General features: G+C 42.2%; 3 protein-coding genes across 7 annotated transcripts in view; 2 read left to right on the forward strand and 1 right to left on the reverse strand.

Annotated features, from left to right (window-relative positions):
- sdk2b (sidekick cell adhesion molecule 2b) overlaps positions 1–5,617 on the forward strand; it is a 539,954-nt gene extending 534,337 nt beyond the window's left edge. For all 5 annotated transcript variants that reach the window (XM_046357200.1, XM_046357198.1, XM_046357201.1 and 2 more), the window contains one exon: positions 3,185–5,617. In XM_046357200.1, coding sequence (XP_046213156.1) covers positions 3,185–3,646 — 462 coding nt within the window. In that variant the 3' untranslated portion in view covers positions 3,647–5,617. The remainder of the gene's footprint in view (positions 1–3,184) is intronic.
- A 10,967-nt stretch (positions 5,618–16,584) lies between these two features.
- Positions 16,585–42,592, forward strand: cdc42ep4b (CDC42 effector protein (Rho GTPase binding) 4b). The gene is made up of 2 exons (XM_046357204.1): positions 16,585–16,726; positions 37,924–42,592. Exon 2 carries the CDS (start codon positions 38,156–38,158, stop codon positions 39,176–39,178), a length of 1,023 nt encoding a protein of 340 aa, XP_046213160.1. The 5' UTR covers positions 16,585–16,726; positions 37,924–38,155; the 3' UTR covers positions 39,179–42,592.
- Positions 42,593–60,692: 18,100 nt separating this feature from the next.
- On the reverse strand, positions 60,693–69,576 carry si:ch211-152f22.4. The gene is made up of 4 exons (XM_046355283.1): positions 69,306–69,576; positions 69,109–69,155; positions 65,285–65,386; positions 60,693–63,764 (listed from the first exon to the last, which is right to left on the reverse strand). The coding sequence occupies exon 4, from the start codon at positions 63,718–63,720 to the stop codon at positions 62,320–62,322; it is 1,401 nt and encodes a 466-aa protein (XP_046211239.1). The 5' UTR covers positions 63,721–63,764; positions 65,285–65,386; positions 69,109–69,155; positions 69,306–69,576; the 3' UTR covers positions 60,693–62,319.
- Positions 69,577–72,089: the final 2,513 nt, after the last annotated feature.

Consider the following 72,089-nt stretch of genomic DNA (forward strand, 5'->3'; position numbering starts at 1 on the left):
ACACCCCTTGTCCTTTTCCACATTTTGTTGTATTACAGCCTGAATTGAAAATGAATTCAATTGAGATTTGTTTTGTCACTGATCTACACACAATAGCCCGTAATGTCAAAGTGGAATTATGTTTTTTGAAATGTGTTCAAATTAATAAAAATGAAAAGCTGAAATGTCTTGAGTCAATAAGCATTTGCTGAACAAAGTCAGATAATACGATTTATGGACTCACTCTGTGTGCAATATTGGTGTTTAACATGGTTTTTGAATTACTACCCATCTCATATCCCTCACATTGCAGTGCCTTCGGAAAGTATTCAGACCTCTTCACTTTTTGCACATTTGGTTACATTTCAGCCTTATTCTAAAACATTCCTAACCAATCTGCACACAAAACCCAATTATTACAAAGCAACATTTCTTTTTTTGCAAATGTATAAAAAAACAGATCAGAAATAGCTTATTCAGACCCTTTGATATTAGACTTGATTGGAGACAACCTGTGGTAAATTCAATTGATTGGACATTATTTGGATAGGCACACAGGCCCCACAGTTGTCAGAGCAAAAACCAAGCCCTGAGGTCGAAGGAATTTTCCGTAGAGCTCCGAGACAGAATTGTGTCGAGGCACAGATCTGGGGTTGGGTACCAAAAATTGTCTGCAGCATTTAAGGTCACCAAGAACATAGTGGCCTCCATCATTCTTAAATGGATCAAAGGGAAAGATGAATGGAGGAAAGTATAGAGAGATCCTTGATGAAAACCTGCTCTAGAGCGCTCAGGACCTCAGACTGGGGCGAAGGTTCACCTTCCAACAGGACAACGACTCTAAGCACACAGCCAAGACAACGCAGCAGTTACTTTCTGGACAAATCTCTGAATGTCCTTGAGTGGCCCAACCAGAGCCTGGACTTCAACCCGATCGAACATCATTGACCTGAAAATAGCTGTGCAGCGACGTTCCCCATCCAACCTGACAGCGCTTGACAGGACCTGCAGAGAAGAATGGGAGAAACTCCCCAAATACGGGTGTGCCAAGCTTGTAGCATCACACCCCAAGAGGACTCCCCAAATACGGGTGTGCCAAGCTTGTAGCGTCACACCCCGGAAGACTCCACCAAATACGGGTGTGCCAAGCTTGTAGCGTCACACCCCAGAAGACTCCCCAAATACGGGTGTGCCAAGCTTGTAGCGTCATACCCCAGAAGACTCCCCAAATACGGGTGTGCCAAGCTTGTAGCGTCACACCCCAGAAGACTCCCCAAATACGGGTGTGCCAAGCTTGTAGCGTCATACCCCAGAAGACTCAAGGCTGTGATCGCTGCCAAAGGTGCTTCAACAAAGTACTGAGTAAATGTGATATTTCAGTTTTTTTTTTGGCAAACATTTCTAAAAACCTGTTTTTGCTTTGTCATTATGGGGTATTGTGTGTAGATCAATTTTAGAACATGGCTGTAGCGTAACAAAATGTGGAATAAGTCAAGGGGTCTGATTATTTTCCAAATGCACTGTATCTGTAAGGTCCCTCAGTTGAGCTTGTCAATTTCAACCACCAGGGAGGTTTTCCAGTGGCTCGCAAAGAAGGGAACCTATTGGTAGATGGGTAGAAGGGGGAAAAAAGCAGACACTGAATACCCTTTTGAGCATGGGGAAGTTATTAATTACACTTTCTATGGTGTATCAATACACCCAGTCACTCTAAAGATACAGGCACCCTTCATAACTCAGTTGATGGAGAGGAAGGAAACCGCCCAGATATTTCACCACAAGGCCAATGGTGATTATTATTATTATTTATTTATTTTTCTCCCCAATTTCGTTCTTGTCTCATCGCTACAACTCCCCAACGGGCTCGGGAGGCGAAGGTCGATTCATGCATCCTCTGAAACATGACCTGCTAGGCACCTGCCCGCTTAACCCAGAAGCCAGCCGCACCAATGTGTCGTAGGAAACACTGTTCACCTAACAACCAAGACCAGCCTGCAGGTGCCCGGCCTTCCACAAGGAGTCGCTAGAGCAAGATGAGCCAAGTAAAGCCCCCGGCCAAACCCTCCCGTAACCTGGACGACCCTGGGCCAATTGTGCACCGCCCTATGGGACTCCCAATCACAGACGGTTGTGATACAGCCCGGGATCGAAAACCGGTCTGTAGTGATGCCTCTAGCACTGGGATGCAGTGCCTTAGACCGCTGTGCCACTCGGGAGACCCGCCAATGGTGATTTTAAACCAGTTACATAGTTAAATGGCTGTGGTAGGAGAAAACTGAGGATGGATTAACAACATTGTAGTTACTCCACATTACTAATCTAAATGATGCAGTAAAAAGAAGGAAGCCTATACAGAATAAAAAATATTCCAAAACATGCATCCTATTTGCAATAAGGCACTAAAGTAATACTGCAAAAAAATGTGTCAAAGGAATTGACTTTTAGTCCTGAATACAAAGCATTATGTTTGGGGAAATTCCAAACAATACACATTTTGAAGGATGGTGGTTGTTGCATCATGTTATGGGTATGCTTGTCATCCACAAGGTCTAGGGAGTTTTTTAGGATACAAATAAATGGCATAGAGCTGAGCACAGGCAAAGTCTTAGAGCAAAACCTGGTTCAGTCTGCTTTCCAACAGACACTGTGAGATAAATCCACCTTTCAGCAGGACTATAACCTAAAACACAAGACCAAAATGTAATATACAATGGATTTACATACCAAGACGACATTGAATGTTCCTGAGTGGCCTAGTTACAGTTCTGACTTAAATTCACTTGAAAATCTATGACAATACTTGACAAAGCTTGAATGATTTTTTTTATCATGGGCAAAGAAAGACATTGCTGTAATCACTGCCAAAGGTGATTCTAACATGTATTGATTCAGGGTGTTGAATACTCATCTAATCAAAATATATTAGTGTTTTATTTTCCATTTAAAAATGATATTGTAATTTTAATTCCACTTTGACATTACAGAGTATTTTGTGTAGATCGTTGATGGAAAAAAAGACAATTAAAATATTTTAATTCCACTTTGTAACACAACAAAATGTGGAAAAAGTCAAGGGGTTTGAATTATTTCTGAAGGCATTGTATGTGCTTGTATTCTGATAATAACTCCTCTCTTGCTCTCTCCCTCCCCCTGTCCCATCACCCCCACTCCTCTCCCCCTTCCCTCTCCCCCTCTCCCCTCTCAGGGCAGTGACAGTGAGTATGAGGTGGACCAGAACAGACAGAAGACCCACTCTTTCGTGAGCCACTACATCAGTGACCCAACCTACTACAACTCCTGGCGCCGCCAACAGAAAGGCATTTCCAGGGCTCAAGCCTACAGCTACACTGAGTCAGAGTCGGGCGACCCAGAGCCCTGCGCCCCGCCACCACCCCTGCCCCCATTGCCACCCCAGCTCACCTCCACCACCCCTCCGCTTAAGCTCCAGACCCAGGGTCAAGCCCAGGGCCAACCCCAGGGCCTCCCACCCCAGGGCCAAGGTAGTCTCTTCAGGCCTAAAGGCAGCCGGACTCCCACCCCCTCTCAGCAGCTCTCCACCTCCACCCCCTCCAGCCACTCCAACACCCTGTCCTACTGGCCCCCCAGCAGCCCCAGCCCCGCCCCTGGATCTCGGGCCCCAATTGCCGGGTTCTCTTCCTTCGTTTGATGCAAAGAGAGGGATCCGTGCTCCCTTCTGAAAACAAAGCCCACCCCGCCGCCCAATGTGTGTTTGTTTAGAGAGTAAACACAAAACACCCAACAAACAAACCCTCAAAGTCTATCATTTTCATTTTGGTTTCTGTCATGGCTGGTGTTATTCAAAACAATTATTGCTTGTATTTCTATTTTCTTTTTATTGCTGAGTTATGTTTTAACGAACATACTGTATAGACAGGACACAAGTTACATACTTTCTTTCAGTACTTTTTTCCTCTTGTGTGCGTGTGCTGGTATAGTTTTATTTTCATTTTTTAATGACAACAGCTACTGAGACAGCTCCTTAGAACATGATAGTATCTATTCGCTTTTCTGTTAGTGTTGCTGCTTGATCAAGTTGCATGAGTTTTTTTTAAAAAATATTATTTATTTTTATTTTTGATTGTTACACTTCTACACACATTCAACAAGAGAATAATCTAGTTAGGTTCTGTAAAAAGTCAAGATATTCTTGTAAAAAAATATCTAGAAGACGATAAAAGTGTCATGGCGTCGATCCACACTCGGATAACAAGCACCAAGTGGGATCCCAAAATGGAGCCATACTAGCGAATTTGAATGATAGAGAGAGGCACAGGGTATAGAAAGGATAAAGTGATGAAAGTGAAAAACGAGGAGGGGGGAAATTGAGGCCGAAATGAGCCCACCATTATTCTGGCGGTTTTGAGATGCCGGGGCCTGTCCAATTTGGCCTAAGGAAGTTTCTGTCTTCATGTGAGACATGTTAGTGACCTCTGCCCAAAGATCTATTAACTATGACCCTCCTTGGAATCAGCTCTCTGGCGTGGCATAGCCTATAGCACATGCACAATTGAGTCTGACAGCATTTCGATGTCACAGGCAAGTCACATCTCTGTGCCTCTGTGCTGTACGTACTATACAAAGACCCGGTCACCTGGCCAGGGAGGAGATGGGAAATGAAGTGAAATGTACTAATATGTCTAAAGAGAAAATGTTCAGGTTGGTCTTCAAGTTTTGTTTTTCAATGTCCTTCAGTGTATCAGACATGCATTGATTGATTATAAATAGGGATTCATATTTTCCGTAAAATCTACCACTTTTCCTTCCCGACAAAATTACAAGCCCTTCCGGGGAATCCTGTTATTCCCGTTCAAACCGGAAATGCTATTTTAAAGCATATATTACCAGCAAAAAAAATCAGACAGAGTTATACCACTGTAAATTGATAAATAGGAAGGAATCTACACAGGAATCTAACAGTTACTTGTTGTATTTGTTGCAATTAAACAAGTTCTCAGTCAATACACTAAGTACGTGAACCCTTTGGAATTACCTGGATTTCTGCAAAAATTGGTCTTAACATTTGATCTGATCTTCATCTAAATCACAACAATAGACAAACACAGCCTGCTTAAACTAATAACACACAAAGAATTACACCTTTTAACGTCTTTATTTAAGACATCGTGTAAACAATCACATCCTTTGGCAACAATAAACCCAACCAAACGTTTTCTGTAGTTGCGGATCAGACCTGCACAACGGTCAGAAGACATCTTGGACCATTCCTCTTCACAAAACTGCTTCAGTTCAGCAATATTCTTGGGATGTCTGATGTGAACCGCTCTCGAGGTCATGCCACAGCATCTCATTTGAGTTGAGGTCAGGACTCTGACTGGGCCACTCCAGAAAGCGTATTTTCTTCTGGCTTCTTTCGTGGTGTCCTCCCATGAACACATTCCTGTTTGGTGTTATATGTATCGTAGACTCGTCAACAGAGATGTTAGCATGTTCCAGAGACTTCTGTAAGTCTTTAGCTGATACTAGAATTATTCTTAACCTCATTGAGCATTCTGCGCTGTGCTCTTGCAGTCATATTTGCAGGATGGCTACTAATAGGGAGAGTAGCAACAATGCGGAATTTTCTCCATTTATAGACAATTTGTCTTACCGTGAACTGATGAACGTCAAGGCTTTTAGAGATACTTTTGTAACCCTTTCCAGCTTTATGCAAGTCAACTATTCTAATCTTATGTCTTCTGAGATCTCTTTTGTTCAAGGCATGGTTCACATCAGGCAATGCTTCTGTGAATAGCAAACTCACATTTTTATAGGGCAGGGCAGCTCTAACCAACATCTCCAATCTGGTCTCATTGATTGGACTCCAGGTTAGCTGACTCCTGAATCCAATGAGCTTTTGGCGAAGTCATTAGCCTCGGGGTTCACATGCTTTTTTCCAACCTACACTGTGAAGGTTTACATGATGTATTCAATATTGACAAGAAAAATACAATCATTTGTATGCTATTAGATTAAGCACACAGTGTTTGTCTATTGCCGTGACTTAGATGAATGACCAATTTATCCAGGTAATTCTAAAGGTTTCACATACTGTTTGACACTGTATTTTAGTTGTAATATAGGCCAATGAAGCACTGTTGGCCTACTGGTAAAAATGTTATGAGCTTATACAGCCTAGTGAAAATTATATTCATTTTAGCCTACCATTTACTGAAATATTTCAGCCAGCTTGTTGTTCCTTCCCTCTCCCCTTGCACCTGGCTATCAGTGGATTGCAGGAAGGTTGTGGCTGTTTTTACTTCATGGTAATCTGCTTATTGTGGTGACTTGGTCTCAGGGAACATATCTGATGCTGCACTAAACAAACAGATAAGCAAATGGCCGCAATAGCGGCGGAGATTCAGCACCATGGACGGAGCCGCAGTTTATAAATTGCCCGCAAATCTGACTTTAAAGCCTGTGACCTCGCTTTTGTTAGTGTAACATCATGGGATAACGTTGCAAATGTCTATTTCTTCTTGAGCGCTATTGCAGAAACAATGTATCAGTCGTTTTGTTAACCGTGAGAAGCAGTTTATATTTTGGAGCTTCTGCCAGTGCCACACAGCTAAAGTTAGGAGATTTGTGAATGTGAGATGGAGACTGCCTACCATAACTACGTTGAGAGGTCGCGTGTAGCCTGCTACAGTTTCATGATAGTCAACAATGCCCGTTAAAAATTAAAAGGCATTTATTGGGGACTTGTGTTGACTAGACTAAATTGGTAGGCTGCTTGTGTTGTGATCCCTAGACTAATGTGTGAATGAAGTTGGATAGTTAAAATCCATTTCATGCAGATATTCGCACATGAGTATTTTGTATTCTTCCAAAGAAATGATATATTATTGTTCCAGTGATCGTAATTTTTCTTCTCGTGAATCGGGAAGGAGCTTGGTCGGGAAATCCTGGGATCCCAGATTCCTGTGTTAATCCCTAATTATAACATAGTTATTGTGAGATCTGACACCACTTAAGAATACAGACTGCTGAATGGGACCTTACCGGGGTCTGCGGCACAAATGACAACCAATTCCCTAAATAAATAAATAGTGCATAAAATAGTGCACATCCCAAATGTTATTACTACTACAGGGGCTCATCAGCCACTATGAGCCTTCCCTTGATCTGACAGGTGGTGGGTGGGAAGACATCTAAATTCTCTACCTACCCTGATGACCTAACCTGTATGCCATTTTATATATGCCATTTAGCAGACGCTTTTATCCAAAGCGACTTACAGTCATGTGTGCATACATTCTACGTATGGGTGGTCCCGGGGATCGAACCCACTACCCTGGCGTTACAAGCGCCATGCTCTACCAACTGAGCTACAGAAGGACTCCTACCCTGTGGAGTCACGACTCACTCACAACCCTCATCAACAGACCACCACCGCACATGCCCAGTGGCCCACAACAACAACATCAGACAGTGACATTGTCCCGCTTCCACATCAAACTATAAAGAGTGGAAGTTATAAAAACACAGCCAGCATCTTAAGTGTTCTTGGAGTTCAATGGTTCCTACATGCGGGCACACAGAGAGTAGCAGGCTCAGACACTGGGGCCATTTTTAAAAACAGACAGAAAATAGACAGTTACGCTGGTCTCCACAGAGTTTTCAAACCCAGAGTAGATTCAAGGCAAGGTCTTAGCATGTCATTACTCCCACCCTGTGAAGGTGATACTGACACTTTTTATTTTAGTCAAAAAACAACTTTATATCGAAGGGGTGTTTCTGATTTGATGGCCCGCACGTGAGCATAGCTAGCTAACGTCGCCATGACATCACCGACAAACGTGATCGGGGATTTCTATTGGAGAAGCAGTTTCTGGAGCTCTTCATTTCCAGGCCCTTTGGGATCTCTCTCATTTGGCTCAGGTGCTGCTCTCTGTCAGTGACATCATCATGGGACGTCCTTGAGCTCGCGCAAAGAGATGTCATGGAATGGATTCACCTCTCTCTCTCACGTTGTGTAACAATGATGATGATGAGGATGAAGATGATGATGAGCGAAAGGCACAATGCAGGTGTGACTGACTGTAAGTCCTACTTGAATATGATACTATTGTCTGTGCTGATGTGTGATTATTGATGATAACACTTCTTCAACATTAGCATTATCCACTGTGTGTCTGGATACAAGAGACTGTACAGGATTCCCAGGAGAAGAAGAGGGAGGGCAGGTAGGCACTGCCCACCTGGTGCCTGCCCTCCATGGCCAGCTGAAAAGTCACATACATACAAGTACAGACTCAGTGTTGGTAAAGTCACAGTTTTATCATAATTCCAAAATTCTCATCTGCTTTTTTCTCTGTGGGGTGTTTTCACTGTACGCAAAATAAGCCTATCATTATACTGAATCTGAATGGATATATGATCACGATACATTTCCAAAATAAATTATTTTTCAATGGGTTTCCTGGTACTGTATGGATACTGCAAAGGAGGGGAAGGGATGGAAGTGTGTGTGGGGGGGGGGGTAGACAAATAGGGGAGGGGTTGATATGAATGGAGAGGGGCCTTGAAATTGTATGAATGTAACCCTGGTAAGATACACTGAGACAGCGTGAAGCGTTAACAGTGAATGTGTAATGATGTATAATATAACGTGTCATGATAAAAACACAGCCTAAAGTGTTCTTTGAATTCAATGGTTCCTACATGCGGGGTCACACAGATAGGAACAGGCTCAGACACGGGGGCCATTTTGAAAAACAGACAGAGAATAGGCACATCTGCAGGTCTCTCACTTGGATCAGGTGATGCTCTCTGTTAGTGACATCATAATCGCGGGCAGGAAGCCTTTGAGTCGGCGCCAAGAGATGATGTCATGGAATGGATTCACCTCTTTCTCTCACGTTGTGTAACAACAATGATGGTGATGATGGTGATGATGATGATGATGATGAAATGCACAATGCAGGTGTGACTGACTGTGAGTCCTATCTGAATAGGGGAGTATTGTCTGTGCTGACATGTGATAATTCATGATAACACTTCTTCAACATAAGCTTTATCCAAAGCATCCACTGTGTGTATGGATACAAGAGACTGTACAGGATGCCCAGGAGAAGAAGAGGGAGGGTAGGTAAGCACTGCCCACCTGGTGCCTGCCCTCCATGCCAAGCTGAAAGGGCACTTCACATATAGGTAACTGCCAAAATCATGGAAACACAAGAGAATGAAGGATACAAAGTATATTGAAAGCAGCATGCTTCCACACAGGTGTGGTTCTTGTGTTAATTAAGCAATTAACATCCCATCTTGCTTAGGGTCATGTATAAAAATGCTGGGCAGCCATTATTTTGGCTACCATGGTTATGCCCCTATAGGATGACAATGCCCCCATCCACAGTGCATGAGTGGTCACTGAATGGTTTGATGAGCGTGAAAACAGTGCAAACCATATGCCATGGCCATCTCAGTCACTTATGGGAGATTCTGGAGGGGCGCATGAGACAGCGTTTTTCACCAACATCAACAAAACACCAAATTATGGAATTTCTCATGAAAGAATGGTGTCGAATCCCTCCAATAGTAGAACCTATGCCAAGGCACATTGAAGCTGTTCTTGTGGATCGTGGTGGCCCAACACCCTTAAGACACTTTATGCTGGTGTTACCTTTATTTTGGCATTTACCTGTATATATACAGTACAGGTAAAAATGTTGGACACACCTACTCATTCAAGGGTTTTCTTTATTTTTACATTTTCTACATTACAGAATAATAGTGAAGACATCAAAACGATGAAATAACACATATGGAATCATGTAGTAACCAAACAAATCAAAATAGTTTTATATTTAAGATTCTTCAAAGTAGCCAACCTTTGCCTTGATGACAGCTTTGCACACTCTTTGCATTCTCTCAACCAGCTTCCTGAGGAATGCTTTTCCAACAGTTTTGAAGCAGTTCCCACATATGCTGAGAACTTGTTGGCTGCTTTTCCGTCATTCTGTGGTCCAACTCATCCCAAACCATCTCAATTGGGTTGAGGTCGGTTGATTGTGGAGGCCAGGTCATCTGATGCAGCACTCCATCACTCTCCTTGGTCAAATAGTCCTTACACAGCCTGGCGGTGTGTTGAGTCATTGTCCTGTTGAAAAACAAATGATAGTTCCACTAAGCCCAAACCAGATGGGATGGCGTAGTGTTGCAGAATGCTGTGGTAGCCATGCTGGTTAAGTGTGCCTTGAATTCTACATAAATCACTGACAGTGTCACCAGTAAAGCACCCCCACACCATCACACCTCCTCCTCCATGCTTCACGGTAGGAACCACACATGCAGGGATCATCCATTCACCTACTCTGCGTTTCACAAAGAAACGGCAGTTGGAACCAAAAATCTCAAATTTGGACTCATCAGACCAAAGGACAGATTTCTATCGGTCTAATGTCCATCGCTCATGGTTCTTGATCCAAGCAAGCCTCTTCTTCTTATTAGTGTCCTTTAGTAGTGGTTTCTTTCCTCCAATTCGACCATGAACAGTTGATGTTGAGATGTGTCTGTTACTTGAACTCTGTGAAGCATTTATTTGGTCTGCAATCTGAGGTGCAATTAACTCTAATGAAACTATCCTCTGCAGTAGAGGTAACTCTTGGTCTTCCTTTCCTGTGGTGGTCCTTATAAGAGCCAGTTTTATCATAGCGCTTGATGGTTTTTGCGACTGCACTTGAAGAAACTTTAAAAGTTTTTCAGATTTTCTGGATATACTGACCTTCATGTCTTATAGTAATGATGGACTGTTGTTTCTCTTTGCTTACTTAAGCTGTTCTTGCCATTATAGAGACTTGGTCTTTTATCCAATGGGGCTATATTCTGTATACCAACCCTACCTTGTCACAACACAACTGATTGGCTCAAATGCATTAAGAAGGAAAGAAATTCCACAATCAAGGCACACCTGTTAAATGAAATGCATTCGTGGTGAAGCTGGTTGAGAGAATGCCAAGAGAGTGCAAAGCTGTCATCAAGGCAAAGGGTGGCTACTTTGAAGAATCTCAAATATAAAATATATTTAAATGTTTTTAACACGTTTTGGTTAGTACATGATTCCATATGTGTTATTTCATAGTTTTGATGTCTTCACTATTATTCTACAATGTAGAAAATAGTACAAATTTAAAAAAAAACTTGAATGAGTAGGTGTGTCCAAACCTTTGACCTGTAATGTATATACACTTACAAGTACAGACTCAGTGTTGGTAAAGTCAGAGTTTTATCAGAATTCCAAAATTCTCATTTGATTTTTTCTCTGTGGGGTGTTTTCACTGTACGCAAAATAAGCCTATCATTATACAGAATCTGAATGGATATACATGATATATACAAAAGTATGTGGACCGTCTTCAAATTAGTGGATTCAGCTATATCAGCCACACCCGTTGCTGACAAGTTTATAAAATCGAGCACATTGCCATGCAATCTCCATAGACAAACATTGGCAGTAGAATGGCCTTACTGAAGAGCTCAGTGACATTCAAAGTGGCCCCGTCATAGGATGCCACCTTTCCAACAAGCCAGTTCCTAAAATGTCTGCCCTGCTAGAGCTGCCCCGGTCAACTGAAAGTGCTGTTATTGTGAAATGGAAACATCTCGGAGCAACAACGGCTCAGCCGTGAACTGGTAGGCAAGACAAGCTCACAGAATGGGACCACTGAGTGATGACGTGCGTAGCGTATATAAATGGTCTATTCTCAATTGCAACACTTACATCCGAGTTCCAAACTGCCTCTGGAAACAACGTCAGCACAAGAACTGTTCGTCGGGAGCTTCATGAAATGGATTTCCATGGCTGAGCAGCCGCACACAAGCCTAAGATCACCACACGCAATGCCAAGCGTTGACTTGAGTGGTGTAAAGCTCGTCGCCATTGGACTCTGGGGCAGTGAAAACGTGTTCTCTGGACGGATGAATCACGCTTCACCATCTGGCAGTCTGATGGACTAATCTGGGTTTGGTGGCTGCCAGGAGAACGCTACCTTCCCCAATACATAGTGCCAACTGTAAAGTTTGGTGGAGGAGGAATAATGGTCTTGGGCTGTTTTTCATGGTTTGGGCTAGGTCCCCGTCCAGTGAAGGAAAATCTTAAAGCTACAGCATACAATGACATTCTAGATGATTCTGTGCTTCCAACTTTGTGACAACAGTTTGGGGAAGGCCCTTTCCTGTTTCAGCATGACAATGCGCCCGTGCACAAAGCGATATCCATACAGAAATGGTTTGTTGAGATTGGTGTGGAAGAACTTGACTGGCCAGCACAGAGCCCTAACCTCAACCCCATCAAACACCTTTGGGGTGAATTGGAATGCCGACTGCGAGCCCGGCCTAATCGCCCAACATCAGTGTCCGTCCTCATTAATGCTCTTGTGGCTGAATGGAAGCCCCCGCAGCCATGTTCCAACATCTAGTGGGAAGCCTTCCCAGAGGAGGGGAGGCTGTTATAGCAAGGGGGGGGGACCAACTCATATTAATGCCTATGATTTTGGAATGAGCGGTTCGATGAGGAGGTGTCCATATACTTTTGGTCATGTAGTCTATGATCACTGTTTTTTCTCTAAATAAATAAATGTTCAATAATGGTATGGATACTTTAAAGGGTATGGAGGAATGGTGTTGATGTGAATGCAGAGTGAAATTAAATTGTATGACTGTAACCATGGTAACATACGCTGAGACAATGTTTTTAGTAAACAGTGAATGTGTTGAGTAGGAACATCACATGAAATTATAACTAATAATAGCTCATTTGCAACAATGATTATCTAAGATTGTTTCCCTATAACGGCCCACAAGTCTTTCACATAGGAATATACAACACTTCAGAGGAATACTAAGGAGGATGAAGTCAGTGTTTGTGTGACCCACCTGCCTTTCATCAGTGTGTAGGTGCTGCCTGTGTGTATGGTTAACGGGTAGTGATAAATCGTATCAATAGGCCTGTGAAATGATTTGACGTGGCTACAGCTGTCCCCTCCTGACCTTGCCCAGTCCACTCGGACCACTTTATCAAGGTGAAGGAACACAGAGCCTTATTACAGTACCTTATTTATGGCCTGGCTTGGTATGGTCTGTCAGCAAGCCTTAGTGCTCAAAGAAATACTTTCACTTTCTCTTGTTTTTTCCTGCTCTCTCTCCCTCCCTCTTTTCTCACCCCTATCCCACTGTAACCAGCTAGCCAAGCCAAACAGAGTAACACAGAGGCTACAGTGAAACGAGAGAGAGAGAGAGAGAGAGAGAGAGAGAGAGAGAGAGAGAGAGAGAGAGAGAGCGCGAGAGAGTAATGAGGGGAAATTACATAACTCAATGATCTCAATGAGAGGAGGGAGTTGAAAAACATCAATGACAGTAAATCATTCATCAGCTCATCACTATTTTAAGCAGACTGTCCAAACCCCATCCCTCTGTCCGAGTCGTAGACACAGGCAGACTCGGACTGTGCCATAATGTTGTTTGTAGAGGATGTGTGTCAGATGGTGTTGAAGCTAATGTGATCCCAGTCAACCTGATCCAGCACTAACCTACTAAAATGTCCAAGCCATGGATATGATTGGTTAGGACAGAGGATAGAGAAGATAGAGTACAGGGATTGGCATGGGCTGGCCTACGCCCTTGGTTAATCCTTTTGTTGAAAACATATCTCTTGACGGTAGAGACGGGGGATAGAAGCAGGAGGCTATACCCATTAACTGGGGTTAGGGGACTCCAGAGAGGTACTGAAAAGCTTCACAGAGCCTCTCTGAGCCTCAGAGACAGACATACAGCCTGGAAAGGACATTAAAATATATTGACAGAAGCAAAGTTCAAAGGCCTTTGGAAGATGAAAAGCAGGGCCTGTTTAATCATGGGTAACCAGTTTGGGACTACTTCACTCATTTCCATCTGTGGCTTGGTGACTTTTCATAAAGCCATCCTCCATGATTGAATTGGACTCTCCTTCTCCTAATGCCTGGCTGGGGGAGTTGGGACACATGGACCAGGTTGTAGGCTGTGGCTTCTGACAGAACTACTGTGGGAACTAAGAGATTGAATTGGACTCTCCTTCTCCTAATGCCTGGCTGGGGGAGTTGGGACACATGGACCAGGTTGTAGGCTGTGGCTTCTGACAGAACTACTGTGGGAACTAAGAGATTGAATTGGACTCTCCTTCTCCTAATGCCTGGCTGGGGGAGTTGGGACACATGGACCAGGTTGTAGGCTGTGGCTTCTGACAGAACTACTGTGGGAACTAAGAGATTGAATTGGACTCTCCTTCTCCTAATGCCTGGCTGGGGGAGTTGGGACACATGGACCAGGTTGTAGGCTGTGGCTTCTGACAGAACTACTGTGGGAACTAAGAGATTGAATTGGACTCTCCTTCTCCTAATGCCTGGCTGGGGGGTTGGGACACATGGACCAGGTTGTAGGCTGTGGCTTCTGACAGAACTACTGTGGGAACTAAGAGACATCCCATAAGAGGGAAAAAGTTGCTTTTACAAATCACAGAAATGGAAATATATTTACTATTTTGCTGCTTCTCTCTGTATGTATTTTTCGCCACATGCTGTAGTTGCACGTGTCCTGTGAAACAGCTGTCCACAAGTGTTTCCTTTTTTGGCTAAATCTGCCCATTATAAATGAATTAGCCAGGTTATTGCTTTTCCGGACCCTTTTGGGGTAATTTACCACATGTGGAACAATCTGGGTGAGATGTGTTCGACTTAAGAAATTACAGGTCCCCTCCCTCTGGGTCATTAAAGTCCCTGTACCCCCTACGCATGCACACACACACAAACACACAGTCCATGTTTGATTAGATAACACAAGGGGGCACACAAGGAAGTAATCATAAATCCCTGGGCCCCCAGTGGTATTGGTACCACTATCAAAGCCTTGTATTTAGGCACCATCCCATTGAAGTTCTGACGGACCCCGACTTCAAGAGCCAGCCATAAAATCCTGGACCCCTAATTGGCCTTTTATGATATCTAATAATCCCTGATGATGTTATCGACTGGGCGAGGGACCAATCACGGAGCGGTGGGATATTTAAGCAATAAGGCATGAGGGGGTGTGGTATATGGTCAATATACCATGGCTAAGGGCTGTTCTTGCGCACGACGCAACACGGAGAGCCTGGATACAGCCCATAGCCGTGATATATTGGCAATACACCATTAACCCCCGAGGTGCCTTATAGCTATTATAAACTGGTTACCAACATAATTCGAACAGTAAACAAGTAGATTTGCATCATGCCAATGTTATATTGTCTCATATACCACGGCTTTCAGCCAATCAGCATCCAGGGCTCGAACGATTTCTATAAAAAATGTTGATAGAGAACAGCTAAAACATTCCATCACTATGGACGTGGCTTATTAAGATAATATATGTTTTGCAGTGTCCAACATGAAAAGGTAATTATTTCAATATAAAAATTGATTAAACCACCAGTGCCACATTTTGTTTTTGCTTTAGTGTTTTCCTTTTATGTCCACCAAATGTTTCTTTTTTCTTTTTTATCATTCACGTACGATTGATTTAAACGAATGATGCTGATTGATTTGACAGAAGGTTATGGAACAATAGAACAGTAATAGCTTTGGTGATATCAAGCCTTCCAGAGATGATCAATATTCTCTCAGAATATCTTTATGTTATCATGATCTCATACCGTGCCAGTGGAAAAGCCATTTCAACCAGTTACTAGACACAGTGGTGGAGCTGACTGTGGGACCTTCACAATGACCGTGTGCATTCCAAATGGGAAACCTATAGTATCTACCAGGATTTATTGTAATATACTGAGTATGTATTCTGTGTGATGAAATATATTCTTTATGATACTATGATGAGAAAAATAAAATAATTTGAAGGCACCCTAATGCTTTGCTGGCTCTGGGCATGACATTGAGGTGACCTGATCTGAATCTGATGATGACAAAAATACATTATTGCCGAAATAAATACAAATATTTAAAAAACTACAAAGTGTTGTTGTCGCCTGCTTTCTCTAAGTTGCTGTTATATACTGTGTTAAAGCTGCAATATGCACCTTTTTAGGCAAACCCACCAAATTCACATAGAAATGTGAGTTATATATCTGTCATTCTCATTGAAAGCAAGTCTAAGAAGTGGTACATCTGTTCTATTTGCACTATGTCTATGCTTCCCGTGCTTAAGTATCATTTTTGTATTTTGTACACCAGCTTCAAACAGCTGAAAAGACAATATTTAGTTATGGAAAATATATTTCACAGCGGTTTAGGAGGTACACAACGACTTCTTGTTTTGTCACATAAACTGAAATTAGGTGAACTTTTAGAATTTTTGTGACCAGGAAATAGCAGATCGATTTCTGCATATTGCACCTTTCATAAGATCATTATGATGGTGGTGATGATAATGATGATGATGATGGTGATTATGAAGATGATGACTTGTAGAAACTGAATGTGAAACTTCACAAATGAAAAAGAAGCCAACTTGATTTATCAAGTAAGATGTAATTAGTCAAAACGTGTACACAGCTATTCCTTTTTGACTCAGCATATAAATTGTTACTGGCCCTTTAATGAACCGCGGCAGGAGGTGGGAGAGGTGGTGCTCAGAGAAAGGAGTGGGAAGGACTGTTTTGTGCGCCACTGCACTACAAACTTGACGGACGTACATGAGGACAGCGCACCGATAACTTATCGTATTGCTGGGCTACTGGTGGGAAATTCATAACACTTTGGAGGTGAAGTACTCAGATTTAAAAACTATTTTAACGATATTTGATTCTGTGAAAGGATGAGATCCATTGTCCTTTAACAGCGGTTGTGTCCTCTTACTAACGTGACATGTAATCCTGCTCTGCTCAGAACACAATTGTGAAATTCAACTTTCTCTTATCTAATTGGAATTTTGTTAACCTCCCTGTCAGGAAGTGAAAGCAGCATTATAATTGTGGATCTATTTGTATGGTTTGAACTGCTGAAGAGCTTGAATACTGATTTTTTTTTTAATTTTTATTTTTTTTACACTTTTCATATTTTATTATTGAGGATCATAACATCTTTCATTTTACTTTCAAATAGCTTCACTGTTGAATCGGAGGACAACGTTGGTAGCTTATACTTTTACATTTCATTTGAATGTCAAATATGTTTGCGGGAAATCCCAGCGCCTTGCAGCTTGTTCAGTTTGACTGGCTGGTTCCTTTATGGGAGACCGTAGTCCATTGTGCGTTAACTATGAACCAACCATTCAGGCTAGGATTCCCCCTTTTCTCTTTATCAATGTCTGTAACTCCGCCCACCGCAGTATGTTCAAAATATATTATCATCTCGGTTAGTTTTGATAAGACCCCCATCATTACAACAATTGAACCTCACCTTGGGTGAGCTAGTTGTCTGAAAGTTGTTTTCTGACACTTTAAATCAATGACCTACAGGATTAATGTATGTGTTGCGTAGGCCCAGTTTTGTTACTTCTATAGTACAGTAGCGTGTGCTGGCTGCATTCATTGAAGCGGGAGATATGTGACTAGTAGGCCCAGGTGCAACATTGCACAGCATGTTGTTTACAAGGCGTTTTGAAGTCTTGGATGGACAGATCTGTGAGAAGCTCAAAGTAATGTGAGGTACTTGATTCCTCCTTTTTAATAATAATAATAATATATTGTATGAACTTTATTTGAGCAGAAGAGGATATGGAGAGGCTTGAGATTATGAAGTAGTTTATATTGAGTGACAAAAAACATTAACACTCCAAATAACTAGTTTGTTAATTTTGTAGATGGAATGTCCTGTAGGACTTGGCTATATGCTTGGCTTAATCTGAAAATGGACGATGTGGTATAGTGCATCACTGATCCATTAGTATGACCGGTTACACAAAAATGACTCTAGTAGGGAAACGATGAGCATCATCATCTCATGCAATTTTGAACATGATTAGAAATGTACACAAAGCTAAACAAACTAGCCTGGAGTTGTTCTGAGTTGATTCTTTTGTTTATCATTAAATGTTTTCCCTGAGTGTCTCTCCTCTTCCACAGCCAAATTGTATGTTTTTCCAGTTCGTTATATGTGCCCTGAGACAACTTGGCACCCCTCTTGTTCCTCAGTGGATGGGTATCACATCAGCTGAGTGATTTCGATTAGCCCTGATGGACAATTACAGGAACTGGTATTGCGTTGTGTTTGAGTCATCATGTACTGTAAGTATTTAGGGCAATTATCAGCTGTAAACAGTATCAGCCATAACATAGCCCCCAATTGACCACGTAGTTTCTCAATACAAGTTCAATAAGTATGCATGTACGCCTCCCTTCTCGTAGCAACTGTTATTCTAAACAAAAGTATTGAGACGTGTTGACAAATGAGCTGGGTTTTGGTGTTGGGTTGCACTGCTTTATTTGAAGCGGCGTGATTAATGGTGTCTGGGTCTCTTGGTAACCCCTCTCTACTCAGCTCTACTGGATTCTAAGGTCAGCGTTTGGCATTTAGCAGACAACCTCACCCCATGACACCTGGAGAGGAGATGTGGAAGAATGGGGAACTGAAAGTGGTGCAGTGTGGGTGTTCTAGCTCATGGACAGACAGACCGATGCTGAACTAGAGGAGCTGTGTGCCTGTCCTGTCTCGCAGGCTTTCTAGCTGAGCTTTAGGGAGAGTGACACTGCATTGTTGTTCACACTTCTCTCCCCCGTTCTCTTTATATCACTCTCTATTAACCAACCCTAACCTACTATCGATCTCTTCCTCCCCTGCTCTCCTCTTACAATTTGGTGTGCTGTTTTGACAGTTGGCACACACTCCAGACCCCTCCTCAACTTTGCCTCAAAATCCTCTCTGGGTCTCCCAGTGATCGTTCCATCCCAATGTATTGTGTGTCTATTAGTGTGTGTCATCTCTCCCGGAGTCTAGCTGCTTTATAGCTGCATGGGACCTGCTGCCTGCTGGTCTGTGTTGTGAAGGCTGAGGCTCCTGCTGGCTGCTGCACAGTAAAGGGGCTCAGCTGGCTACCTGCCCAGTTCTGCTCTGCACTTCTCTGAGGTCATGCTTTCCCTACAGTCTGCACCACTGGAGAAGGAGGGAGGGAGGATTCAGACGCATTGACCACGGCTGCTTTTCATAAAACCGCTGACTTCAGGCGTCTTTCAGTCAAATTGTGTACATTTTCTTGAGTTGCCAAACAAATTCCCCAGTGATCTCACTGTGAGTCAATGAGTTCAGTGGAAGTTGCATTGTCCTCAAAGTGATTCTTAGGGCTGTAGACCGGTACTCATGGCCCATAAGACCAATTTGAGTATTATAATTTTTTTGTGTGCACTTGTTTGTGTAGCCTACTTGTGTGTGTTATTGATTTGGTGTTTTAGTCAAACATATCTGTTTGGGCTTCTTGTGGTCAATTTGCAGTCTACAAATGATTTGTAATTATGTTCCGTCACGGGGCTGAATCTAGTTGATGATCCCTGTCCTAGTGTAAGATGGGAATACCCCTGCTATAGGCCTCGCTAGTGTGTGCACAAGTTCTTGTGGTCGATAACAGGTTATACTCGTCTTGGTTCTATTCCCTCCTGTTGATCTTGGACAGTACTGGAGCTCCAGACCAGGGATATTGTGTTTTGCACAATTACAGGAACTACCTTTCTCCTGAAAGGGAAGCAGATGCCTTTGAACTTCGAGATGTCTTGTCGAGGGCATAAAACCGTTGAAACCCTTTTCCACATTGAAGTAAGAAACAGTTTAACTTGAAAATGGACGTCTTTGTACTTTTTGGGTGTTTGAACTTTACCTGTTTGAACTTAAGTGTTCAACTTAATTTTTATGGGCCTTAGACATCTTCACCTGCTGCTACTTGAATGAGTATGAAATGTTTCTGAAATTGCAAGGTGCCTAATTTATAAACCTTGTGCCAGTTTTAACACAAGTTGGCATTTATAAAAATGTAACTTAACTTGAGAAAGTGCTCACCTCCCTGCAGACTTTAGACCATGCGTACGCACATCTGCGAGTTGCTGCAATATTATATTGCAAGTAAGTATCTTGTGCAAATGGGGGAAATTATGAAAAGCATCCATAATAATTAACAGGGAAAGGTATTAACAAGAATGCAACCATTTGCTGTTTACTGAGAAGAGAAACTATTACACATATGAATCTTATAATTAGACGTACAAATCATTTTCTAGTGTAATTGCTTTTTTATTTCATTTGCCTGCCCTGCAATGTTTCAGAATTCGCGTTCAGTCCATCATATTTTGGTTGGGGAGAAAAGTCCATGACAAACATTGTTGATTTCAAACATTCAGCGGACAAGTCCACAACAATTTGCCATCGTTTTCTCTTTCAGAAATGGACCATCCTTTTCCAGGTGCAGCATAAATGACTGCTAAAGATGAAAACATTCTGCTAATACAGTAACTAGACCCGTAGCTTATGTAAACTATTTAACAGTATGGGTAGGTCACAGTCTTGGTGTGAGAGAGGAGCGCGACATCGTTGCCTATTTAATCTTAGAGCCGAAACAAAAGCAGGACATGTAAACACAATCTGTTGATAAACTAAATATGGAACAACGATCCTTCTTTTGCATGCTGTGGCCTAATGCCAATAGTTCCAAATTATACAGCAAATAAAGTGCATGATTGTCACCACAAGGTGACTTGAGTTTCCCGGGCAGAGTTTTAATGCTCGTTCACTCATGCAGTTTTACGGCAAATCTGATGTATAACGGGAAACGTGCGTATTTATGGCGTGAGTCTTTTACAAATGTATTTACCCAACTGTTATGGACGCTGTCAACTGAGATTGTAGTCAGCTAGCTAACCCTTGGGGAAAAACGCAACCACATTCCAGCTCTTGTCGTCACCAGGCTGTAATCCTATGACCCTCCTCTGAGCTACTTACAGGCTTCTCCTGTGGCTCTACTGCAGTGGGTTTTACTACAAGTGGCAATTTCGTCAACAAAAATAATGGCCATGTCCGAATACTCATACTCCCGTTCTAAATAGGCCATTTGATTATGCGGAAAAGGAAAGTGTAATAAATGAACAATCTCGGGGCTCCCGAGTGACGCAGCGGTCTAAGGCACTGCATCTCAGGGCTAGAGGCGTCACTACAGATACCCTGGTTCGAACTACTTCAAAGTGGACTCGACATTTATTTGATTTTTTAAAAGATTGTGAGCTCTTCAGTGATCAGCACAGTTTTAATATTAGCAGCACAATTTAAAATGTAGCAGTGCAGATGCGAAGTGCAGTTCTGTACAGCAGTGGGAAGGTTGCACTGAACTTGTACAGCCTACATCAGCTGGTGAGCTGCGGGGGAGCAAGCAATGAGGCACATCGTGCAGGCAACTCTTGCTTTCCCGTAGCTAACCAGTCACCAGCCTTCTAGTTTGGGGCCACATTTAGTTGCAAAACATTCTCTAGTTAACTACCCTTGGTTAAGAAACAGAAGCTGCTTTACGAAATAAAAACAATAGCAGCATTGAGTTTTTAAAGATAAAACTACAGTTTAGCTATGTTTCTTTTCTTTCCCTTGAGTATAGAAAAGTAGGCTGTCTTTGAATATGTAGACTTGCTCAACTCTCCCACTTTCTCCACTGCATTGCATAGCCAGGTTCTGTAGCCAAGTCTATCCTTTTCGTCAGAGAAACAGCTTGATTCTAGCCCTCACCGTTCAACATTTTTGTTCTTTCTATTGAGCATTTTGTTGGCTGGATTTGACATTGATAAAGCATATCATGGGCCATTTTAAGGTGAGGCTACTTGCGGACCGGACCGTAAACCATTTGGTTAGGCTACACCTTGTTCAGTCATCTTACTTCATTAGCTAGCTATGGCTAACAACCTGGGGCAAGTTCAGCAGGACGCAACATTTTTGAAACGTTCAGGTAGAACAAAATATTTTTAGGAATAATGTTGGCGCTATTCATAGATTTCTATCTGTAATGTTTGAGAATGTCTTGCAACTGAACGTGGCCCTGGTAATTACCAGTAGCGTATATGCAAACATTTGGTGGCACAGAAAGGAAAAGGAATAGCAAACTATTTATTAAAAAATGTATCTTGCCACTACAATATACATTATCTGACTGGGTAAATAACTTTATTTTTAGTTCATGGGGACCCAGTGACTCAGACCTGAGCACCTGGACCAGAATTCGAGGACTCGGACTTCAACCATGGACTCATTACTCGGATGTGGACTCGCGCACAGGGGGCTTGGGACCTGATTCAGACTCTTGGTTTAGTGACTTGACTACATCACTGGGCGAAACGGTCATTAGCTCCCGTTCTACTTTTGGACAGCAATGTGCCTGAGGCGTCTGTCAACATTGTTAACAATTGTGTGACTGAAGTGAAAACCATTCTACTTTGGCAATCTGTTCTGTATTTAATGTACAATGTCTATGTAGGCTGAATTTATATGGCAAGATAATTCTTATGTTTGTCATATTTCTGCGGTTGGGAAGAAAATAGGATGTTATGCAGAAAGATGTTGGTAGAACAAGGCTATGTATGGAAGCCAGTGATATGTTGTCTATAGGTTCATGAGGCAATACAAATGTGATGACTAAAATGGCCCACAGTTTGTCATTTTGACAACTGCACTAAATCATTATTCAAATGTGACCTAATGATATTTTAGTCAAAACGACGTTGACTTAGGGCTGTTACGGTGACCGTATTACCGCCACGGATCATGGCGGCGGTCAAATTCCACGTGACCGTTTTAGTCACTGTAATTGGGCTCCTTCAAGCTCTGATGCTGCTGATGGTCATTACTAGCCTAGCAAACTTGCTAACTGCCTGGTACTCCACACTATTGTCCCTCTAATCACTCTGACATCAATGCAAATGTATTCAAAAATGGAATCAAACACTTCATGGAAGCCCATGAGGTCATGTTGCGCCACATTTCTGTAGACTGAAGTTGTGTGAGAAGTTTTGATGGGAATCTTCTGCTTTCTAATAGATTCCATCTGCTTTCTATTGACTAGGCCTACTAATAATTATTTCTCAACTTTCTTAATATTAAGCACATTGGGAGTATCGCCTACCTGGCTGGCATTAAAATGAACCAAGGGAAAAGCTTCCTCCATTCGCTATTTAAATGCATAGATGACATGTATCCCCCCTGCTCCTTTCTTGAGACCGGTGCAGGATGTGGTCCATTCTAAATCAAAACTAATTTCACACGTGTATATGAAAAGACCAGATTAAATCAAGAATGGTCTGATGGGTGACAATATTAGCCTATCACTTGTGAATGATACATTATCACTTGTGAATGATACATTATCACTTGTGAATGATTCCCAGCTTGTGTAGTAAGGCAAGAAACAGCGCATGCCTTTTTTGGAGACTTTTTCTAACCATAGTCGCACACCTCATGTAACTATCCCCATAGGCCTATATGTTTTAATAAGGTTTGTATCACAACTAAAGTGGAAAATGACTTCTTTTAAAAGTAAGCACAATCTGCTTTACAACTGGTGTAGAGCCTAACTGGCATACATACGCAATGTGTGCGTTTCAAGTTTGGGGAATATAATTTTCACCATAAAAATGCACCTTTATAATAAAAGCATTACATGCATAGTTGCGTTTGCAGTCACTTTTGAGAATGGTGTTTTCCTGCTAATTGATTGCATTTTGGAACATTCAAGCTCATAGTCTGCCGTGCACACATTCCTGCGCTTATAATGTGAAGAAATTGCCTCCTAGTTTATCAATATTTTAAGCTAAACATTCTGATCTGTTGCTTCAGCCTCATTGCTTTTAAAACATTTTTTTTGATACAAAAGGTTGTATTTAATTTGGGATCTATATCGCATCCCACAACTGTCCCAGAATATGCTTGGAATATTTATTTCTCGCATAGAATAGTTCAACTTGACAACTGTACTATGGGGGACAGTAGATTGACATAGGTTTATTAGGCCTATTTATCTTGTCTGACAGACTAAATGTGGACTTTTGTTGTTTTTTTCTTCAACATCGTCGATATTCAGGTGCGTCCCCGACGTGTCTGTCTACACTTGTAGCCTGTGAGAACGACCCGATCACATGATGGGCATTAGATCAATTCTTAATATCTATCTAAGAGAGCCATGTGGGGGAGAGGTACTTTGGAGCACGCAGCCAGAAGATGGAAATGATAATTATTATATTCAGCCCAAGGGCACAATGGCCACTGGCTGCAATGGGCATGTATTTTTTTAGGGGCATTAATGCCACCGGGAAATTCGAGGCATTATCAAGTACTTGTCAAATTGTAAATGAGAGACTGAAAAAAACAAAAAACAAAGCAGAGCTCATGTCTTTCATGCAACTTATTTCAAGTCATTGATCATATTATGCAGCCTTAGAATGTATTAAAAATCAGAACTAAAGTGTCATAAATAACTCTAAATGAAGCATAATAATAATAACCTGTTTCTTTTGTTAACCGCTCGACACACTCCCTCAAATCGACTGGAGAAAATATCCTTTCTATTTTATTCAGCTATGTTCTGTTGTATTCTTCATACTATAAAATAATGCCACATAATTCTAAGCAAACCTTGTCTGCTAAATGAACTAGTGTAGCCCACAGCCGTATGGCATTCTGTTCTTCTGAAATAAAACTTTTCTTCATATCATGCTTCTATAGACTTCTCCTTAAACGAATAATGGATTTAATGTGATGGTGTAGGCTATATTAAATGCATTGATTTAGATGTTTTTTTAAATGTAGTAGTTCCAAAGGTCTGCATCAGTGGTTTGTAGGCTGTGTGTGGAAGCCAGGAGATGCAAAATGTGTTTATTAATTAACCATGAGACCAGCAGTTATTTGCTTGACAATCACCGACTGACAATTTTCATGGCTGCCACAGCCCTACTATGACTAAACAAAATGAACACGGGTTACAACCCCATCAAATGCTCTGGGCCTTGCTGTAAAGGACAGAGTTTAGCCAGGGATAGGTGGGATGATACTCAGAAGCTAGCTGGCTCTTAGCGCTGTGTTGAGATGCACCTGATTTCTATACAGTGCATTCCAAAAACCTACCTGCTTTGGTTACGGTCAATGTAATTTGACAAGCATTTAGATTCATTTCCAGCCAAACCAGCTATGTATGAATCTGTGGTTCAACACTACTCCGGGCTGCTGTATTCAGTTTCTGCTTGACAAGATTGATTGTGATCTAATGGTTGTTGGACTACTGGTTATACTGTAGCACTTGACCAGCGGCTATTTTACACACAGCTTCTACAGTACAGTTTTTAGCCTGAAGTCTAGGTTTGAATGACTCATTATTATGACAAGTGTTTAGAGAATGGACGTGGAGAAGCTGTGAAACCTCTGATAATACTACCTTATTAGCATGTCCTGAGCTCAAAAGAAAATGCAAAAAGTCATCATTTTCTCAGGGTGAGTCACGTCCTGAGGCATCGTCAGTAGTTTGTGGGACTGTCACTTGTCACAGTACAATACATTCCTTGCGTCACCATGAAACGACACACCTGTCCTACTCTGCTCTACCCATTCACTGGAATCTGTCACCGAAACACCTGAACCTCCCAACATGTTTTGAAACATTTGTCACAGCCACCCAGTGATTTGAGCATTCCAGCGACGACTCCACCTGAAAGGAGATGCATACCTACAGCTGGAGTCATGAAACCCAACCTCGACCGTACCTCACCAACACACTCTTGAGAAAGAGAACCCTGAGTCTTTATGCAATCTCATTTTTGTCTCCATAAATTGTCTCTATAGTCCAAAAATGGTTGACTTTGGTGGGGGGACATCGGTGTCTCTTCAACCAAATTGAACGGTGTTTTAGGGTTGTGTTCTCACGGTCATTACAATATGTAATTGATGCACCAGTGCTTACACTTTTTGTAGATTCCAAGTTGAATTGTCCCTCCTTATGGTGGGACTCGGTTGTCTGTGTCCTGATTTGATAAAAGGTATCTATGGAGACAAGGTTAACCATTAACCCTGACCGGGTTAACTCCCTTCAACTCTGACACACCGTCACTGCTTTGACTGGCCTAGTAGCCAGGCAGCTGAGCAATAAAGTGTAGGCTAGACGCTAGAGGAGTCCTATGTATTCAAAACACACATTGTGCTGAGTAGTGTGCATCTGGTCTGTCCATCAGTGAAATGCTATGGTCTGTTCACAGTTCAGTGGTTCTCCATTGTTCCCTCATCGTTCTCTCCCTCCGTATGGGCTTAGAAACCGGTGGTGTCTCTCAAGCGTAGGCCTCAGCTGCTGAAAAGACAAAGGAATGCCGTCATCTCTCCCCAGTGGTCTCCTCTGTGCTAGCCTTGGACACTCCATTAGAGGGCTTATCCATCCCGTGACTCCTAGATCACTGTGCCCTTAGGCCTGTCTATATAGGCAGGAGTAACACTACCCTGATTAATTCATATCTCTAATAGTCCTTTGTCTGTCAGCAGTATCCTTGTCATGCATTTCCTTTTCCTCTGTGTGAATATGAATAGAGGGTGTTCTGGGCTGGATTGGATATGTCCACTGGGTTGGTTCTCAGGAGATGGTGTGTGTGTGTGTGTGTGTGTGTGTGTGTGTGTGTGTGTGTGTGTCCTGTATGTGGAACCCCGTTAAGGTTTGGCTCCCGTCTCCCTTTACACTAGAAGCTCTGCTTTGTTTCTTTTTGATCTGGGTCCATTGTGATCTCAGTGACTTTGTCGGTTCGTCAGTTCCACTGGCTTTGTGGTAGCCTATAGGGACAGACTGGGGCAGTGTTTGTGTGTGCTTGTTAGCCGTGAGAGAGCGTGTGTTTACATCTTAGTCTGACTGTGAAGAATCACTTCAAATCACCTTGCAATGCACCCCAAATAACTACTTATTATTATTTTTAAAATGTATCCCCAATTTCGTGATATCCAATTGCGATCTAGTTAGGATCTTGTCTCATCGCTGCAACTCCCCAACGGGCTCGGGAGAGGTGAAGGTCGAGTCTTGCCTCCTCTGAAACATGACCCGCCAAACTGCTCTCCTTAACACCCGCACGCTTAACCCTGGGATCGAACCCGGGTCTGTAGTGACGCCTCAAGCATTGCATTAGACCGCTGCACCACTCGGGAAAGCCCAACTAGCTACTCATTATGTGATCAAGATTAGCGATTCTACCTCTCGCTTTGCTCAAACACAGTAACACTCAGTGCTGTGTGTGTATGCGTGCACTGTGCAAAGCCTTTATGACCCTTGACCTCCATATGGGGCTGTGTGAGTAAGGTGCTGTTGACGGACTGAGTTTAATGCGCCCACACACACACACACACACACACTCTTATAGCTTGCGGACTAGTAAACATACATGAAGACATTCTCCCAGGGCTCTACTGCATGTTGTCTCAGTCTTCAAACATAAATCATTTATAGTTTTCTAGCAAATCAGACCTGCTTGTTAGTTGAATGCCAAATCCACACAGAGAAAGATGATGAGGATAGTTACAGTACAAGGAAACCGAATGAGACTGTGTGATAGGAGTGGTATGAGGGTAGAAGAGGGACTCGTCTGGCTGATCATGTGCTGCCCACTGATTTTGTGATTAAGTGCCACAGTGTCTCAAAGTATTTGTTTCTATTCATTAGATGTGACACTCGTGGCGCATTTCCAATGAGTGTTTTACCCCAGTGTTTTACCCCAGTGTTTTACCCCAGTGTTTTACCCCAGTGTTTTACCCCAGTGTTTTACCCCAGTGTTTTACCCCAGTGTTTTACCCCAGTGTTTTACCCCAGTGTTTTACCCTTGTCTCACTGGGCCATGGCTCCGGTGGACCTGCTCTAACTTGGGGCAGTAGCAAGGCCACTGGTACTTTTCAGCTCTCAGCCATTGTTAAGTAGTTAACTGTCAACTTAAAGGAAAAACGCTCACACACTGAAATATTATTTAAGTTTTAATGTATTTTTTAAAATGTAATTTAGCGTCTCACTCCTGATGGAAACACAATAACACTAGAGTGTACATTAACATTAAGGTAAAACACTGGTGACCCACTGTTGTGGGGTAAGTCTTAATGGAAAACACCATCTGTCTGAGTATCTGTTCAGCAGGACCTGGCTGGACCAATACCACTTGTTTGCATCATATTGATCATATTCCTCCATCCTCCCCTGGCAAATGTGTCCTATTACCCAGTCCTCCCCTGGCAAATGTGTCCTATTACCCAGTCCTCCCCTGGCAAATGTGTCCTATTACCCAGTCCTCCCCTGGCAAATGTGTCCTATTACCCAGTCCTCCCCTGGCAAATGTGTCCTATTACCCAGTCCTCCCCTGGCAAATGTGTCCTATTACCCAGTCCTCCCCTGGCAAATGTGTCCTACCCAGTCCTCCCCTGGCAAATGTGTCCTATTACCCAGTCCTCCCCTGGCAAATGTGTCCTATTACCCAGTCCTCCCCTGGCAAATGTGTCCTATTACCCAGTCCTCCCCTGGCAAATGTGTCCTATTACCCAGTCCTCCCCTGGCAAATGTGTCCTATTACCCAGTCCTCCCCTGGCAAATGTGTCCTATTACCCAGTCCTCCCCTGGCAAATGTGTCCTATTACCCAGTCCTCCCCTGGCAAATGTGTCTTATTACCCAGTCCTCCCCTGGCAAACGTGTCCTATTCCCCAGTCCTCCCCTGGCAAACGTGTCCTATTCCCCAGTCCTCCCCTGGCAAACGCGTCCTATTCCCCCGTCCTTCCCTGGCAAACGTGTCCTATTTCTCCATCATCCCCGGGCAAATGTCACATCCCTATCATCTAGCTGTCACTTTCCCGGGAGAAGGCTGTCTGGCGTGTGTGAGTGAGCTGAGGCCTGTAACCCATCCCCATCTGCTGGGCCTGAACTGGGCATTCCTGCAAAGTTGCATGAAATAAAGTGTGTGTGTGTGTGTGTGTGTGTGTGTGTGTGTGTGTGTGTGTGTGTGTGTGTGTGTGTGTGCGCGCACACACAGTATGCTGGTCAATATAGTCAGGTTCAATTAAATCAACCCAACGATGTGTGTTATGGTGCTTTGTAGTGTTTGTGGCAGACTCACTCAGACCAGCCTATTTAGTGATTTTTCAGCTTGTCAAACTGCTGTGAATCTGTATTATCGCTGTAGTAAAGATGTCTGTGAGGCTGTCTGTGTTGTCTTTGGGGCCAGGTTTTGTTGACATCGGCTGGTGTTTTGAAAGAGCGCACCTTGCCGTTTTTTATTATCTCATTCTTGTCAGTGAGAGAGCGAGCTGCTCAGTTGGAAGTCCATGAGTTTCACTGTAACTGTGTGTTAATCAGCAGTAGCTGCTGCGCTGGCTGGATTATGCACTGTACAACGCTGGTCTCTGCTTATCTTTCTGGTGATTTGGCAACAAAAAAATCAGCTGCTGCTCTGCTCATTCTGGGGCACAGGCAGAGCAATCGAGCTGCCATGGGTGAGCACTCTGTGCGTGGCTCTCCCATTTGTTCCATTGTCCAGTAATGTTGTAGTAATAACTTCACCTGAGTTTTGATGATATGGCACATTGTCATGGTCTTTTTCCTACTACAAGGGAAACTGTAGCCCAATTCTGTCAGTAGTATGGGCATCTTTTCCAATCTAATAAAGTTTGGGTTCCAGCCTCTCCTTTTTATGCAAAAAGGTTCTATTTAAACACCAATGTCTGTCCATAATGAAGCAGCTGTTACCCTGTTGAGTGAGTCCATCCCCCTGGTCTGTATCCTCTTAGCTGCTGCTTAGGCCTCTCTGACAGAGGGAGGGGTTCAGATCAAATCTACATTTTATACGTCACATGCTTCGTAAACACCAGGTGTGGACTAACAGTGAAATGCTTACTGGCCCTTCCCAACAATGCAGAGAGAAAGAAAAATGGAGAAATAATAGAAAAGTGAAACTCTTACTAATAGATACTCAATCCCCTTCCGTGCCCCTTTATGGGGATAATTACAGCAAGCGCTGCATGAAAGATTTGGAGGACAGTGTAAAAGCATGTGTTCATTAACTGTTGGCATGCATTCCTCCTGGGCAGGGGGGGGGGGTGTGTGGTATGTTACCACTTTACCCCTATTATGTTTCTCTTTGGTACCCCCGTCTGTCTTTCCTTTAGAAAAGTCCCTGTTACTCCACAAGGACAGGGCGGTATGCCTCCTATCCTGGCTGGCCTCCGGCCTTCTGTTGGCTTGGCCTTTAAGGCTTCCACATGCTTTGGTTCGGCTGGCGCCTAGCCGCGAACGAGTGTGCTCGCATACTCCCTCGAAATACCTTCACTTGGAAAAAAGTGTTGAATGACAAACGCTTCATTGAAGAATGAATTTGGCCGATGAACGGGCGTAGACTTCGACTCCGAAGTCTTCGACTTGTCTTGAGAAATAATTTGTGCACGAACAGCCAATGAAACCGTTGTTCAAGACCAAAACGTACCAAAATGTGGTCATATATGTTCTGGATGGGAAGCGTGCGACTCCTTTAGGAGGGAATGAGCGGTGGCGGTGTTTCTCACACAGGATGTGATTCATAGAGGTACAACTGAGGGGAATCCAGAGGGAATGCCTCAGGGGATCAGCTTGTACAGAGGGAGATTTTGACAAGACTGAAACATCATGTTCATCATCCATTTGATTGCTGGTTATGGCTGAGATCACTTCACACACTGCCCACCCAGGTTTGAACCACACACTGTTTGTCCAACCATGCAAGAGTAGCAAGTTTCTAAAAGCAGTCAACTAGCGCAGCGGGGGGGGGGGAGGCAGGCAGACTAGTTTTTTTGGAAGCCCCTAGCTGCTGACTGATGGCAGGATATGGAAAGATTAAAAACATCTCTCTCCTGCAGTCCGCCACAGGAACACATGGCTGAAATGTGTTACATGAGATCAACAGTTAACGGTTAGCTAGCAGTGCAGTGGTGAGGATATAACAAGGGATGAACAACATTAATCTAACCGCAAGTTACATGAGATGGATTTGAACCATGACACTGGGGGAAATGGATAGTGGGATGGGTGTGGAGGGTAGGGTGTGTGTGCTGGAGAGGGGGCCACCCAGAGTAGACTAACACACTGCTGGCTAGTTGCTGGTTGAGGCATGCTGAAGTTACGTTCCCTTGTTGAACATGCTCCACTTAATTCTCCTGTGGGTTGTTTCTGTGTGCATGCGCCCCGTTAGGTGGGTTTAGACACACACTTCCTATAGTGTTCCTGCTGAGGTGTGTCTATTTACTCAGTCAGCTGTCCAGGCTTGCCTTGCAGAACTCTCTACATCACTTCACCATGCTGTCCACCAACCTCCTGTGTTAATCAGGTAGCCCACACAGACAGGGATAATGTTACTCTACCGCTCTCATGCCGTCAGCCTGACCCCCATGCCTGACCCCCAAGCCCTACGGGGATTGACCCTAGTAATTATTTACACATTCTGTTTGCTGATAGTTAGTGATGCCTGAGTCAGTACGGACCAGTAGCTGACAACACCATTTCGCCATATAGGGAGGGATATTTCTCTCGCTCTTTAGTTCCATAGTTCTTTCTCTCTCATTAGTCATATGAAGGCTAGCTTCCGATAACATAGCAACACATTTGGTTGTGAAGATAAACTAGAACAGGTTATGGTGACAATGGCAAGTAACTACTCTGAGAACAATGGGACATTACGTAGACAAAACACTCTGCGTACATGTGACACTGTGCCCAGAATAACTATTGTTTACATGGCCATTGTCAGATTATACTTGATATGATATTGACATCATGCCTACGTACATCACCCTGAATTCACCATGTAAGAATACTGTTAGATATTTCCTGGAAACATATCCAGGTCGCAATATTGGTCCATAATTGTTTGGCTTAGATTCAATGGTTTGTATTTAAGTTGCAGGAAGGTAATAGGTCTATCCGTCAAAACATGAAAAACAAGCAATATCAGGTCTACCTGTTATTACCCATCTAGGTTGGGTTACATGTCTGCTTCACTGCTGACCTACAGTAATGTCCTTAATGATGCACTTCCATATAGGAGTTACGCCAGTGTTTTATCCAAAAGGCCCAGACTTTTCTGTTTCCATCTAAGCGGGCCGACACCCAGTGTCTCACTTGGGCCAAAGCCAGGCCACGGGTACTTTTCAGCGTTCATTTACTGAACAATGGCTTAACAACTGAACACCTTCTTACAAAGTAACTGTTTTGATTATTTACATTTGAGTCATTTAGCAGACACTCTTATCCAGAGCAATACTTTTATTTTATTTTTTTATTTTCCAGTACTGGACCACCGTGGGAATCGAACCCACAACCCTGACAGCGCCATGCTCTACCAACTGAGCCACACGGTGATTTTAAGTGGAAAGGGGGGTACCTAGTCAGTTGCCCAGCTGAATGTATTCAACTGAAATAAATGTGTTTTCTGCATTTAACCCAATTATGCAGATGTTGTTGATTCTGCTCTTCACAAGTTCTCACACTGTCAGCCCTAGCTATAGAAACACAATTTCCTTAGTTTAACATAAGGGTGTACAGAGCAGCATGTTGTGATATGTGTGGACCTGCAGGGCCCATTAAGGTCCCTGATGGCACCGGAGTTGTGAACTTGTTGCCTTTGTTTGAATTCATTTGTAATTTTATTGATGGGCTGTAACAGCTTGCAGCAGCCCCATCCTCCTAATGACATTATCACCTCAATATGGTTGTTTCTCAAGGCGGGTCAGTGATGGGGAGGGATGGGAGATGAGGGATTTACCAGTTCAAGGTAAACAGAACAGGAATTCTCTCATTGATTAAATGGATTAGACTAGTTATACCTTTTCACTACAACCTAGTAGTAAGAATGTGGCCTCAGGTATTTCAAATTACCACAATTTTAAGTAAGTAGCCTTAAATGTTTTTGCCAAATCGACAGTAATGATCTCATGGGCTTGCGTGTACAAGGCATCGTCCAGATGTGATATTAACTAAACATGGGTAATGTAATATACCACGTCTAACATAATTACTGTGTTAAGCCATGAAATAGTTTACCCGAACATGGCTGACACATGTTGGGAGCATGTAGTATGAGCAATGGTTGTGGAACTCTAAAAGGAAACTACATTTTTGTTGTTGATTGAGCAAGAATGTCAACTTTTTCTTATTAACAGCTAACAGCCTATAACCATGTTAACTAAAATGTGACTATGCCCAGTCAGAATTCAATATTTAACAGGGCATAAAGTATGTTACAGTGACTCTGCAGTTGCGTAAGATCCACTAACTGTTCACAATACACCAGCAGCGCCTTCCCTTCCGCCTCGTGAAAAAGTCATGTTCTCTCTCTCTCTTTCTGTTGAAAAATGCAGCCCACAACTATGCTAGGTGTGCTTGTCTCTCTCCAAGGTGGTCCAGCTGTGAAAGGAGAGACGGAAGATTGACTTGATGACATTTCTAAAGAGGGATAGTAATCGGCGGAACATGATTGGAACATGGTTGTAGGATTGTGGCCTAGCTGGTAAACCAGGAGGATTATCAGAGTAAGAGGTTGATTGTGTGATATAGAAGTTAATGGGGACGTTCCTGATTAACAGCACAGGCTTAGCTGTACTGGGCTGGCCGCTTTACACGTCCACCGTAGTTCTAGGAACCAAGGAAAATATGGAGAGAAAAATATCCAAGTTAGCACAGTATGGGTCGGGTTAGCCTTTCAGTATGAATCGGGCATTTGATGACGTCATCCTCTGTGTCGGTGCCCTGGCGCCAGGGCGACCATAACAATCTGTTAATCATTCATAGACCTTTCTGTCAGTTGGATCTACTATCATGTGATGCTTTGAGTGCTTAAAGATGCACTATGCAGAAATCACGCTGCCATTTCCTGGTTGCTAAAACTCTAATAGTTTGCATAATTTCAGTTTGTGACAAAATCAGATAGTGTAGAGAATCATTGTACCATCTAAACCGCAGTGAAATATTTTCCATAGCCAAACATTTTGTTTCAGCTGTTTTGAAGCTGGTATCCAAAACCTAAACTAAAAGACGAAAAAAAATCAACTTAAGAACGGGCAGCATAGAAATGTCATACATACTGCTTTTTAGACTTTGCTTTCAAGTAGAATGATCGATCTATAACTCCCATTTCTATGTGAATTTGGTCGGGTGGCTCCAAAGTGTGTTACATAAAGTCACCATCGCTGGCTAATGCGTTGGCATGACGCTCAGATTCAAAACGCAGAAAAAGAGCACACGTTCCACTCATTCTCGTCTCCACCCAGTTTATCTAGTTACTGAAATGAATCTGGACACCATATTTGAAGTTGAACAAAGATTTGTGATGTCATATGTGTTTCTCTAAGTCTGGAGTGCAGCTAGCAGGGTCTGCTCCACTAGTCCAGCTCTGGGCAGCATTTGAAAGATTACTGAGATGGAATCCAGACCCCGGCTGTGTTTTTAGAACGCGTGGGTGTGGGGAGCAGCATATTTTGGGACATACAGCTTGGTTGTCGATTCCCAAGTGACTACTCTTACCCATCCATGCATGACGCACTAGGCAAAGAATCAAATGGCCTGGCTTTTGCTTTTAGTAGTATTTTTATAGTTGTCTGGACTTTTCACTGAGGTGAAATGGTGCTCAAAGTTAACTGCCCAGCTTTGTCGCCCCTGGCCTGCAACGAAGGGGCTACAAATAGGCAATCCATTTGGAATGTTTTGAGCATGAGGTGGAATGTCTGTGGCTTCGTATAGCTTGCATGATTTATGTAAACTCATATTGAAAGGATGTAATTGAAGATGACAGTGCTGCCTGGAGTCTTCTCCTCTCCTTTTGTCATGCATGTGATAATGGGACCAAGTGGTAATACTGTTGCGATAAGTGGTCCTTCTGTAGCTCAGTTGGTAGAGCATGGCGCTTGTAACGCCAGGGTAGTGGGTTCGATCCCCGGGACCACCCATACGTAGAATGTATGCACACATGACTAAGTCGCTTTGGATAAAAGCGTCTGCTAAATGGCATATATTATTATTTATATATTAAAACACTGCTCCCGGGGGGTGGGGATATTATGGGCCATTTCTTATAAGGACCCAAGGTGTGAGGTTCGGCCCTTTTGATATTTGAGGAGAACCGACTGATATTTTATCCAGAGTATGAATATCTTCTAATGATGAATCACATGAAACACATTCCATTGCCTCTAGTGTAGCAGTCCTATTGTGGTATTCTACCTCTTATTCCACTCTGAGCCCAACAGGTAGGGACTGAGACATGGCATGCATCCCATATGACACTCTATTCCCTTTATAGTACTCTGCTTTTGACCAGAACCCATAAGGGATAGGATTCCATTTGGGACTGAGATGGTTCTATGGCAGGCAGCCATGAGTAGAAGGTGATGTCACCCTGGAGGGGATAAGGGCCACTATCTGAGGCTTACGGGCAGGAAGTTGGCTAGCTGGGCAGCCAAGCAGTACTTGGTCTAAGGTCACCATGGAGACATGGGCAGAGAACTAGTTGAGGGCAGGGAGGGACACATGAGGAGTCTTGACTGAAATCCAGGACAGGGCACTCTCTGTTGTCAATCCATGTTGCCAAGTCTCCCTAGTTGGCTGCTTCCTCCTGGCCTAGCAAACATGGGCATGGGCACTCTGTGTAGGCTATTACCAGGTAGTAAACTTAACTGCTGTTGTTGACAGTGACATATTGTCTTGCTTTTTCTTTTTCAACCTTATTGAAAATGTCAACCTATTAAATCTTACACTACGATTGGCAAGCAACGTGTTGTTGTATTAAAGTGTTATGATTATATAAGTGGGTTGTCCTTTGCCTGCAGTGGTACACTACACAGCTAAGGTCATAGGCCTGCACATTAAATGAGGCCGAGACGCTGACATGTGGAGGAGAAGCAGGCCGGCTGGAGGATTGCGTTCTCATGCATAGTGAGTTGTGTAATAATGTGTCTGGATAATAAAGGGTAATGATGGATCACCCTGCAGTAATGTAAGCTAGGCCTACTTAAGAGACTTTTAGCCACAATAGCACACTGTGAGGTTTCACAATTGTGTCCCTTGAAAGCTGTGATGACCAAGCTAATTAGTTTGGTTGTTTTTGAAACAATTTGCGCTTTCATAATGGCTAAAGTGTTTCAGTTGTTGGTGAAGACTTATAAGTTTGTATTAAGTTTCTACTTTTGCAAACCTCTTATGCAGTCATTCATGCTCAGTTTTTGTCTCCTTGCTCATATTTTCATTGTGTCTGTCTAAATGGGAATTCTTTCTTGAGGGGGCAAAACCTCTACACCCTGAGTCCTAATGACTGAGGAACGATTATTGAATAAAAAGGTTCATCCATGGTAGGCAGACAAAAAGATAATTGAGTTGTCCTTAGGGATGTTCTGTCCTTTTGAAAGGCGAAGAACTGGGTTAACACGGCTATCAAAAAGCTGTCTGTTCTCTCTGCTGCTACAGTTGCCTTTTCAGTCGAATCGGCCCTTGTCGTCTTAGATATAAATGTTTGAAGGAGACAATTGTTTTTGGAATATTGTTACCTGAGGCCCCATTTCATCCAGAGGTATGAACACACGAGACCAGAGAGGAGGCCTGTGAAGTGTGTGTGCGCATGCATGCGCTCTGGTTTGCAAACACAAGAGAATGCTTGGATGGCGCCTAGCAGCCACACTTGAGACCGCTGACATCACCTAGGCCTACTCATTTGCCTAGTAGGCCCTATTGCAGGCTGCTGCCCTACTTGAGGGAAAAGACGAAAAGCCACCAACTTTGCTGATCTGTCCACTCACACCATTATGTTTTGGGATCGTGTCACCATTAACCCAGCAATGAAACACTAAGACTGATTGGCCTGGGTAAGCAGATACTCCTCACCAGGTTCTGAAACGGCCCGTATTGTCTGGCTTATTGAGTAATAGGTCATAGTGCTGCCGGATTGCAGACCAGAGTATCTGCTGTGAAATCCAGAGCACTTAAGCAGTACATCATCTCCCAATGGCAGTGCTGTAGGCTTATCAGGGCCCCTGACTCTAATCACAATTTAGGTTCTGAACACAGTGATCAGTCACACACCATGCTTTCAGTAACGCAAGTCACCTTTGACCATATGGACGATGTGGCGGTGGGAGTAAGCTTTAAACAACCTCTTAAAGGTGTGTGAACTGAGAGCCACACACGGAGGGAGAGAAAAAGCCAAGACCGAGTTGATCTGCCGGTGACAGAAGGGTGCGAGCAGAACAATAGTCAGTCGGTGACAGTCTGATCTGTTGCTCTAAATTAATCCAAGCTGCTGAAGAAATTATGTTCCTCTCATTCCTTTTTCCATCCTGTCTTTATCCCTGGCAGCTGGAGCCACTGGGCTCTCAGTATCCTGGGACCATAGGGTCATGTAACAAAGGGAGGCATGCAGGGGCACAAATGGGAACTGCAGCAGTGGAGCAGAGTACTGTATTGGCAGCGCAGACTTCAGACGACAGACAGCCGCCTCCAAAAAATTGAAAAGCCAAACTGATTCATATTCCGGCTGCCGCTTTTAAACAATATTTCAACATTTTTGGGAGCTTGGAAGTGCCATTTTTAAGAAATCAAGTATGGTCATGAATACCAATGTATTACAATCAAGGACTTGTATGTTTCCCAGTTTTTTAAACTTGGAAGGTGAACGAGTTTCAGTTAAGTGAGAAAGAAATGAACCGCTCAACTGGAGGTTTTATTTAAAAGCCCCGGCCTGGCAACAAAAGTTTCCACATTTGAGGCACAGCGGCATAGATTAAGAAAGTTGTCTTGATTCTGTGGCTCAGATGCAATCAGCAGCGATTGGAAATAGTTGCTGTTTACTGTAATTTCCAGTTTGCTTCCAGTCCAAAGGAATAAAATGACAAAGCCACTCTGTTAAGTTAGTTTCCATGTTCCCTGCCAACTTTGAGGATCTGAGTTGGTTTGCATAGGTCTTGTAATGTGGTTTTAATGTGTCCTCTCTTCTGTTATTCCCTTAGGTTGATTTGTGGATTATCTGCACCAGACCTCAACATAGCTGTTTGCCAGACCACAATGGCTGTGTACTCCAGACACCTGGATTTCTCCTTGCCTTGACAATACAGTTTACAATTAAACGTGAGAAAGACACAAACATCTCATAATACTTAGCATCAACCAGGAGTTTCTTTGTTGAACTGTTTCTGTTCCTGTTGAGTATTATATCACTGAGTGACTTCATCAGACGTCACCATGCCTATCCTCAAGCAGCTAACCTCGAACCAGTCCAAGCGTCGCTCCCGAGTCGACCTGACTGCAGAGATGATCAGCGCCCCTCTCGGGGACTTCAGACACACCATGCATGTGGGTCGTGGCGGAGATGCCTTTGGGGACACCTCATTTCTCAGTACCCGGTCTGGGGAGCCCCCTAAAGAACCAGCTCCAGAGGTGCAGCAGAGCTCCCCTGGACCTGTCCCTAAACCAGGCCTGCTGTCCCGAACCTTCAGGAGCAGTAAGCGCTCCCAGTCGGTGAACCGTGGCGAGAACGCGTTGGCTCCCCCTGGTGGCTCGCCAAACTTTGTGAAAAATGCCATCTCCCTGCCCTACCTCAACGACGAGGACGCGGGCAGGATGGGTGGTGGTCCCCCGATGCCCAAGAGCGTCTCCTCCAGCCCTCTGAAGAAGCTGCCCGAGGTCGAAGGAATGAGAAAACCGGTCAACGGTGCCGCGGCCATGGACCTGGAGTTCGATGAGCGGAACTTCGGCGAACTGACTGACCTGCCACCGTCCCATCTTCGAGGTGGTGGGATGAAGCATGCGGAATCCATCATGTCGTTCCACATCGACCTGGGTCCCTCTATGCTGGGGGACATCCTCAGCGTCATGGAGAAGAAGGGCTGGGAGGAGGACGACCTGGGATACGAGGAGGGGAAGGGCAGCGAGGGCCGTGGGTCACCACCCCTCAGTCCTCCCACCACGGAGGACAATGTTGAGGATCAGGTGGATCTACAGCCGCCAGTCAGGCCCCCACGCAGCACCTATCCCCAGCAGAAAATCATGGCAGACCCCCCCTACACTCCTCCCAGGAACTACCACAGCCACCTGGACAGCTGCTCTTTTTCCTCTTCCGGCTCCGCCGCTCTTGATGAGAAACCACTCCACCACCTGCAGGAGGGGGACACGGACAGCGCCAAGTACAGCTCTCCAGGTGTTGGGGGGGAGGATGACAAAGACTTCTCCTTTATGGACGAGGACGAAGATGAAATCAGGGTGTGAAACAGAACAGGGCTGTAACACCACCGACACAGAACGTGATTTATAAAGACACCAGAACATGGTTTGCGAGGACATGGATGGAGACTAGTATTCTTCATGCATTTTGAAGCTAGTACAAGCCTGGGAGGGAAGGGTTGGTGCACCTACATTTTTACATATGGATCTATCCAGAGAATCTCTATGTGCACACCATATTCTGCTTTACTTCCTGTATTCGGATTCAATCACTCACCATCTGTTACTGAGCCTTATTCACTCCAGTGTGTGTTCTACAGTTCATAGAAACAAAATGCCTGTCCTATTTGTCCTTTTACTCTAGCCATTACGGAATTCACACACACACACACACACACACACACACACACACACACACACACACACACACACACACACACACACACACACACCGGTTATTGGTTTGAGGGTTTCCTTTTGTAGAAATACGATCTGTCATTATGATGATCTAATCCCACAGTTCCAATATGTCATCAGTGTGTTTATGCTTTAAGGGGGCACATCTCAAGGATCTCAACCCTCATATCCAACATGAACATATCCCACCCACGCCTCCATTGTCTTTTCATCCAGAGGATTTCCCTTCCCTAACATTCCTTATAGCGCATTAATAAGGAAGGGAAAGCCAACCACCAATCACTGGTTGTCACACTGATCGTCGCATTCTTTAACAGCGGAAGTATGGAGGTTGACCGAGGTCACTTTTGATCAAACAGCAGTCCTCCTCGAGGGAGGTGTGATGCGTTAGGTGGAGGCCGGGTCATATGTTGTAATGGATGAACGGTATGTTTCTCACACAGCTTTGGAGGGGGGGAATAAAATGAAGAACATAAAAGTATCCCAGGGTTTAGCTAGCGTAGCCGCATAGTCTTGGGGCCTTGAATTAATTGTGTGTGTTGAGTGAAGTGAGAATCGTGAGATGCAGTTAAAATATTGGTTTGTTAATGTTCTGTTTTTTTTTTTTTTCCCCTACGTTTATACATTGTATGCACATACATAATTGATAAGTTGGTCTTCTAGCAGGTTCTAAATCAATGTCACAACTTGGTGGTTCATTATTCTAACCATAAGTCAGCTTTAGTGTCAACTGTTTACTTACAATGCTCTATTCATGCCCAGCACACTGATGTCATAAATGAGGCAAAAGTTTAATTTGTTAGAAACTACTTATTGGATGTGCCCTGTTTTAAGTCACCATCATTTTGATTTATAGGGAGCTTTGTTAAAGTTAGGCTTGGATGAACTAAAGATCTCCAAAATCCTCCCATAGGTACTATCCAACCCAGTGAGCCTTAGCTTTAGAGTTGTTTTGTTAGGCCATGAGTCCATGACACTTTGTTAGCTCAGATCAGTGGACTCAGTAGAAACATAGAAACATACACAACACTGATCTCAGTCATATATCCCCTGCTAGCACTGCCAAGGTATAGCAAGATGGCTCACTCCCTAAAACACTATTGTACATAAAGAATCACTATTTTATTTTCTTGTACGTTTTGTTTCTCTTTTTTGTTTTGCTTGACTTATTATTAAGGACAAATGTACATTTTGCTAAGAAAATGTGCCCTTTTTGTTGCCGCTATCGTGTCCAGTAGCACTTTTTATTGTACATATGTTTTAGAAAGTGATTTTTTTTTAAAGACAATTTACAGGAGCAGAGAAAGTGGTTGTGAACAAGAGTGGTGACTGTACAGTAGTAGACTGTCATGTCTACAGATGTAGGATCTTAATTTGAGCCAGTTTGCTACAAATAATCCTGCAGCAACAGGAAATTGGAATTACATTAGGAAATGTGGATTATAATTCATCTACATTTTTGTAGGGGTTGATACATTTTTAATAAGGGAAAATCAAGTCTGACATTTCAAAGTGGAAATTAAACCTTGAATACACTACAACTTAAGTTCTGCAACAGGGTGATCTAATTAAGATACTATATCTGTATGTGGTCATCTCTTGCCCCACACACACCACAGGCTTGTAGGATCAGCAGGTTAGGAGCAAGAGGAGAGACGTCTGAAGGGAGGAGGATATAACTAACAAGAGAACACTAGTGATAAGTGACTGTTACCCACCTCTCCATTACGCCATGCAGGCCTGGGCTACCATATGAGAAGATTGAATCAACACCATCTGGCTTCGCTCCACCATCTCATTCATAAACATATTTGGCTGATTGGTTGGTAACTGACCCAACGACTCATCCATTCATGAGTCACATGTCTGGGAAAGGACAGGTGCACCTGTTTAGTTTCTCCTACAGTTGTGCATCCCAAATGGCACCCTATTCCCTATATAGAGCACTACTTTTGACCAAGGCCCATATAGCAAATAGGGTTCCTTTTGAGATGCATGCAGTGTGACTAGGTTCTCCCCCCCCCCCCCCACTCACATTCATTCATTTGGTCAGATTATGAATCTCATCTGTTATGGTAAAGCAGGAAGTACCTGCTCAAGACTTCCTGGATCCCTGAGTAATCTATTGCCTTTATGCCTGTGAAAGGAAATTATATTTGTGACACTGGGGGAGCACTGTTCTTGTTTCCTGTTATGGTGTTGTTTGGGGGTGGGAGGGAGGGCACACATTATCCTATGGTGTTGAAGTGAGGGTAGGGACAATTCCAGGATGTGACATCACTCAGCCATGCGTTCATGCTACGTATGTCAGTTCCAAGTGTACATGTCTGTATTAAAGAGATCAGTCGAGTTCATTGATTAAAATGACCAGATGTAAATGTGCCAATTATGTAATAGTCAACCTTTTGACATTTTGATTTTTGAATGACACATTTACAGGCTACAGCAGTATAGGCTACTTACGATAATTCTCAGGCCTCTCGCACTGTTCATTTGTAAATGGGTCAAATTTGGGATTGCTTTGTTATTTGAAACTCTTGCTTGTTCCATTTGTTGTAGAATTTGTCCATGGAAAGTGGGTTGAGCTGCTGTAATCTCTTATCTGTTCTTACCCAATATGGGGATATTTTCATCTGTCAACACTCCTTCCTATTCACCACCATGTTAGTTGCTGCTGATGAGAAGTAGTTAAATACTAATTGTATCATCAATGAAAAATGGTGTCTATTGCTATGTTTCGTTATAGGCATTATGGCATAGTGACGCTAATGTAAGAGCCATCAGACGGTAAAGTGGATTTCAGTGTCCTGGCCTGATGCCTGTGGTAAAAAGGGGAAAGGATTGTTCTTTTTCAGTCTCAGCTGTAGAATGTTCCATTTTATTTTCCTTCTGTGGCGACAGTTTTTATGCCAAGTATGTGCTATTTTTCTTCTTTCTCTCATTCTACTGTATATTAATATATATTTACCTCCCTCACCCTTCCTCTTCTGAAATAACAGCTATATTTTTCAATAAAAAGAAAGCTGGTAATCTTTACCAGGAGCAGTGTTGTGGCTTATTTCACATTCTATGTTGTCTGTCACTACAGGAGCTTTTTCAGTGGGAAAATACTTATGAGTCAGTTCACGTTTTATTTACCCAATTTAAGATTTACACGCATAAGGAGCCTGAGGCGACTTGTTAGACACTGGTATTCACACAAAGCAGTGATAGAGATGCTCCTCTCCAAAAAGTCCACACAGTTAAGCATACAAAGACAGCTGATCTGTTTTTCCCCCAAGTTAATGTCATGTGCACATGTACAATGAAATGCCTTTTTGCAAGCTCTGAACCCAACAATGCAGTAATCAATAACATAATACTAAAAAAACAGTGCATTTGGAAAGTATTCAGTATCCTTGACTTTTCCCACATTTTGTTACGTTATAGCCTTTTTTTAAATGGATTAAATAGCTTTTGTTCCCCTCAATCTACATACAATACCCCATAATGACAAAGCAAAAACAGTTTTTAGTTTTTTTTGCCAGCTACAAATTTGGAGCACCTGTATTTGCGGAGTTTCTCCCATTCTTCTCTGAAGATCCTCTCAAGCTCTCAGAATGGATGGGGAGCATCGCTGCATAGCTATTTTCAGGTCTCTCCAAAGGTTTTCGATCGTGTTCAAGTACAGGCTCTTGCTGTATCACTCAAGGACATTGAGACTTGTCACAAAACCACTCCACCACTGTCTTGGCTGTGCTTAGGGTTGTTGTCCTGTTGGAAGGTGAACCTTCACCCCATTCTGAGGCCCTGAGAGCTCTGGAGCAGGTTTTCTTCAAGGATCTCTCAGTACTTGGCTCCGTTCATATTTTCCTCAATCCTGACTAGTTTCCCAGTCCCTGCCTCTCAGAAATATCCCCAAAGCATGGCATGATGCTTCCACCAACATGCTTCACCGTAGGGATGATGCTAGGTTTCCTCCAGATGTGACGCTTGGCATTCAGACAAAAGAGTCCAATCTTGGTTTCCCATGGTCAGAGTCCTTTAGATTATTTTTGTTGAACTCCAAGTGGGCTGTCATGCCTTTCACTGAGGAGTGGCTTCCATCTGGCCACTCTACCATAAAGGCCTGATTGGTAGAGTGCTGCAGAGATGGTTGTCCTTCTGGAAGGTTCTCATCTCCACAGAGGAACTCTGGAGCTCTGTCAGAGTGACCATCGGCTTCTTGGTCACCTCCCTGACCAAGGTGGCCAGCTCTAGGAATAGAGTCTTGGTTGTTCAAACCTTGTTAACATTTAAGAATGATGGAGGCCAGTGTGTTCTTGGGGACCTTCAATGCTGCTGAAATGTTTTGGTACACCTCAGATCTGTGCCTCGACACAGTCCTGTCTCGGAGCTCTATGGACAATTCCTTCGACTTCATGGCTTGGTTTTTGTTCTGACATGCACTGTCAACTGTGGGACCTTTATATAGACAGAGAGGTGTGTGCCTTTCTAAATCATGTCCAATCAATTGCATTTACCACAGGTGGAATCCAATCAAGTTGTAGAAACATGTCAAGAATGATCAATAAAAACAGGATGCACTTGAGCTCAATTTCGAGTCATCGCAATGGGTCTTTCTAAAAACCTGTTTTTACTTTGTCAGTATTGTGTTTAGATTGCTGAAATGTTCAAAAATCATTTTAGAATAAGGCTGTAAGGTAACAAAATGTGGAAAAAGAGAAGGGGCCTGAATACTTTCCAAATGCACTGTAAGGTAGATAAATAACATAAGAAAAAAGAACAGGAGAAAGCAAGCATACTATATACAGGGTCAGTCAGTTCCAGTACCATGTTTACAATGTGCAGGGATACTGGAGTGATAGAGGTAGATACAGTATGTAAGGTGACTAGGCATCAGAGTATATGACAAATAGAGTAGCAGCGGCATGTATGTGAGTGCGTTTGTGTAGAGTCTGGAAGTCGGAAGTTTACATACACCTTAGCCAAATACATTTAAACTCAGTATTTCGCAATTCCTGTCATTTAATCTGAGTAAACATTCCCTGTCTTTGTTCAGTTAGGATCACCAATTTATTTTAAAAATGTAAAATGTCAGAATAATAGTAGAGAGAATGATTTATTTCAGCTTTTATTACTTTCATCACATTCCCAGTGGGTTAGAAGTTTACATACACTCAATTAGTATTTGGTAGCATTGCCTTTAATTGTTTAACTTGGGTCAAACGTTTCAGGTTACCTTCCACAATAAGTTGGGTGGAATTTGGCTTGTTCCTCCTGACAGAGCTGGTGTAACTGAGTCAGGTTTGTCGGCCTCCTTGCTCGCACACGCATTTTCAGTTCTGCCCACAAATTTTCTATTGGATTGAGGTCAGGGCTTTGTGATGGCCACTCCACTACCTTGACTTGTTGACCTTAAGCAATTTTGCCACAACTTTGGAAGTATGCTTTAGGTCATTGTCCATTTGGAAGACACATTTACGATCAAGCTTTAACTTGCTGACTGATGTCTTGAGATGTTGCTTCAATATATCCACATAATTTTCTTCCCTCATGATGCCATCTATTTTGTGAAGTGCACCAGTCCCTCCTGCAGCAAAGCACCCCCACAACATGATGCTGCCACCCCCGTGCTTCATGGTTGGGATGATGTTCTTTGACTTGCAAGCCCCCCCTTTTTCCTCCAAACATAATGATGGTCATTATGGCCAAACAGTTATTTTTTTGTTTCATCAGACCAGAGGATATTTCTCCAAAAAGTACAATCTTTGTCCCCATGTGCAGTTGCAAACCGTAGGTTTTGGAGCAGTGGCTTCTTCCTTGCTGAGTGGCCTTTCAGGTTATGTCGATATAGGACTCATTTTTGCTGTGGATATAGATCATTTTGTACCTGTTTCCTCCAGGATTTTCACAAGGTCCTTTGCTGTTGTTCTGGGATAGATTTGCACTTTTCGCACCAGAACGCGTCTCCTTCCTGAGCGGTATGACGGCTGCGTGGTCCCATGGTATTTATACCTGCTTACTATTGTTTGTACAGATGAACGTGGTACCTTCAGGCATTTGGAAATTGCTGCCAAGGATGAACCAAACTTGTGGAGGTCTACATTTTTTTTCTGAGATCTTGGCTGATTTCTTTTGATTTTCCCATGATGTAAAGCAAAGAGGCACTGAGTTTGAAGGTAGGCCTTGAAATACATCCACAGGCACACCTCCAATTGACTCAAATTATGTCAATTAGCCTAGCAGAAGCTTCTAAAGCCATGACATCATTTTCTAAAATTTTCCAAGCTGTTTAAAAGCACAGTCAACTTAGTGTATGTAAACTTCTGACCCACTGTAATTGTGATAAGGTGAAATATAAATGAAATAATCTGTCTGTAAACAATTGTTGGAAAAATTACTTGTGTCATGCACAAAGTAGATGTCCTAACCGACTTGAAATTTGTGGAGTGGTTGAAAAACAAGTTTTAATGACTCCAACCTCGGTGTATGTAAACTTGTAAACTTCCGACTTCAACTGTATATGCATATTATGCATATTATGTGTGTTTGACCAAATTATGAAGTGAGTGTTTGTGTATTTGTAGCAGCTACTCTTTCTTCCTGGGGTCCAGCATAATTAAGGCATATATACACATTCAAAACAGATTTCACAACACACCAAGTGTGTGCCCTCTGGCCCCTACTCCACTACCACATATCTACAGCACAAAATCCATGTGTACGTGTGTGTGTGTATACTGTGTATGTTATCGTGTGTATATGCATGTGTCTGTTCCTGTGTTTGTGTTGCTTCACAGTCCCCGTCGTAACATAAGGTGCATTTTTATCTGTTATTAAAATCTAATTTTACTGCTTCCATGAGTTACTTGATGTGGAATAGAGTTCCATCTAGTCATGGCTCGATGTGGTACTGTGCGCCTCCCATAGTCTTTTCTGGACTTGGGGACTGTGAAGTGACATCTTGTGGGGTATGCATGGGTGTTTTGGCTGTGTGCCAGTAGCTAAAACAGACAGCGCGGTGCATTCAACATAAGTACTGTAGTGATGAAGTCAATCTGTCCTCTACTTTGAGCCAGGAGAGATTGACATGCATACATGATGTGCTGGGTTGTCAGCACCACCCTTTATAGCCTACCCTCACCACCTGGGGACGGCCCGTCAGGAAGTTAAGGATCCAGTTGCAGAGGGATGTGCTCAGTCCCAGGGTCCTAAGCTTAGTGGTGAGTTTGGAGAATACAATGGTGTTGAACTCTGAGCTGTAGTCAATGAAAAGCATTCTCACATAGATATTCCTCTTGACTTGGTGGATGAGGGCAGTGTGGAGCACAGTTGAGATTGCGTTGTCAATGGATCTGTGTGCAAACTGGAGTAGGTCTGGGATGATGGAGTTGATGTGTGCCATAACCAGCCTTTCAAAACACTTCATGATTACAGATGTGAGTGCTACAGGGCGGTAGTCATTGTGGCATGATGCCTTAAGAGTTCTTGGGTAAAGGAATGATGGTGGGAGAGCGAGATCATCCAGTCCTCTGGATCCGTGACGGCCCTCACACCCGGCATGATGTCTCAGCCTCCAGTATTTATGCTGCAGTAGTTTATGTATCGGGGGGCTAGGGTCAGTTTGTTATATCTGTCCTATTCGGTGTCCTGTGTGAATCTAAGTGTACGTTCTCTAATTCTCTCCTTCTCTCTCTTTCTTTCTCTCTCTCGGAGGACCTGAGCCCTAGGACCATGCCCCAGGACTACCTGACATGATGACTCCTTGCTGTCCCCAGTCCACCTGACCGTGCTGCTGCTCCAGTTTCAACTGTTCTGCCTTATTATTATTCGACCATGCTGGTCATTTATGAACATTTGAACATCTTGGCCATGTTCTGTTATAATCTCCACCCGGCACAGCCAGAAGAGGACTGGCCACCCCACATAGCCTGGTTCCTCTCTAGGTTTCTTCCTAGGTTTTGGCCTTTCTAGGGAGTTTTTCCTAGCCACCGTGCTTCTACTCCTGCATTGCTTGCTGTTTGGGGTTTTAGGCTGGGTTTCTGTACAGCACTTTGAGATATCAGCTGATGTACGAAGGGCTATATAAATACATTTGATTTGATATTGTCAGAGCGTGCGTAAAATGCATTAAGTTAGTCTGGTAGAGAGATATCGTTGAGAAGATCACGACTGGGTATTCCTTTATAATCCATAATAGACTGCAGCCCCTGCCACATGCGGCAGGTGTCGGAACCTGATTCCACCTTAATCCTGTATTGTTCCTTGGCTCGTTAGATGGCTCTGTTTTCTTACCAAATCAACCTCATACTGTACAATGCACTCCATACCAATACAGCTATTCTAGTTCATCTATCCTTACAGGATGTCATTATTAATGATATGTATAGTTGTTAGTTTAAGGAATAAGTTGAATGTATTGTGTTGGCTCTGCCAGACAGATACAGTAGGGTACAGATGATTCATTCCAGAGAATTGTCACGCTTACTTTTCCTTGCTGACAAGGAAAAATACGAGGCACCTAAATCAAATCAAAATCAAATCAAATCAAATTTTATTTGTCACATACACATGGTTAGCAGATGTTAATGCGAGTGTAGCGAAATGCTTGTGCTTCTAGTTCCGACAATGCAGTGACACAGTCAGATTGGGATTGGGTTCATTAGCATTGTACTTTCCATATTTAGCAACTATGATTTAGGTCTAAATGTCATCCATTAGGCTGATTGGAGGGCACAGAATAAGTGCGACAAAAGGCCTACATGAAGCCTATTGCATAAATCACAATTTCTACTTTTGGATCATAGCAATGGATTGGATTATATAACATTCATTTTTAATGTAAGTAAGTATTAACTAGAAGAATATTGCTGAATTCAAGTGCATAGGCTACTGTTAGATTTGGATGCAGTCTGTTGCTATTGAAATGACTGAACGTTTAGTAAGAAGTGAACTCATTCCCTGTGTGATCCCATGGCGTGATTGAACCCATGAGTTGTTCAACTGTGGCAACGTCAATCAGCCCCAGTCACACAATGGCTGCTTTGTGGCAGTGGAGTGCCCAGAACTATCCTGCTGAGAGAGTATGGCATAATATGAGTGTACTTATTAGGAAGAGGAGGTAGCAGGAGTTTATACAGAGAGAGTATGGCATAATTACAATGGTGTTCAAGACTGAAGCTGCATGGGTCTTGGTGACAATGACAACATGATTGTGTTAATAAATACAGTATCAAACCAAATTAAACATATTTTCTCCACAACATAAGAAGTGAATACAGTTGTATTTCTTTGAATGAAAGGCATAAACTCAGGGAAGCTGAATGTCAATAGGATTGAATGCACACAAACTAGAAGAGTTAGATAGGCTACTGATAATGAGACTCACCTGCCTTTTTTGCTATATAGGGAATTAAAATCTTCCTGCATCCCTGTCTGTGTTGTTTGCACCTCCTTGCCGGTCCAAATACAATATCGAAATATTGATTATGTTTTTGACAGAGGCGCACGTCAACAGAAAGACACATCAATCGCATCAATCGTATTCAGTTGGTAAGAGACAGACATTCAGTCAATACTAGGAATAGGTTGTCTACCATATAAACTACAATCTATCCCTTTTTCAGGACCTTTCAAAGATAATTCGTAAAAATCCAAATAACTTCACAGATCTTCATTGTAAAGGGTTTAAACACTGTTTCCCAGTTATGAAAACTTAGGACACTAAAGAGGCCTTTCTACGGACTCTGAAAAACACCAAAAGAAAGATGCCCAGGGTCCCTGCTCATCTGTGTGAACGTGCCTTGGGCATGCTGCAAGGAGATATTAGGACTGCAGATGTGGCCAGGGCAATAAATTGCAATAAACGTAATGTGAGATGCCTAAGACAGCGCTACAGGGAGACAGGGCGTACAGCTGATCATCCTCGTAGTGGCAGACCACGTGTAACAACACCTGCACAGGATCTGTACATCCGAACATCACACCTGCGGCACAGGTACAGAATGGCAACAACAACTGCCTGAGTTACATCAGGAACGCACAATCCCTCCATCAGTGCTCAGACTGTCCGCAATAGGCTGAGAGAGACTGGACTGAGGGCTTGTAGGCCTGTTGTAATGCAGGTCCTCACCAGACATCACCGGCAACCACCTCGCCTATGGGCACAAACCCACCGTCGCTGGACCAGACAGGACTGGCTAAAAGATGTTCTTCACTGGCGAGTCGCGGTTTTGTCTCACCAGGGGTGATGGTCGGATTCGCGTTTGTTGTCAAAGGAATGAGCATTACACTGAGGCCTGTACTCTGGAGCGAGATCGAGGTGGAGGGTCCATCATGGTGTCACAGCATCATCAGACTGAGCTTGTTGTCATTGCAGGCAATCTCAATGCTGTGTGTTACAGGGAAGACATCCTCCTCCCTCATGTGGTACCCTTCCTGCAGGCTCATCCTGACATGACCCTCCAGCATAACAATGCCACCAGCCATACTGCTTGTTCAGTGTGTAATTTCCTGCGAGGCAGGAATGTCGGTATTCTGCCATGGCCAGTGAAGAGCCCAGATTTGAATCCCATTGAGCACGTCTGGGACCTGTTGGATCGAAGGGTGAGGGCTAGGGCCATTCCCCCCAAAAATGTCTGGGAACTTGCAGGTGGCTTGGTGGAAGAGTGGGGTAACATCTCACAGCAAGAATTGGCAAATCTGTTGCAGTCCATGAGGAGGAGATGCACTGCAGTACTTAATGCAGCTGTTGGCCACACCAGATACTCACTGTTACTTTTGATTTTGACAACCCCCTTTGTTCAGGGACACATTATTCCATTTCTGTTAGTCACATGTCTGTGGAACTTGTGCAGTTCATGTCTCAGTTGTTGAATCTTGTTATGATCATACAAATATTTACTCATGTTAAGTTTGCTGAAAATAAACGCAGTTGACAGTGAGAGGACGTTTCTTTTTTTGCTGAGTTCATGTGTTATCCCAGCAGAAAAGAGAAATCGACAAAATAACATTTAGATTCAGAGCAACAACAAAAAATTAATAATTTATCTGAGCAAATCAGAAACCTTTCAATATATACATTCAAACAATACTTTAAAACCATTTAAATATAAATTGGAAGGTTGTTCAGGACTATGGCAGATGAAGGAACTCATCTATCTGTTTAGACTGTTAGAGTATTTATCTGGTCAATATGGCAGTGTATTATGTCTGTTTGTAATGTGATCGTATTATAAATTGTATTTTTATGTTTAAGGACTCTTGGAAGATTAGTCCAAATGAGGACCAAAAGAGATCACAATAATATAGAAATCAAAGCAGATAAAGCATCTGAGCGAGCGAAACAGAGCACCTCTGTCTTTGTACATGTAGACCATGTATCTGATGCTGTCTGGACCAAACGAGTCTGTCGTGCTATTCCTGGCCAGACACCATCAGTCACATGGGTTACATCTCGCTCACTCAGATGCTTTCTCCGGTGATAGTGTTTTGTGCAGGATGTGTGACCTGTTGCCACAAGAAAAGGGCAGCCAGGGAAGAACAAACATCATTATAAATACAACCCACATTTATGTTGATTTATTTTCCCTTTTCTACTTTAACTATTTGCACATAATATGACATTTGAAATGTCTTCATCATTTTGGAACTTTTGTGATTGTAATATTTGCTGTTCATTTTTGTTATTGTTTATTTTACTTTTGTTTATTATCTATTTCACTTGCTTTGGCAATGTTAACATATGTTTCCCATGCCAATAAAGCCCTTCAATTGACATTGAAATTGAAATGAGTTTCAGCAGAGAGAAAGAGGTGATGCAAGAGGGCTCACGTTTGCCATAATCTGTCCAGAATAAGCCCAATGCGTTTCTATGGGCATAATCTGTCCAGAATAAGCCCAATGCGTTTCTATGGGCATAATCTGTCCAGAATAAGCCCAATGCGTTTCTATGGGCATAATCTGTCCAGAATAAGCCCAATGCGTTTCTATGGGCATAATCTGTCCAGAATAAGCCCAATGCGTTTCTATGGGCATAATCTGTCCAGAATAAGCCCAATGCGTTTCTATGGGCATAATATGCAGACCTAAGATTATTGCCTGCCTTCCAGCCTTTGGAGCGACCCCCATTGTTAGGGCGGAGACATAACCATCTCGTCATTATATACAGATCTCTGGTTTCAGCCTCTTGCGAATGGGTAAGGAAAGTTGGCGGGCGCACAGTGCACTGTTAGGATGCTGGCTTCCCCTAAAGTAAATTGATGTTTTGCCAAAATTATAGAATTACTCCTGTCTAAATAAAAACATTCACAATACTTTTTTAAACCTTTATTTAACTAGGCAAGTCAGTTAAGAACAAATTCTTATTTTCAATGACAGACTAGGAACAGTGAGTCAACTGCCTTGTCCAGGGGCAGAACGACAGATTTGTACATTGTCAGCTCACAGATTTGAACTTGCAACCTTTCAGTTACTAGCCCAATGCTTTAACCACTAGGCTACCCCACCACCCAAACTTCACCAGAGAGCATGACTTAGCCACAGAGGATCATTAGCTCATTTTTTTTTAAAGATAGCTGTGGATTGTTACAAATCATAGGTGCCTTAGGCCTATGCCTATTTGGGAATCCCACAGCGCAACAAGAAGGGGAGGGGTGTGTGGCGTAGATATGGCGTGTCCAGTGGCAATTTTAGCATGTAAATCTTGGTGGGGCAAACTCAAAAATAATGTTTTAGATGCATGCCAGCAAAACCACTACACTACACAACACTAAACAATACATGAATTGGACTCTAATGGTGACAAATGGTGCCCACAGAGTGTTAGGGCCTAGTGACAAATGGTGCCCACAAACTGTTAGGGCCTACATAAAGCTGTCCCAACAGCAGAGTCCCAACACATTACCACTGTTACACCTGGCTATCATCAGAGCCCTGTATGGCAGCGAAACAGTTCATTCAGCCTCATTTACTGCCTTTATAAAAAACATAGCTGATATGGCTGAATTGCCTAACCAAATGTGGTTTGTACTGACAATTGAGATGTACAAACTATAGCATAAGGGGACGACGAGCGGATAAGAGGCTATCCATAATTTTGATTAAGACATTAATGAGCGAGCGACGACGGACGTAGTCAATATAACTATTTTTTGTTCAGCAGCTTTGAAATGTACAGAGACGGAAGGCAGAACATGTGCCATTCTTACAGTATTCTCCCTGTACACCAAGTCAGAACCATAGGATGAGTAAATGGAGCATATAAGCAAACAATGAAAGCTCTTACAATATGCGATGATGACATTTCTCTAAAACAGGCTATAGGCTACACGTGCACCACCAAGTCAGAAGCGTAGTCTAAATTATGCGGGGGAAGAGGGACCAAATTATTAGGGTGAGGAACATGGGCTATTAACATTTACATTTACATTTAAGTCATTTAGCAGACGCTCTTATTAACCGCTTACTATACAACATACACTTAGTATTACTTTCTTAGCAACAGTATACATATCTCCCTGGCATATTACAGAATTTATGCAGCAGCATACAAGACATTTTTGGACTCACCTTGCTGTGTTGTGCTCACTTGAACAGGAAGGTGGCGAGGCAGTCCTTGGTGGGCAAATTTTGTCATCAAACTTTGTCATTCCCTGGATTTATTGTGCTTTCAAGACAACTGGGAACAACTGGGAACAAGATCGAATCATGACATTAGTGATCTTCAGGTCGGAGCTCTTGAAAAAGCCAGAGTTCCCAACTTGGAATTCTGAGCTGGATGACCGTTCAAAACATATTTTGCCAGTTGGAGCTCGAGTTCCCAGTTGTCTTTAACTCACTGGAGTCTAAGATTTCCCAGTTCCGATTTTCCAGTTGTTTTGAAAGCAGGAGAATTCATGCTTGGTTGACAGCATGGCCAATGTTGAATGTTTATCCTTTTAAGCTAGGAAAAGAGACCCTTAAATCCAGACTTGGACCACACATCCACTCCACTGAATAGCAGGCTAGTGATTGCTTTGCAATGCTTGCAGTTAGCCACTGATTCCTTCCAAACCATGAATTGTTAAAATTGCAATTTCCAACATGTTGTGTAATGTTTATGTCCAATAGCCGATGAGCACCAATACCTTTTATCTATAACTTCTCTTCATAATTGTTCTTCATATGACAAGGATTGAAACGGATTTGCCTGTTGATTGTCGACTTGGTTCATGATGATAACTGCTAGCTTGCTAGCTAAGATTTTAAAAGTACGATGTTGACATGATCAGATTTTGCAGTGACGTAGTGTCCCCATGAGTGACAGAACACTGAGGCATTCATGGCACAACTAGAGGACATTACCAACCCCTCCGCTCCATATATTCTACTGTCTTGCCCCACCACCACAGAAAGCACTGAGCTAGGCAAGAAACTCCTGCATTTTGGAGCTGCCTTACTCAAGAAAGCAAAAAAGAGACCTATGTTTGTATGCGGCTTTATTAACTCAATTTTTTTTAACAGTGTTTGCAAACTGATATGTGACAGGTATTAATGCTAAAATAACATACAAAACAGGCACAGGAGGGGCTCAAAAACAGAGCCCCACCTACCCTGAATGAAGGCTCGCCACTGGGCGTCTTCTCCAGAATGCATGCACTCTGCTGTCCAGAATGCGCTCAGCTGTCTCCTGCCAATTCTTTCCCATTCATTTCATTGTGTGAATTGTTGCCCTTTGATGTAAAAGATGTATCGTTAATCACTTTTCATTTGGTTACATACATTTCTGTTAATGCATATATTAATTAGGCTACAGTCATTTACTGTTCTCATTCTCGGAGTGGAAACATTGTTTGCAGAGCTCACAACCGTTAAGAGCTTTGTCAATCTTTCATTGTCTTTTTTTTGGAGTCCTCGGTGAGCAACGATCATGTGTCTGGGTTCTCTGACCTGATAACGCCGAGGGAGCGAGCGTGCCTAAGCACACTTAGAAGTAGCCCTACCTGGCCTGCTGCATGCAAACGTAGGAAAGTGCCCATTTGGCGATGCCTGATATCTTATTGTCTTAACTCACCACGTCCACCAGTAATCTGTATTTTTTTCTTTACCTCACACAACGTAAACAAAGTCTGTTTTTTAAACATCCATTGCAAATGATAGTTCCTCAGTACTAGAAAAATATTTCCAACACTCCCGGCCTCGATAATCACCAAGCCTCGGTGTGAAAGATGATGATCCCATATATTCAGTGGAGACGTCATTAAAAAAAAACATATGTCTGTCCCGAGATCACTGGCGTGGGAAACTCTGAGGGCCCCGAATAGTCTAGTTTATACAATGTTGCAAGTTCGCTTGCAATAGTTCACGTCAAGACAGATAGAAAGGGAGGCAGACAGGCGGAGTCGAGTGTTGAATGTGTTTGAAAGAACCAGAATTTTGATCAGAATATTTTGTACGTTTTTTTCTGTCTGCTTTAGGCTTATGTATTTTACTTAGTTGAAGATGGAAGTTATAGGCCTACTGCTGCATTGGCCTATAGGCTATCTCTGAGTTCTATCACTCAATCAATCAATCAATAAAATGTATTTAGCTAATTGTTATGGATGTATCCAAATAAATGTCACTAGAAAACAACTTAAATAAATGCACATGCGGCTACTTTGCTGTTATTCTGGTTGCACTTTTTGACATGACTGTAAGTTAGCTGTAGTTGGTGAGCTAGCAAGCAAAGGATAGGAACGTTGGCAGTATGGTAATGGAACATTTAGAACAAACTACTGTAAGTTAGCTGTAGTTGGCGAGCTAGCAAGCAAAGGATAAGAACGTTGCCAGTATGGTAATGAGACATTTAGAACAAAATGACTGAACGACAGTATGGTAATGGTACATTTAGAACATCCATCGTAGTTGGTGACAGACAAAAAAGACTGGAACATTTAGAACAAACGTCTGGTCGCGAGCTAGCCATAGATACAGAACAAAAAGACTGAACGACTTGGTATGGTAATGGGACCAAAATGACTAGATACAGGTCCATAGAAAAAGACTGAACGACTTGGTCGCGTCCATAGATACAGACAAAAAGACTGAACGACTTGGTCGCGTCCATAGATACAGACAAAAAGACTGAACGACTGGGTCGCGTCCATCGATACAGACAAAAAGACTGAACGACTGGGTCGCGTCATTAGATGCAGAACAAAAAGACTGAACGACTGGGTCGCGTCCATAGATGCAGAACAAAAAGACTGAACGACTGGTTGGCATCATTAGATGAAGCAAAAAGACTGAACGACTGGGTCACGTCCATAGATACAGAACAAAAAGACTGAACGACTGGGTCGCGTCCATAGATGCAGAACAAAAAGACTGAACGACTGGGTCGCGTCATTAGATACAGAACAAAAAGACTGAACGACTGGGTCGCGTCATTAGATACAGAACAAAAAGACTGAACTACTGGGTCGCGTCATTAGATACAGAACAAAAAGACTGAACGACTGGGTCGCGTCATTAGATACAGAACAAAAAGACTGAACGACTGGGTCGCGTCATTAGATACAGAACAAAAGGACTGAACGACTGGGTCGCGTCATTAGATACAGAACAAAAAGACTGAACCACTGGGTCGCGTCATTAGATACAGAACAAAAAGACTGAACCACTGGGTCGCGTCATTAGATACAGAACAAAAGGACTGAACGACTGGGTCGCGTCTCTAGCAACCCTAGATGTGTGTCGGGACTATATCTTGTGGAAGGATAAATGGTATGAATAAATGAATCCAAATAACGTTTTTAATGAAAATATGTCAATCATTATTTGAATATGTTGGTAACCCCGTTGTCTAAAAGTGATAATGCCCTCTAAGCCGGTCTCAGGCCTAACAACACCCTGCCAAAATATCCTCCAAACACTGGCTTCTCGGGCATTATCACTTAAATGGACCACAGTGTATCGGTGTCCATATGACAGAGGCTGGTGTTCTAGCCGTAGCTGTTTTTTTCCTTCACACTTTACTTCAGATCTGTATGGTTAACCACGTGACAGTGATTTTGAGATATGAAAATGTTATTATTGAAATGAAAATGTTCCACAAAAATGCACCTATGACAACGACCATAACTTTCACCCAGATCGTAGGATAAATTGTAAACTTCCCCAAACAAGACACTCCAAAAGCTGCCTATGATATGCACACATAGGAGGTCCTGTGGAAAAAAACGTGCCCCCAAAGGGCCATCCAACTATTTCGTTCTGACACCGGCCCTGTTATCTGTGCATGAGTCTCTGAGTCGGCGCTGCTGGTATTAGTATCTACTGCTCCCTAGCGACAAGTAGAGTGTGACATTGAGTACACTGATACAACACTCACAGCATTCAGACATTCGGTGCATCGATTCGATGTACCTTTCACTAGGTTGTATTCGAACGAAGGAGCTAAAACTGTTCGTTGTGTTGAATCTTCGAAATGATAAGTAAGAACGCCATAAATTATGTTATTGAAATTAAACATATGCTTAGGCTACACAATTTGAAAGACAATGAAGAGTTAAATTATGTTTCAACTGGCTCACTTTGTGATGTCTGCTTGTTGAGTAGGCTAGTCTAGGCAAACGTTACGTAACTGATATCGAAAAAAGCTACACTTGAAATACTCGAATGATGAAACACTTGAAGCCTAAAAGCACTAGGGTAGCCTATTAAATCATATATAAACGATGACTGTATTAATTGATTTAGTAAAATGCCTAATTTCCCTTATTTCATATTCCTCTTCTCCAAGCTGCCACGGTGACAGATAGGAGAGACAGGCAGGGTTGGGGAGTAACATATTATAAAGGATTACAGAAAAACGGTAACTGTAATCCGTTACATTACCAGCAAAAATACTGTAATCAGATTACCGATACTATTGAAAAACTAGATGACTACTTCGACGATTACTTTTAAATCGATTTGGTGGTGGTGGGGGGGCTCAGTCATGGTCTGGGGCGGTGTGTCACAGCATCATCGGACTGAGCTTGTTGTCATTGCAGGCAATCTTAACGCTGTGCATTACAGGGAAGACATCCTCCTCCCTCATGTGGTTCCCTTCCTGCAAGCTCATCCTGACCCTCTATTATGACAATGCCACCAGCCATACTGCTCGTTCTGTGCGTGATTTCCTGCTAGGCAGGAATGTCAGTGTTCTGCCATGGCCGGCGAAGAGCCTGGATCTCAATCCCATTGAGCACGTCTTGGACCTGTTGGATCGGAGGGTGAGGGCTAGGGCCATTCCCCCCCAGAAATGTCCTGGAACTTGCAAGTGCCTTGGTGGAAGAGTGGGGTAACATCTCACAGCAAGAACTGACAAATCTGGTGCAGTCCATGAGGAGGAGATGCACTGCAATACCTAATGCAGCTAGCTGAATATATTTTATATTTTATATTCTTCAAAGTAGCCCCCTTTTGCCTTAATGAAAGCTTTGCACACTCTTGGCAAAGCATGCCATTCAGTCTTCTATGACAACAAAATCATAAACAACAGAGTAGGGCTGGCTAATAAGTCCTTATTTTTGGGGTTATGCCCAGGTAAAACAATTTGGCTAATCTATACTTATACATATGTCCAAGTCCTAGTCTTGAAGATCAAGGGGTATAACATTTATTGTAATGACTGGAATTCTGATAGACTTTTGTTTTTAATGTAAATATATAATTTAATCATATTATTATATGTAGTAGAAAGCGATGGGTTAGAAGAAGCCTACATAACCAACCCATAAACTACATTTTAACATCCATATATGACCAGCTATGTAAACTTTAACATTGATTTATCCTGCAAATGTCTTTCAATTGGTAACATACATTTTTTGTCTTCTTCTAATGCCTCTTAAGGGAGAAGTCATCTGTCTTGTTTTGCACACTTTGTAGAAAATAATCAAATGCAGTACTACAGGATATTTCTTAACGTAGCTCTTTATTAGCTATAACTGGCATGTTCACCTATCAAACTGCCTGTGACCTAACCATTTGGGTGGTCTTAACCAATCATAGCACAGTATGATATGGCGGTAAAATGCATCCAATTACAATTCAGTATGTTTACACATATGAATATTACACCATCTAAAAGTAATGGAATGTAATCAGATTCCGTTACTGAGTTTGGGTAATCCAAAAGTTACATTACTGATTACAATTTGTGAAAGGTAACTAGTAACTGTAACAGATTACATTTAGAAAGTAACCTACCCAACCATGTGTGCAGGTTCTGGATATGCAGACAGTGCAGGAATGGCTACACATGCAGGTTCCTCCATGGGCACAGGAGAGATTCAAGGGTGTCCAACAAGTGCAACTATGATCCTTTTTCCACTAGGTTTCTACCCCCCTCTGGAATGAGATATCACGGTATGGTACAACTATGAGGCGTGATAGGGGTCACATTGAATAGAATCATACAGTGTAAAGGGTTTGCCCTGAAATTGTCAGTAATTTACAGGCAGCTCATTGGCAAGTAATTGACTGTATCTGATATTTCAGTACAGCTACTGTAATCCTAATACAATCTCAAAGCAAGTAACTGTGTAATGACATAATACAATACTGTAAAATTAACTGTATTGTACTGTAAAAAAATAGTTTAGGCTGCTGTATTTGCATTGAATGAATAGATGAATGAAATTCATTGAGGGGAGATGGGGTTTGTATTTCACAGTATTTTACAGTAATTACAAGGGATCGGTGCTTTTAGGTTGGCTGCTAGGTAATGTGTTTACATAATACCCCGAATTACCAAAATAAATTATAGTTTTCCATTACAGTGTGGGCCAATTAGAGTATGGACGTTGACTAGTGAAAGTAGTCATCTGTTTTGTCTTTGTCCAATCAATCAGTGGACTACAATGACTGGGAGTACCCCCTGGAGTACCCTGTTCATTGGAACACCCCCCAGAAGACTTCAAGTCTGCCCATTCTACAACAGGGGATTTTGCATCAGTGGTGAGAATGGAAGCATCACTTTGCCTGCTGGAGGATGTCACTTTCAGTGGGACTGGACTAAAGTTGAATAGGATGTTTGTACAAGGGAAACATTCAATTGTTCTTCATAACACAGTAGTGAAGTAGATGCTGGCACAGAGTTACTGTACATGTCCAATGGCTTTCGTTTTGTGAAATGCTCCCTCTGAGACGTGCTCATGCTCTATATAGGCCCTAAGTGTAGACGTCCCCATATCCCAGGGTTGATGATGTGTCCCAAGAACCTGACTGGCCATATGGAGCAGACTGCAGTTTCAGCCAGTAAGATGCCACTTCTTCTCATGAGATGATGTGCATTTTTAACTAGTCAACTTTAAGACCCTGTTGGGCTATAATTTGAAGTAGTGATATGTATATGGTGGGGTCAATGGAGGTTGGAATAGAGCCATGGGCCTGGATAGTTACTAAGTACGGGAAAAGGCAATTACATGGCTGCGGTCACTGATAAGGGTCATTAGCTGTGGATTAATGAGGAATGTGGGCTGAGGTGAGGTCAGGTCACATGATGGGAGAAGGAACAGTTTATTACACACATCACTTAAGTTCCTGCCTAGCAACAGAGATGTATTGGCTGTTTAGATGTGCAAGGATTTGACTCTGCTCAGTAGAGGGTAGAAATGTATGTACTTGTGGAAACATGTCTTTGTCTTTGCAGCTGTTTGACTCAGTGGGTGAATAAACTTGGTTAGAGCTTTTCCTAGTCGTCCGTTTATTTAGAACCTAACAACCCAAAATTGCTTTTATTCCTGTTTACTTAATTGTTTGATTGCTCTTTTTTTTTCAATCTTCAGCCCAAAATGGCAGATGATACCCAGGATCTACAACACTGATCACTCAAAGGTTGGTGCCACTGAGGTCAAGCCGGACATACAGTAGCTTACTGTAGTAGATGTAACAAATGACTCTTATCTATAAACACATCTATCAAACTCTATTTCTTTATGATGTTTGTCTTTACTTCCCTCAAAAGCATAGAGATCAACCATTTTGTCATGTACAAAATGTATTTCTTCTACTGGTTGACAAGACTTGCATATTGTGGATATTCAGCCTATAGTTGGCATTTAGTTAAATAAGTTAAAACAGTCCTTTCAACTGTCCTATACTGGAATAAAGACAGAGGAATGCATTGAGATAAATGTAACATGTACATTTATTGATGAAAATGTAAAAATGGACATGTTTTTATATAGCTTAGCAGACAGAATATTTGATAAATGTAAACAAACATCACTTCATATTTATTCTTGGTACAAACAATATGACTATACAATATGACTATGTGACATTATTTTGAGTCAAGATTTACTCAACCCAAAGGTAACAATCAGATTTTCAATGCAGGAAGCTCAAGGTAAAACTGAAAAGAGCTGCATTAAACATCTACCTCTTGTGACTCTCATCTTATCCCCCAAACCCCCAAAATTGGTTATCTTGTGTGTCATTTTGTTTTCATCCAGTATCATACTGAAAGAGAATGTATCTTGCCTGTTGCACATGAAAAAGTGTTATATTTTCCACCAGGTGGCATAAAGTGTTGTCTTTTCCACCAGGGGGCATAAAGTGTTGTCTTTTCCACCAGGTGGCATAAAGTGTTGTCTTTTCCACCAGGGGGCATAAAGTGTTGTCTTTTCCACCAGGTGGCATAAAGTGTTATCTTTTCCACCAGGTGGCATAAAGTGTTGTCTTTTCCACCAGAGGGCATAAAGTGTTATCTTTTCCACCAGGTGGCATAAAGTGTTGTCTTTTCCACCAGGGGGCATAAAGTGTTGTCTTTTCCACCAGGTGGCATAAAGTGTTATCTTTTCCACCAGGGGGCATAAAGTGTTGTCTTTTCCACCAGGTGGCATAAAGTGTTGTCTTTTCCACCAGGTGGCATAAAGTGTTATCTTTTCCACCAGGTGGCATAAAGTGTTGTCTTTTCCACCAGGGGGCATAAAGTGTTGTCTTTTCCACCAGGGGGCATAAAGTGTTGTCTTTTCCACCAGGTGGCATAAAGTGTTGTCTTTTCCACCAGGTGGCATAAAGTGTTGTCTTTTCCACCAGGTGGCATAAAGTGTTATCTTTTCCACCAGGTGGCATAAAGTGTTATCTTTTCCACCAGGTGGCATAAAGTGTTATCTTTTCCACCAGGTGGCATAAAGTGTTATCTTTTCCACCAGGTGGCATAAAGTGTTGTCTTTTCCACCAGGTGGCATAAAGTGTTATCTTTTCCACCAGGTGGCATAAAGTGTTGTCTTTTCCACCAGGTGGCATAAAGTGTTATCTTTTCCACCAGGTGCCAGGCGTAATCTGTGTTTTCAGTGTTATCGTTTTCTTCTCTCGATTAAAGGTTGATCAGGTTCTAATGTTTATGTTGTAATGTTTTAAATATAATTCTGTGTTAGGTAATTGACAGTTATGTTTACTTTGTAGTTTATATAAACACATGATCATCACATATTGTTACAGTATTTTATATATATATATATAATCTCAGGTTGCTTTATAATTGAAAGAGTACTTTTGTCATTGGTGTGTTCCAAGTGGGCACAGACGTCAATTCAAAGTCTTGTTTTGATTTACATTTGGTTGAGTTGTCAACTAAAGTGAAATCAACAAACACATTCACCATGCCATTGGATTAAGGTTAAAGATTGGGTGAAAAAAAATATAAAATGTCACGTCTATTACTTTTTGCAAATCCAATCAGTTTTCCGCTTTGATTCAACGTCATCACGTAGATTGAAATGACATGGAGACAATGTTGATTCAACTAGTTTTTCCCCCCCAGTGGGTTGCTACATTGTTGTAGAACAGTTGCTGTTTAGAAATAGTACCATATTGACATTTTCCGTTTCTAAGCAGCTTCGCCTGTTACAGAAGACATTGCTCTCTTCTTTGGCGAAAACTCTCTCCAGTGGTATTGCTGTGCAAACAACGCCAAGGTATTTATGTGCAATCCTTTTTAGATCCACTAAGTCTTTGTTGACCCTCCACCATTTCAGGGGGCTCTGAAACATTGTGATGGGTCTCTCTTTGACATACCTCATAAAGTCACAATCAAAGTGTGATTGTTTGCCAGAACCAACTGGAGCAGACACTGCGCTTGTGCTGATGTCATCCATTGCTTTGAGCATTTGTCTTCTGGATAACTGGACTTTGTTATCATCAGAGAGTAGGAGCTTCTTGAATCTTGGGTCCAGGACTGTGCTAACTGTAAGCCAGCGGTTGAGCTTGACATTGCAAAAATGCCATTCACACATTTTGGCCAGACCGAATGCTACCTCGTTACCGTTTTGTGCCAACTTTTCAATATCTCTCTGACATCGGTTCATAAGTGGAATGATAAATGATATGGATTCATATCTCGCTCTTGGCATTTCTTTTGTTGCCTTTTTGAAAGGCTGAAGTGCGTCTATGACATCGATGATTGTCTTTATTTCTTCGTCTGCAAGCCATAGGTTGTACTCAAGCCTCTGAAGGAGCACAGCTGCAATGGCCTGGTGCTGTTCTACAAATCGCTCCAGCATGCTGAGTGAAGAGAGCCAGCCGTTACCAACAGACTGGATCAGTACACCTTCAGGCAACTTTAGCTTCAGTTGGTACTCCTTGAGTTTTTGTTCTGCCTTGATGTCACAGTGGAAGAACCTCACAACATTCTGGGACTTTTTCAGCAGAGTTTTAAGTCCAGGATATTTTTCTAGGACGTCCTTGAACACCAAGTCCAAAGTATAAGCAAGACAAGAGATGTGTGTCCATCCAGCTTTTGAGACTTCGTCTTTCATGGTTGTTCCTCCTTCCATGACAACGGTATGGATTTTGTCTTTAATGCCCCATGCTTTTGCGATCTTCAGCAACTGGTCTACTATGTTTTTTGGAGTATGTTCATCAGGTAAATTGGCTGTTTCCAACACATGGGACTTCAGATGCCAGTCTTTGCCTAGATAGTGACAGGTCACCGTCACAAAAGATACTTCAGCTCTTGAAACCCACAATTCTGATGTCAACGAAATGTCATCTGATGAAGCCAATTCTTTTTTCACCATCTCTTTAGTCTCTTTATACATTTGAAGAAGTTGTAAGCGTAGGTCTTTGGATGTCACTCGTGAAATTTCCGGTGTGGGCTCAATGGCCCTCATAACAGCGCAGATACCTTTGTCTTCAACAATGGACAATGGTTGTAGGTCAATCACAATCATCTTTAACAAACAGCTTGGGATTTTGTGTGCTGTTGAAGTGTCACCTATGTCAAATGAATATAATTATTTTGTATGATATTGTGGAAGCTACATTATAAAGTGTTTCAACAATGTACAGTACCAGTCAAAAGTTTGGACACACCTACTCTTTCAAGTTTTTTTTTCTATTTTCTACATTGAAAATAATAGTTAAGACATCAAAACTATGAAATAACACATATGGAATCATGTAGCAACCAAAAAAAGTGTTAAACAAATCAAAATATATTTTATATTTGAGATTCTTCAAAGTAACCACCATTTGCCTTGATGACAGCTTTGCACTCTTGGCATTCTCTCAACCAGCTTCACCCGGAATGCTTTTCCAACAGTCTTGAAGGAGTTCCCACATATGCTGAGCACCTGTTGGATGTTTTTCCTTCCCTCTGTGGTCCAACTCATCCCAAACCATCTCAATTGGGTTGAGGTCGGGTGATTGTAGAGGCCAGGTCATCTGATGCAGCACTCCATCACTCTCCATCTTGGTCAAATAGCCCTTACACCACCTGGAGGTGTGTTGGGCCATTGTCGTGTTGAAATGATAGTCCCACTAAGGGCAAACCAGATGGGATGGCGTATCACTGCAAAATTCTGTGGTAGCCATGCTGGTTAAGTGTGCCTTGAATTCTAAATACATCCTTGACAGTATCACCAGCAAAGCATCCCCACACCATCACACCTCCTCCTCCATGCTTCACTGTGGGAACCACACATGCGGAGATCATCCATTCACCTACTCTGTCTCACAAAGACACGACGGTTGGAACCAAAAATCTCAAATTTGGACTACATCAGACTAAAGGACAGATTTTCACCGGTCTAATGTCCATTGCCTGTGTTTCTTGGTACAAGCAAGTCTCTTCTTCTTATTGGCATCCTTTAGTAGTGGTTTCTTTGCAGCAATTCGATCATGAAGGCCTGATTCATGCTGTCTCCTCTGAACAGTTGATGTTGAGATGTGTCTGTTACTTGAACTCTGAAACATTTATTTGGGCTGCAATCTGACTTACCTTCATGTCTTAAAATAATGATGGACTGTGATTTCTCTTTGCTTATTTGAGCTGTTCTTGCCATAATATGGACTTGGTATTTTACCAAATAGGACTATATGGACTATCTTCTGTATACCACCCCTTCCTTGTCCCAACACAATTGACTGTCTCAAATGCATTAAGAAGGAAATTAGTTCCACAAATGAACTTTTAACAAGGCACAACTGTTAACTGAAATGCATTCCAGGTTACTAACTCATGAAGTTGGTTGAGAGAATGCCAAGAGTGTGCAAAGCTGTCATCAAGGCAAAGGGTGGCTACTTTGAAGAATCTCAAATATTAAATCAATTTTGATTTGTTTAACACTTTTTTGGTTACTACATGATTCCATGTGTTATTTCATAGTTTTGATGTCTTCACTATTATTCTACAATGTAGAAAATAGGAAAAAAAAGAAAAACCCTTGAATGAGTAGGTGTGTCCAAACGTTTGAACTGTACTGTATATTTTGCGACAAATCTTTACTCTCTCACCTCGTGTAGTTCTGCAACTTGTGTCATGCAGAGCAGATGTATTCCTTTATTTTCCTCTTTGTATGGTGTCTTCTAATGAAGCACTCCTGGAACCATTCCTCCCTGCATTAAAGGTGTTTTTCAGGTACATTGAAATCTCAGGTTAGCATAATTCCCAACCCCACTCTTGTACCATTACTTCCTATATTTTTAGGTACACTTTACCATATCAAACCTGCTTATGGTGCAGTTCTTGAAATACATTGCTTTCAGAAAGTATTTACACCCCTTGATGTTACAAATTGGGATTAAAATGGATTTAATTATAAAAAATAAAAAATAAGTATAAGATTTAAGCTAAAATTCAATTCTAAGCTACCTGGGGCGTCAGGTACCTTAGTGGTTAGAGCGTTGGGCCAGTAACTGAAAGGTTGCTAGATTGAATCCCTCAGCTGACAAGGTAAAAATCTGGTTCTGCCCCTGAACAAGGCAGTTAACCCACTGTTCCTAGGTTGTCATTGTAATTAAGAATTTGTTCTAACTGACTTGCCTTGTTAAATAACTCTGTAATGTCAAAGTGGAAGAGAAAGTCTAACATTTGTCAAATAAATCATGAAAAATAAAACACTAACATATCTTGATTAGATAAATATTCAACCTCCCTTCAGGAATTTTTGCTGTCTTCTTGGTAAGGAACTCGTGTTTATTTGGCCATTCATGTTAGGTTATTATCTTGCTGAAAGGTGAATTAATCTTGCAGTGTCTTGTGGAAAGCAGACTGAACCAGGTTTTCCAATAGGATTTTGCCTGTGCTTAGCTCCATTACGTTTCTTTTTTTATTCTGAAAAACTCACCAGTCTTTAATGATTACAAGCATACCCATAACATGATGTAGCCACCACTAAGCTTGAAAATATGAGGATTGGAACTCAGTAATGTGTTGTATTGCATTTACCCCAAACAAAATACTTTGTATTCAGGACAAAAAGTTAATTGTTCTCCTCCTGCTGACGATTAGCAGAGCGAATGTCTTCCGAGAATCGGTTAATTGTTTTCGGCAAATAGTTCAATATAGCAGGCAGGAGTGAGTACACAATAATTTAATGTTTGTATTGGGTGGATCTACCGACGGCCTGAATAGGTCCTGAAAGATTACATTTACATTTACATTTAAGTCATTTAGCAGACGCTCTTATCCAGAGCGACTTACAAATTGGTGCATTCACCCTATGTCATCTTCTGTACATCCTACCATTCCCGTGTTGAATTGCTGTATTGTAATTACTTTGCCACCATGTCCTATTTATTGCCTTACCTCTCCTATCCTACCTCATTTGCAGATGCTGTATATAGATATTTCTACTGTATTATTGACTGTATGTTTTGTTTATTCCATGTGTAACTCTGTGTCGTTGTTTGTGTCGAACTGCTTTGCTTTATCGTGGCCAGGTCGCAGTTGCAAATGAGAACTTGTTCTCAACAACTAGGTGTTCTCAACTAGCCTACCTGGTTAAATAAAGGTGTTCTCAACTAGCCTACCTGGTTAAATAAAGGTGTTCTCAACTAGCCTACCTGGTTAAATAAAGGTGTTCTCAACTAGCCTACCTGGTTAAATAAAGGTGTTCTCAACTAGCCTACCTGGTTTAAAAACCTGGTTAAATAAAGGTGTTCTTAGCCTCAAGGTGTTCTCTAGCCTACCTGGTTAAATAAAGGTGTTCTACCTGGTTAAATAAAACCTAAAGGTGTTCTCCTACCTGGTTAAATAAAGGTGTTCTCAACTAGCCTACCTGGTTAAATAAAGGTGTTCTCAACTAGCCTACCTGGTTAAATAAAGGTGTTCTCAACTGGCCTACCTGGTTAAATAAAGGTGTTCTCAACTATCTGGTTAAATAAAGGTGTTCTCAACTGGCCTACCTGGTTTAAATCAAAACCTGGTTAAATAAAGGTGTTCTTTACCTGGTTAAATAAATTTACATTTACATTTAAGTCAGGTGTTTTAGCCTACCTGGTTAAATAAAGGTGTTCTCAACTAGCCTCTTCAATAGCCACCTGGTTAACTAAAGGTGTTCTCAACTGGCCTACTGGTTAAATACAACTAATCTGGTTAAATAAAGGTGTTCTCAACTGCCACCTGGTTAAATCACATTTACATTTACATTTGACATCCAGTGGGACAGTCACTTAACAATAGTGCATCTAAAACTTAGGGGGTGGGGTGAGAGGGATTACTTATCCTATCCTAGGTATTCCTTAAAGAGGTGGGGTTTCAGGTGTCTCCGGAAGGTGGTGATTGACTCCGCTGTCCTGTCCTGATACATCAGTTTTGTTAATTTTGTTTTACTCTGCTTGCAAACCTGCTGGATCGGGTTTGACCAGATACAATGCTATTTCACAGTAAACAAACAGACTTTTAGCACGGTTATGGGGAAGGACAATCAACAAGCAGAGCACTTACACAAACCACTGATGATTGGCTGAGAGAAACTGATGATAAAATGACTGATGCACTTCACAAAATAGATGGCATCATGAGGGAGGAACATTATGTGGATATATTGAAGCAACATCTCAAGACATCAGTCAGGAAGTAAAAGTTTGGTCGCAAATGGGTCTTCCAAATTGACAATGCATACTTCCAAAGCATACTTCCAAAGTTGTGGCAAAATGGCTTAAGGACAACAAAGTCAAGGTATTGGAGTGGCCATCACAAAGCCCTGACGTCAACCCTATAGAAAATGTGTGGACATATTTTTAAAAGCGTGTGCGAGCAAGGAGGCCTACAAACTTTGACCCAAGTTAAACAATTTAAAGGCAATGCTACCAAATACTAATTGAGTGTATGTAAACTTCTGACCCACTGGGAATGTGATAAAATAAATAAAAGTTTAAATAAATCAATTCTACTATTATTCTGACATTTCACATTCTTAAAATAAAGTGATGATCCTAACTGACCTAAGACAGGGAATTATTATTTATAGCCCTTTATGGACAAGTGTTATGCCATTTGCCGTTTATTCAGGTGCAGATATGTAAATTGCATAGTGATAACTTTGAACTAATACTGTTTACATGTGTGCATATCTTTGTTTTATAGAACCACAACAATAAGACTCCAAGTAATTCGGATGACCAAAATCCTATAAACATCTTCAAATGGAAACAGCTGTGTCTACGTGTGTGTGTGTGTGTGTGTGTGTGTGTGTGTGTGTGTGTGTGTGTGTGTGTGTGTGTGTGTGTGTGTGTGTGTGTGTGTGTGTGTGTGTGTGTGTGTGTGTGTGTGTGTGTGTGTGTGTGTGTGTGTGTGTGTGTGTGTGTGTGTGTGTGTGTGAGGACTGAACCAATCAGTTATAAGTATATAGCGGGTGAGGGCATTCACAGCCGACCACTCAGACTGGTGAGAGCATACCACCAGCCAACCGTTTTTACGTGGTCCTTTTAGTCTGATTTTTACATGGTCCATCATTTCTCCGGATTTAGCAACCAATAGTTTTTACAATACCTATTGACTCAAGACATTTCAGCTTTTCATTTTTAATTCATTTGTAACATTTTCTAAAAACATACTACCACTTTTGACATTATGAGGTACTGTTTGTAGGTCAGTGACAAAAAAAACTGAATTTAATCCATTTTATATCCAGGCTGTAACACAACAAAAGTTTGAGAAAGTCGATGGGTATGAACACTTTCTGAAGGCACTGCATCATCTATATCATGGTCGGTTTTCAGATAAATGTTTTAGATTATAGTGGATTTGCTGTTGCATCCTTTACAAAACAAATAAACAGTGTACCTGGGGTTAGTTTTTTCATTGATTTAATAGATTTGAAATGTTGTCTTACGGGAATAAGGTCCTTTCTGGAATGTCTTGGAACCCCCATTCCACTTCCTGTTGGAGCATGATAATGGAATTATGTTTTAGTCTTTTTTTAATAATATTATAAAAGTCAGATCAGTATTCTCCTTGAGTTATACATTCAAAAGTATAATCTTGGTCAACAACAGAATGACAACCCAATAATTGTCCTTGTTGACTCACCTGTTTCTCACATGTGCGGTTCTCTCTGTGCTCACTGAGTCAGTATAGGAATCTGGCTGATGGAAGTATGTACGCTTTGTGATCTGGGAGTCGTTTCCATATCCTCGTTCCAATCCTGAATCCTTCGAGTTCATCATCCTGGCCATCATCCTACATTTAACTTCTTCGCCTGGACTATAATTAGCATACATTTTTGACTGCTTGTGCTGGACTTGATTGACAAGTTCAGAGCCGTTTAATAACCAGAGTAGGGAATAACCTTAATGTGATGGCTTCCTAGAACACAGGTCTTTATATGTCCCGTGTCTAAGTTTCTGTTTCTGTTTCTGTTCTAGTGAAATGAAAGCCACCTCCTTGCCACGTCAAACGTCTACCTATGAATAATGAGAGACTAGAATAATGAAAGGAAAGGAATATGGTTTCCAGGACTGCCAGGTCTCCAACCTCCTCCCTATAGGCTGTCTCATTGTTGTCTGTAATCAGGCCTACCACTGTTGTGTCGTCAGCAAACTTAATGATGATGTTGGAATCGTGTTTGGCCACACAGTCGTGGGTGAACAGGGAGTACAGGAGGTAACTAAGCACGCACCCTTGAGAGACCTCAGTGTTGAGGATCAGCTGTTGCCTACCTTCAGCTGTGGCCCGTCAGGAAGTCCAGGATCCAGTTGCAGAGGGAGGTGTTTAGTCCCAGGGTACTTAGTTTAGTGATGAGCTTTGTGAGCACTATGGTGTTGAACGCTGAGCTGTAGACAATGAACAACATTCTCACATAGGTGTTCCTTTTGTCCAGGTGGGAAAGGTAATCATTAAGGCAGGTTACCTTCTCTTCCTTGGGCACAGGGACTATGGTGGTATCACAGACTCGGTCAGGGAGAGGTTGAAAATGTCAGTGAAGACACTTGCCAGTTGGTCCCCACATGCTTCGAGTACACTTGTTGGTAAATCCGTCTGGAGCGTCGCCAGGGGTACTAAAACAGACCACATGTACTTCACACTTACAGGGCCTATAGAGAGTCGACACCCCCATAAGCTTTTATTTTTTCACATTTTGCTGCTTTAAAATCGAAAAAGGTATTAAATTATATTTATTACCTACACAACCTACTCTCCATTTCAAAGTAAAATAAAGTTATAGAACATTTTAGAAATTAAGAATGAAATATTCTGAAATATCATATTTGAAATTGGTCACATACACATATTTAGCAGATGTTATTGCGGGTGTAGTGAAATGGTGGATAAGTCTCCACCCTCTACCCCCTGAGTTAATACTTGGTGGAAGCACCTTTGGCAGCCATTACAGCTGTGAATCATTTGGAATAAGATTCTACCAACTTTGCACAACATATATCCATTGTTTTGTCAACATTTGGTTGGCAATCATTGATGGACAGCAATATTCATACATTGTCTTTCAAAAAACAAACAGATTTAAGTCAGGACTGAGACTAGACCCCTCAGGAACATTCAAAACCTCTTGAAAAGCCATTCGGGTGTGTCTTTGGCATAAACAAAAGTATAAAACCCTATCCCAGGGTTAGGTTTCTGAAGACTGAGGTGAGTTTTCCTCTAACTTTTTACATGGTCTTTGCTCCTTTCATATTTCTTTAGCTCCTAACAAACTCCCCAGTCATTGCCGGTAACATTACATTCACTCCATATTACTGGCCTGTAATGACAAAGTGAAAAGAGAGAAGCCTGAGTTACAAAAAAAGACTAGAGTCTCACAAACAGGATTGTGGTCTTCGTTTTGCTCTACGACCCCCACATGCCCCACAGGACTCATCTGAAGTTGGTACCGTTGATATGCCAACTTGTGTTTGTAGCGTCCGAACAGTTTGGGCTACAAATTAATGTGACCCCCACAAGTGTCACGAGACTCGTCTGAAGGTAACCTGTACCGGTTAAAAAATAAATGGAAGTATGGAGGCAGTTTTGTGCTACCTAAAAAAGGGGTTAAATATGTGTAACAAATATCTATATATATATTTCCTGAGCTTTCTTGTATCTTCTAGAGTGTGTTATTCAAAAGGCCAAACTCAATATTGTATCAAACATTTGTATTGTATTTTTCTTTTATACCTAAAGGGGTCCTAAAATTCTAAATCAAATAGCTAAATCATTCATGGTATGTCCATCTTAAAACAATTCCATACGTCAGCTTAGAACCCCCGCAATAATTAACTTGTAAATCTACCAAGCAATCAAAATGACAAACTCAGATAAAAATGCTGCATTACATGTCTTGGGAGAGGAATTGAAACAACACTGTGTACATTAGCTTGTTGGTGTGTTTTACTGTACTATATATTATGTATTTCACTTGTCTCTCACTTTTAGTGATCCAACAACCAGAGGATGTTTTTGGTTTGGCACTGACTCTTGTTATGTGAAGAAATCCTGCTCATTCTGTGGGTTTTCCATATTCTATGATTCTGACAGTAGAGGGAGCCTGTGGTTTGCACTAGAGTTTAATGGATTTAGTGTCCTTGGCTTAGGGAAATAATGTACGTAGAGGTAGTGTAACACTGACAACAACCTGGAAGATATTCAATGTCTTAACAATTGATAAGTGTTAGTGTGTACATGGGAGTGAATACAGTCTAGCCCAACCACTAAACTACCCCATCTTTTTTCTCACACACTGTCATTGACTAAAAACACTCTAGCTCTGTATGGCTCTAAGCAACCTGCAACCTGCAACCTGCAACCAGCGGCTTCAGCTTATGCTCGCTAGTGTAGAATTATTTTATTTGAATAGATTCCTTTTTCCATCTCATGTAG

The sequence above is a fragment of the Oncorhynchus gorbuscha genome, linkage group LG07 (genome assembly GCF_021184085.1).
Source record: "Oncorhynchus gorbuscha isolate QuinsamMale2020 ecotype Even-year linkage group LG07, OgorEven_v1.0, whole genome shotgun sequence".
NCBI classification, from domain to species: domain Eukaryota; kingdom Metazoa; phylum Chordata; class Actinopteri; order Salmoniformes; family Salmonidae; genus Oncorhynchus; species Oncorhynchus gorbuscha.

Excerpts from the sequence above, each read along its gene's own strand:
- si:ch211-152f22.4 (XM_046355283.1), bottom strand. The coding sequence starts at position 63,720 with ATGATTGTGATTGACCTACAACCATTGTCCATTGTTGAAGACAAAGGT.
- cdc42ep4b (XM_046357204.1), top strand. The coding sequence starts at position 38,156 with ATGCCTATCCTCAAGCAGCTAACCTCGAACCAGTCCAAGCGTCGCTCC.